Below are 67,572 nucleotides of genomic sequence, written 5' to 3'. Positions count from 1 at the left end.
ACGTCCTATATGACACTAAACAGTAACGCAAACGACCGTTTTCGTCCTCGTGTGGCCGGGGCATAAAAACATCTCTCGACACTCGTCACTAAGCACATAAGTTGTCACTCGACACTGAACACATATATCATCACTCGACACTAAGCACATACATCGTCACTCGACACTAAGCACATACATCGTCACTCGACACTAAGCACATATGTTGACACTCGTCACTAAGCACATATGTCACACCAAACACAGGTAAAAGGTATGAGGCGTCTGATCGCAGCAGAGCCTCCTGACTGATAATTGTTCCCAGGCTTTGTAGTCCTCTCCAGCAGGTGTGCGCTGGGCTTGCACAGGGATTGGAGAAAGTTCAGCTCAATTACATAATCACACACACAGCTGCAGACAATCCCAGACAGGTTACCAAGCAGGCAGAAACAGCAGCCGTAACATATCAATACCACTAGACCTTTGTTTACCACTAAGCATTTGTTCAGCATCTGTTATGGTTGTGAGGGTGCTTGTGTGCATGTTAGCACCCATGTTATTTCTTACTCCTGCATGTTTTGCACGCCCAGGTGTTCGGCATTATCTTCACCATCAGCCAGGGGAAGATCATCGACAGATTCGGCACTCTGGCAGGAAACATCTTCCTCTGTGTTTTTCTTCTAATCGGCACAGTAATGACGGGTAAGACCTTTCTGACTGTGAAACATATGCTGTGTGGAGTCAAAGCAAAGTACATATTTTACGTCACGCACAGCAATGCTAGGAATGTATTTGTTTGTTACTGTTTTTGTTGAATCCTAAGAATGTAAATTATGGTTACTGGGTTTTTTGGAAGATCTGTTTAAGGGTTAAAAGTTAATATCCACATACAGTAGAACAGAAAAGCAAATGTGTTTTTTATTATTGCTTACACTTACAACAAAATATTACTTGCAAGAATGTTAGTTGAAGCTCCTCCTGGTTTATAGTACCTTTTCCTTTACTTAAAACGAGTTACATAAAACAGAGGGTAAATACTACTTCGGCAGAGCGAGTGTGTTACCACTGGTATTTTGTTTTTCGCTCAGTCCTATACTCAAAGTATATGTTTTTAATTAAGTAAAGCCCAGAGCAGATACAAAAGTCAGAGGATGGAACCGTAAACATGTTGTTCATTGACTAAGTAATGGAAAACTCTTACTCTGAAGGTCATTAACATACTGTGTGAAACGCTGCACATGCACACTGAAATACATACAAACGGTTGCAGCTTATTTTCAGGTGTTAAATGTGAGACTTCATGCTTCAGTGAAAACAAAGCCATTTTTTTGAAGGGCTAATTGAGGACCAATGTATAACTTTTGCTCAATGCGAAGGCTACTGAAGCCCTTAAAATGTTGGACACTAGAAAAATACTGCAAGACTATTTAATGAGACCTTTCTGCTATCAAAGGTCATCCGAGTTACTCATTGTAATTTTCCCAGCATTTCAGACATGAGTAGACTTCATGTTGTGTCATCAGCTCATCACACAAGAAAAGGAACATATTTATGAACTGAAATCCCATTTTGTGATGTACTGTAGAGTAGACTCTTAAACGAAGCGACATTTAATGTTATTAAGAGCTTTATAGCTGACTAAGGTTCACAATTTGGGAAACATTCTCCTTAAGTAAAAATTGAGGATGATGATTATGTTGCAACCTTTGCCATCGTTTTGCAATGCAAAGTGTGAGGCTAAGTTAGGATGCATGATTAGAGTTAGTCATACTGCATTTTTATTCTTGCAAAATATAAACCTGAAAAGAGCCAGTAAAACATTTATGTGCACAAGAGCCCCCTACGGGATGCTTACTTGTATTACATCATGTCCTTCAACTACACTTGTTGTGCTATAATGACCTCATACAGGCTTGACTTGCTCTGTGTCTTTTTCTCTGCAGGCCTAATCAAGTCTGATCTGCGGAGACAAAAGGCAAACATGTTGGCCAAAGCAGCAGTAAGTGTTAAAGATATAAGAAAAGGTGTTGGGGATATAATGTAGTGGAGCAATGGTGGTTGTAATATTGTTTGGTATAATCCTTTTTTCATGGAAGATGTTTTGACAGTAGAAGCACAGACGTAGAGAACAAAATGAAGTCAACATATCTGCCGTGAAAAAAATACCTATGTGTTATTTGTTTGCTTGTCATAGGTTTGCATGGAAGGCATGCGGTCAAAAGTCACATGTGTGTCTTGTGTTGCTCCAGAAATAACTAACCTATTGTATCTGTCTACCTTTGTCTTGAACTGCATGTTTGTGTCTGTACAAATATTTGATACGTGATTATTGTCTCTCTACGGCACTATGTCTGTCATAAATCATGTCTTTCTTCTTTGTTAACCTTGATGTTACCTGCCAACCTCTGGTAGCATTGCTTTGAGTATGTTTTTTGGGAAATAACCTGATTTAAAAAAAGACAAACAAGGTTAAAAAAACGACAGATTACCTCCAATAAAACAAGAGCAACATTTTGAGAATGTTTGAATTCAACCAAAGCAATGCTACTCTAAGGAGGTGACAGGACTACAGAGAAAATCATTGTTGATGTCTGAGTGGTCGATAAGCTCCAAGGTGAAGTTACTGGTGACAGGAAATAAGTCAAATTCCTCACAAATGATGCAAACATGTAATGAACAGAAAAAGCTAAACATTTTATTGGAAATTCAATTGATGGTGGAGAGCCACATGAGACAATCGATACAACGCTCATAACTTTGAAATACAAGGCTGAAGCCAGGGGACGATTAGCTTAGCAAAGCACAAAGACAGGAAACAGTCTGATCTTGGAACAAAACCTACTAAACAACTACGTAACCAATTATAGCTAGTTTGTTAAATCAGTACAACAATTCAACATTTTATGTTGGTTTACATGCCAAAAATATGTTCTGTCTAGAAGCTGAACTAAGCTAAATTAGACTAAGCAAAGTTAAGCTAATCAAAGCTAAAGCTAAGTTAAGCTAAGTGTCTTACAGTTAATAGACAGATATGTGAACGTGATATCTCCTGACTTAAAAGTTAGTGAACAATTACTTTGTACTAATACTTTAGCATTTTCAATACTTCTCAGGCTTCAGCTATACAAAAATGGAAGCATTAAAACCTTAAAGAGTGTTACAAACTCAATCAGTAGTTGGGGACAAGCAAGAATTGACTGGGGTTAATGACAAAACTGCCTGATGGATCAGATCGTGTCGCAGAAACTTCATCCTGGACTGAAGACTCACTCCTCTATAAACTCTGAATAAGAAGTGATTAGTAGCTGTGTTTTAGGCGGCGAAGCAGATGTCAGGACAAGACTACGGAACCACAACGCTAATCTCCAATCCACAGACCCCCCCTTCACAAGCCTGATCAATGTACCTTTCTGCTTCCACAAAAATATCTTCTCAAATCTTAGCTCAACATGCAGATGCACTAAGGTAGGAGCTCAGCAATTAACACACACTGCTGGAAATCACAATCCTACTGCACACCCTTCACCTGTTCACTCTGCTCGTTCTGTCCTTTTGTTTCCAACTACTCTAAATCAAATTAACAATATCATGTAAATATGAAACCTTTTATTTTCTCACTAATCCTTTTCTAGATTATTATATTTGATGATACCAAGGAGTCATGCATGTCCATACAAAACAATTTGAGCTAATTTATGATAGCTTTGTTAATGAAACTATGGCCTTATTTATTTATGTGTGATTTTATTATGTATTCATATACAGTAGGGATGTGCATCTCCATCACTGAGGCCGATGCGATGCGCATCTCGATACGTTGCCACGATACGATACATTAACGATACATTTGAAACACCAGGCGATGCGATACGATACGATTCACCCCTGTTGCGATACAGTTCGATACGATTTGATTCAACATTATGCGATTCGGTGCGATACGATGCGATTCAACACGATGCAAAAATAATGATACTTCAATTTGGTACGACAGAGGATTTTTGTTTTATTCCTTATATGCAGCAAATCATACATTAACAAAAAAGTGCTTTACATATTTGGTACTGCACATCCCATCATGCCGTTTATTTTTTTACCTTTAAAAGCCTCCAGAGTACAATTGTATAACACCTCACAGTTAAACAATGTAAGGATGCATTGCTCATGATTAACAATGTGCAAATAACAGCTACCATAGAGCAATGCCCATACAGCTGCCAGCCTGATGTGCTTAACACTCATTCATAGGCTAACTCACCAGTGAGCAGAAAGCGGTGGGTTCTATATGAACAATAAATAATACAAATAACCTTTCACAAACAGGTATTTCATAACTGCTTACAGTGAGGAATACATTTAAATTATTATTGGCCGTCACAGGCTGCTGTAAACTAAACACCACTCTCTCTGACAGAACACCTCACTGAGTGATTTAACTCATATGTCTAACTTTGAGGTTTCTCTTTTCAGCCGCAGACCCCATGTCGACTCTTTATGTGTGTCGCTAAGTTCCTCGTACTACTTGTGTACTTTAAATCGGCTCGGCATCGTTAACAATTTGCGAGCGATTTTTCAAGTTGACCGTCTGTGCCGTGCACATATACCATCAGGACGTTACTGATGGGGTGCGGCTGCGGAGTGATACTGTGTGTATGCAAGCCCGCATCTAGGACGGATCTATGTATCATGGCTGTAGACCTGTTAAGTAATAAAGATACCTCATACAAAGGTCTACGGATACCTTATTACTCTCTCATGACCTGCGGTCAACTATATAGCCTAGCATAAAGGACTATTACACACTACATACGTCTTTCTTGAACAATCCGAAGTGTTGCCAAACGTTTGATTTGTAGGTATTTTTCGGTGCGCTGTGTTTCTCTTTCTCCTCGACTTCCGTGTGTGTTGATAACTGAGACTCTCGGCCTCCGTAGTGGCGAAGATATCAAAGATCGTATCTGCTGAGCGTTGACAAGATTAGGGGATTTTATATGAATGAATCGGTTTTTTACCGATGCAAAGACGCTACGCAATCGATGCATCGCGAGTTCAACCCGGTTCAACCCAAACTGTAGCCGATGTGCACTCTTTCAACCAGTGCACTCGCATCTTGAACGTTTATGCCGGTGCACCGATGCGAATCGGTGAATCTTAACATCTCTAATATACAGGCGTTCTTCTGAAAGACATGTTGGCATGTAAAGCACAGGTTTTAATTATTTAATTATTAGTGGCTGAATTCCACTTGGCTGCTTCAGCTGGGGTTTCTGGTACAGACAGAGTGAGATGTGTTCTCATGCAGGGGGTAGAAGACAAATGGTAGGGATTAAAAGCTTATGAGAAAATCAACAAGTGAAGTTGCTTTTGTGCCTTTAAAACTCTCTGAGAAGGAAATCTCTCGGCTAGCTCAGATTTGCAGGATTAACTCCAGTCAGAGTGATAGATTTTATAAAGTGTATGGACGGCTTTCACTGAAACTACAGGAAACAATGCACTTTTACTGTGTGTGTAAAGCCATTCCATGAAGACAATGCAATGTTATTACATTAATGTTAATATCCCGTGCTTGCTACGACATGCCAAAATGTCTAATGTGACAAGGGCCAATTTATGTGCTTTTGTTTGTCCATTTGTGTGTTTTTCATCTGGCATGTTTTCTGTAACTTGCGCTGTTTTCATCAAGATCTTTCAATTAAAACATAGTTCAAATAACTACACAGAAGCAATCCTATTTCTGAAGCTAACGAAGCAGTTTACATTGTTTTGTTCTTTGTTAAGAGTGTATCTTTAAAATGTAAGTCATTTTGCACCCATTCCGACCTAAAGGGATAGTTCACCCCTAAATAAAACAAAACAAGTTATTATTTTCTAACTTTAGTAATTGTTGTATCTCCTGACCCAGTTACTTAGGATAATGTGCAGAACTTGTTGTGAGTAGTTTATTCTACGATATCACCGTACAGAAGGAACTCGAATATATGAGATTCTTTCTGAGAGCTAAGATTACATTTCAGCAGAGAAGGACGCCATTAATGTTTACATTTCGCTCTGTCACATGGTTTTTCCCGTGAGCAGATTCACGCCTTCTTCACAGTGATTCATTTGGAGGTGTAGTTCAGCAGAAATATATTAAATGTATTTTGGTGCTTGGAGAACCAACGCTCAGTGCCATTACATTCTAGATAAAATGTCTCCAAAAATCAAACTCACATCAAGACAATCTAAATAAATAACAGTTTTCTTTGTTTAGGGGTGAACTTCCCTTACCTACCTAAAATCTACAGAGAAAAACAACAACTTCTGTGTTGAGTCCATAACTCTGTTGACTTGTTGTTTTGATTGATAGGGACCTTCCGACTATCCCAATGGGAGCGTGGCTGCATCGCCTATCATCGAAGAAGCCAAGCTTTAGAGGCCACGCACACACACACACACACCACACACACACACACACACACACACACACACACACCAACACGTTCTCACTCCCATCCCGTCACATATTGACGGACGGTCAGGGCCCCTTCCCGTCGCTATATTACGTACAGGGTACCCCTTGCCCGTCAGGCTTCTATGGGCAGGGCGTCCCATAGACCTTCATTGCGGACAGCGGACCCCTTGACCGTCAGGCTTCTACGGGCAGGGCGTCCCATAGACCTTCATAGACCACGTGATCAACAACAATGGCCGACCTTCGTGTTATTCTCGGTGGAAAATGCCTATTTTAAGGTTCATTTGGCCAATAAAATGCGTGTTGATGTCATTTTATGCGATTAATATGAGTTGTTATTTCTGATTATTTGTGCAGTACATGATGTTTAGTTTGCTAGTTATGACGAAGATTACTTCATGAATGTGTACACATTCATGGTTGCTAAGGTGGTTGCTATGGACGCTGCAACAGCTCCCAGACCACGTGATCAACAACAATGGCCGACCTTCGTGTTATTCTCGGTGGAAAATGCCTATTTTAAGGTTCATTTGACCATTAAAATGCGTTTTGATGTCATTTTATGCGAGTAATGAGTTTTTAGTTGTGCAGTACATGTACATGATGTTTAGTTTGCTAGTTATGACGAAGATTACTTCATGAATGAATTCATGCTTGCTAACGTTTTTTTGGTGGAAATGTGTTTTTCTAGGGCTGTCAAGTTAACACGTTAATAACGCGTTAACGGAAGAAAAAAATTAACGGCACTAATTATTTTAACGCGATTAACGCATGTGTATTTTTTGTCCTCGGCCGCCCCGTAGTTTCAGAGCGCATCGAGTTTAAAATACCATCTACAAGCTGATGCTGACAGCACCGCTCCTGCTGCCCGCTTGTGGCAGACCACACTTCCACGCTCACCGGCAGGCACCGGGAGGGTGTGTGTATGTGTGGCCCGAGCAAGCGAGAGAGAGACCTTACGTGCATTGTTGTTGTTAGCATCTGGTGCTAGCTAGCTGCGCTAACGGATATAAGGAGCTGTTTAAATGAAAATAGAGGAGCGACATTTCGCCACAACTGCGCGGAGCACTTGACTTTATGCAGGAAGCCAGACAGTGCGACATTGTACGAGAAGTCAGCACACTCAGCACGGATAGTGCGCAACATGATTGTAGCGTCCAGGCAGCTCCCGTTCGAGCATATGCCTTGAGTTGCACACTTTATATATATACAGTCTATGGTTGCACATAGCTCCAACGATCCATCAGACACACACACACACACACACACACCATTTGTATTATATGAGAGATGTTCCAGGTTGAATTGAGGCGAATATTTGTAATGTTCAGAGGTTGTTGTGTTTAATATTCATGAGAATATTTGTCATTGTTCAAATGATAATAAACATTTGCATAAAGCATATTTGTCCACTCATATGTTGATAAGAGTATTAAAAACTTGAAAAATATTCCTCTAAGGTACATTTAGAACAAATCAAAAATGTGCGATTAACTATGAACAATCATGCGATTAATATTTTAATCGACTGACAGCCCTTTTTTTCACAGCAAAGTCACCCTCTGTACTTGGACTTATTGGGAGAATCTAAAGGCAAGAACATCCCAATATTCATTTAGGTCTTTATTTTACCTTTAGTGTTGCCGTCTGTGAGGAAAATAAATGGGGCTCAGAGCCTCGTATTTTTTAAATATTTTTTTCCTTCTAATTTGTTATTCTTTTCAAAATAGCACACTGTTATTTACTCACAAATAACACACAATTATCCTTGCTTTTATTATTGATTTAATTCCATAATCTTGGTCTTTTTTGGCGTTCGTCAGGAACTGAATTTCAAAATAAAAATAACCGGAAACAGACGTAGGCATTTCGAGCGATTACCCAGGATCCTCAGCTACGCTGATTGGATGTTTTAGCCGCAATGCATGCTGGGATTTGGTGTTTATATTATGAAATCCGGAAAACATTTTAAAAGAATAAAAGAATACTTAATTCCGAGTGCTCTTGCTTTTCTCTTTGAAAGTCATCACATAACGGCATTGTAATACACGGTTCGGCTGCATTACATATTACAGATCTGCCGTAGTTCTTTATTTATAGAGCCCTGATGAGAAGACCTTTGGAAAAACTGAAGAAATGCCGCCGAAACTGAATACTTGACGTGGATCATAAATATTTCAACAATTAAACAACATCTTCAATTTCTCTTCACACAATACGTGTCCTTGCAGTATCAACACTAATTCGGCCGACTTTTACATTTGATATAATTCATAGATAGGTTATATTTACACCATAACGGTGCACAGCTGATATAAAAGGACTTGTAGTTTTTAAAGATATTACTAATTTGAATTGGATTGAATTTTGAATGTAAATACTGAGACTGAAATAGTATAGCAATATGCTGTAAAATTATGTGAAAGCATGAATAAAACTACACATCTTCAGATGTTGTACATACAAGTGTCCAACACTAATAATACAAAGTTATTATGGCTGTGTGTACCTTGTGTGCACCGCCTAGTGGTTAAAGCACGTTATTGAATTTTTGTTGTTATGTGTTATATTTGATTAATATAAATATTAAGAGTACATACTTTCATAGGGGGAAAGTAGAAGGTCTGTGATAGAAATATAGAATATAAAAAATCAAGAAGATACTATAAGTGATCTCTACAATAAAACAGTTTAGTGCGGGATGTACAAAGATATTAATAGGAGGAGGTGCAAAACAGAAAAACAAATTAACCTTTTTTTAATTAAACATTAAATAACAGATTAAGGTCTTCTTTTAAATAAGAAAAAACTTTGGGGTATCTATCTACAGATAAATATTAAGCCTGACAAAGTACTTAACGTCTAATATATTGCTTTCCTGCAATGTATGTTGAAGCACTTATTTTAACTGATATTATACATATGGATTATACTCTTATGTAGATAGATAGAATAAGAAATGTGCAGAATATGACAGTTTAATGGTGGAGGGACACACATATTGATAGATGTCTTGTAATGCACTGTTGAGGAACCTGTGACCCAAGTTTTTCATTCATTGCATAATTACACTACACGTAGTTGTGTATATATATGTCAATAAACCTTTGAAAATCTTGAAATCTTGAAAGGGATGTGCAAAATAGCCATAATATACAGTCTTTAATTAACTATTAGTAGAGAATAACGAGTAATTAATATACTTTATTACTCGTTTCCATTCATGTCAATTGCAGATACATGTTTAGTCTTCTCAAGCACCAACTATATCTCTCCTGATTGTTGGCACTTGACAATCACCTTACCTGCATTTTACTCAGGTGTAACTAAAGTCTGATTTAAGGGTTGTTTATATTTCACATCATTAATCAGAATCTGCAAAGTAACTCAAATAAGTGTAGTGGAGTAAAAATACCAGGTTAACCTCTGAATTGTAGTGGAGTAGAATTACAAAGTATCAATGAGCTGTCATGTGGGTATATATTAATGCTTATATTAATGCTGCGCATTATGGACAGCGATTTTCACCCATTTTTAATTATATGTTTTACATTTGATAACACCAATGTGTTTAATACTGGCAACTTCTAATTGTGGGAAAAACGAAAACGTTCAGTAGAGACGTCCCATAGAACATTTTGCGAAACACAATAGTGTAGCATGTAGTTCTGGGGGGGCGTTCGATTCCAGTTTTGGATAGTCTGGCGTGGTTTCGTTCCATTTCAAACAGCTGTTTGACGCTCGGCGTAACCTTGGCCCACTGCCACTCCAACATCCAATCCCAGACCTTGAAGATTAATCACGGGGACTGTAGTCCTAAACGATAGCTGGGGATTATGGGCAGTGTAGTGTCTTCGGCCATCCTAAACTCAAAAATGTTGACAATCGCAATGATGCTCGAAATGTCCCTTATAGGCCTACGTCTGTTTCCGGTTATTTTTATTTTGTTTCCGGTTATTTTTATTTTGAAATTGAGTTCCTGACGAACGCCAAAAAAGCCCGAGATTATGGAATTAAACCAATAAATAAAAGCAAGGATAATTGTGTGTATTGGTGAGTAAATAACAGTGTGCTATTTTGAAAAGAATAATAAATTAGAAGGAAAAAAATATTTAAAAAATACGAGGCTCTGAGCCCCATTTATTTTCCTCACAGACGGCAACACTAAAGGTCTAAAATAAAGACCGAAATGAATATTCGGGATGGTTCTTGCCTTTAGAATTCTCCCAATAAATCCAAGTACAGAGGGTGACTTTGCTGTGAAAAAACACATTTCCACCAAAAAAAAAAAACGTTAGCAACCATGAATGTGTACACATTCATGACGTAATCTTCGTCATAACTAGCAAAACTAAACATCATGTACATGTACTGCACAAATAATCAGAAATAAAAACTCATTACTCGCATAACATGACATCCAAAAACGCATTTTTAATGGCCAAATTAACCTTAAAATAGGCATTTTCCACCGAGAATAACACGAAGGTCGGCCATTGTCGTTTGATCACGTGGTCTGGGAGCTGTTGCAGCGTCCATAGCAACCCACCTTAGCCAACCATGAATGTGTACACATTCATGAAGTAATCTTCGTCCATAACTAGCAAACTAAACATCATGTACATGTACTGCACAAATAATCAGAAATAAAAACTCATTACTCGCATAAAATGGACATCAAAAATACGCATTTTAATGGCCAAATGAACCTTAAATAGGCATTCATTCCACCGAGAATAACACGAAAGGTCGGCCATTGTTGTTGATCACACGTGGTCTATGAAGGTCTATGGGATGCCCTGCCCGTAGAAGCCGGACGGTCAAGGGGTACCCTGTACGTAATTAGCGACGGGGAGGGGGCATGCACACACATGCACACACACACACACACACACACACGCACGCGCGCGCACACACCCACACAACAAGTAAAAGCCTTGAAAATGACCATGATCTCCTTTCCTGTTACAGTGTAACATACTGAGATATATCAACCCAATTAGGAAGTATTGAATCCCACTTCCCTTCTAAGAAGAGTTAGATGTACATTGTACAATGTTGTATTAACTATTTATAAATTAAAAAAATGCTGAATTATATTGGACATTTAATGCTCAATTTCAGCATATAAAATCCACTGTTATTGTTACTTGAATTCTCTCACTACATCTGCAAGACAAATCTGTGACTTGTTTGTTTGTGCCTTGACAATTTTACCTGTCAGTATTTTAAAAGGTATAACACTTGATTGTGTATAGGTTTGTATAGGTAAATGTTCTAATAAAGAAGTGACTAATTCATTATTGCATAAACAATTAATCATGTAAATACAGTGTCCAGGTATTCATTAGTGATTTTGATAGAATGTATTTGTGATTAAATAATTCACACAGTCCAAAGTAAGGGATACAATTCATGACAGTTGGGTGATATTATTTGTAAAACCATGCATGTTTACATATTTCATGTAAAATAAAAACTATTATATTATAAAAAAAACATTTTTTGTCATTTGGTGTCATGCTTTGTGTCACATTGTATACATGTCAAGGTGAGACAACCTGACTGAAAACACAGAAACACACACAGCAGCATTCTTCTCTAATATATTCGGTGTTACAAATGAGTTGTTTAGGAGGAACATTTTACTCTTTAACAGTGTTGATATTACAAAAATAAAAGGCTATTATGATAAAGGATATAGGTACTGTATCTGTAAATAACGGTGAATGCTGGTACCAAAGTACATTCACATAAATATTTATTTAAGTAATTGAGGTAATTGACTTGTAGTTATGTTTTAGCAAATACTTCTAATCAACTTCATCTCAAAGGAAAATAATGTTGTCATTAACTTTCTTGACAGCTGCATTTACCATTCACCCATTGAAATAGGATGTTAAAGTGTAAAAGAACACAGGATTCAATACAACATCCCTTACAATTTAGATGTGTATACGTTCTTGGGAGTTACAATTAAAGGCTGAAATGTCCCTCTAAGTGTTCTTCTTTCTTCCCCCACTTATTATGTTGTGACCCCTCTGAAATTATCTTTTCAACTTGGGAGGGAGGGTCCCAACCCTTATACAGTCTATGGCCTGACCCAGTTTTGCAACCTCTGACCTACATTTGATACAGTAAAGTATTTATGAGGGTTGAATAGCACATTTCCTTTACTTAAGTATACAAATATGTTTTTCTAGGAAGGTCGGCTTGTGTTTATTTATGTTTAAACTAGGCTATGGTAAGGCAAGCATTGTAGGAGACCTTGTAGAGACTATAGGCAATTGTTTAGCTCATGCAATATATAGCTATTAAAGTGGGACCTATTTATGCTATATCGGAACAAATATATTGTAGGGCCATACCTATGAAGTTTTTTGCTTAAAATACCAAACAGATCACCCAATGTAGCCATGCCTCACACTGCTCATACAGTACCCCTCTTTTGCAGCCCTGTTAGAGAAACACGGATTTTGGGTCCTATAGGCGGGTCCTCACCTCCTCTAGGGGGGGTCCGGGGGCATGCTCCCCCGAGAAGATTTTTTTTAATATTGAAGTTAAAATCAATCTGGTGCACTTTGAGAGCAAAATGAAGAGATATGGATACATCTTTCAACACCCATATGAAACAGAACTGTAAACAGATTTTCTTTTTCTTTATGGATATTTTACAAATTACACCATATTTTTAGAAATCATCACCATCATCATCAACGCTAAAAACACAATATTTATATTGTATGACAAAGTGTTAATTTAATATCTCCTGGCTAGCTATTTGCTAACGGGTTAGCTTACCCGCACGATTCAAAGTAACATCAACAACGTAGCTGTAATTTATGCTTTGCTTACATGTTCGCATAAACTTGGAAGTTTACTGACATTTACATACCTTGTTTTACCCTGGCTCAAGTGGTGGCTCTGGGGGTTGTTGTGTGAGCCACCACTTGAGAATTGACGTATTTTTTAAGAAAATGTTTTCTTATGACAGTTTTAAACATGTCACAGGATGGTTGTCTGGCTGGTGTCTTGCCTCTGTTGCATTCACTGACCACGGGAAATTACATTCCTCCCGTCCCTCTCTATAGTTAGAGTCAATGATGAGGTTCAGGTAAAGCACAGTTAATTGTATTATATTATTGAGGGAGAATTGTCCGGGGCTAAAGAAATAATTCCGGGGCTTGGCTCCACTAGCACCCTAGTCCCCGTTGACGCTCGCGAAACAGAGGGCCTCATCATATGACTTTGCTTGGGGCCTCATGTTGGCCAGGGACGGCCCTCACAGTACAGGTTAGTTCTTGAGTGTTAGCATGCAAGGCTTGCCAATGTAAACGAAGACGAGATTACGTTCAAAACACGTCAGGCATTGTTTCTGATAGCAACTTTCTGTGGGTCCGCCGCCGATGTTACGTCATATCTGCAGCAAATCTGTATCCGCTCGTTGTACCTCCGTTTTTAAAATATTTGGGTACGGAGGAAAAGAGAAAAGGTTTTATTTTCTGACGCTGCGTGAGTTCCCTGACACACCGGTGACACATATTATGTATAAAACATACACAAGTGCATTTTACATGACAGGTCCCCTTTAAAAGAAATAATTACGGATTAAGGTTAATCATTTTTGTTCCTCCATAGTTTAAAAAGTAAAACAAGTGGCATTTACCTATATTTATCACTTAATGCCCCGCCCGACGAGCACGCTAAGTGACGCAAATCAAACGCACTACGACGTTGTGACAAACAGCATTCTGGGTGTGGTTATATGCTAAAATGCTAATTATCAACGTGATGGGGTCCACAGTTAATCAGGAACTTTTACCTTCAGTGTGTGTCTGCTGTTGCTAAGCCTCATAAACTCAACATATTTTTAAAACTAAAGGTGGAACAGAGAGGCCATGTGGACGGATTACATTATTTAAAGATGAATCATCAGAGAAACTCAAATCTGGAGCGGATTGGGGGGGGAGGACGTATTGGTGCATGAAGATCAAGATGCTGTATTACGAGGTGAGGACAACACACGAGTTATCTGTGTGTTTGTTTATTTTTTCCTGCTTTAGCTATTGAGGCTATTGAGCTATTTTAGCTAGTGAGGAAAGCACTATCCAATAGAGCAGGGGTGGCCAACCTGGCTCTTTGCCTAGTTTCATGCGGCTCTTCAGTTCATATTGAATTTTATATGTGTGAGTTTGGGGGAGAGACACTGACTCCTGACTAGTGGTGCACGGTGTACCGATACTTGAAAGGTATACCGCGATACCCTGCCGTTAAAAACGTTACGATTCCTCCGTTTAAGAATGACGGCGGAAAGTACTCCGGTGAGAAAGCGCCGTTTAAATAAGAGCTGTGTGTGTTCAGCGCTCTGCTTCCACTCCCTGCTCTGCAGCCGTGCTTGCAGTCCCGCCCCTCTAAAGCACGCTCAAGTGCCTCCCCGCTCTCGTGCACGCGCTAGCTGCCAGAGCATACATACAGTCGGCGTCGCGTCACAGTTGGGGGCGGGGCATTTCGAGGGGGAAAACAATCATTTCCCCCTCGCCCGGAGCACTGTAAGCGCGCGGATTTTAAATGTTAAACAAACATGTCATACATTGATTCATTGCAGCCCATTTCCAGGGATAGATACCTTAACATGTTGTATTTAATAGGATCGGATTCTTGTCCATATCTTATTAAAGAGTGGACGAATGATCCGACTGAATGGCCTGAAGTTTCATTCCTTGATATCTTCTGCTACCTGGTTGAATCACCCGGTAAGAGGCCAAATCACGTTAACTGATGAATTAAACCTCACATAATGTATATGTCTAACAAGGAAATTAGCACGTTTTAGTGAATTTGTTCATCACACAATGGTTGTTATTGCACAATAGCCATCATGAGCTGCATATACATATTGGTTATTGACGACTCGGTACGTTATCACGTAGGGATTTACACACACACGCCTAAAGAACTATCGGTCCCTGGAGGCACACAACTGTTTTACAAGTGGCTTTGTTGGAGTTGTGCTCCATCATAAACTACCTTCATCGGATACCTACCTGTTTCGATGTGATGTAAAGCCATCCTGGAGGGTGACAGAGAAGCCGCAAAGGCTGGCTTCCGCATCTGCCAAACTATGCCATACCTGGGGGTTTCATGTGATGGCTATGTTTCCTGTGACTGCTGTGGTGAGGGTGTTATAGAGGCTAAGTGTCCTTACAGGTGGGGGCAAGACACCTCTACTGGGTATCAACAGTGGCTTGAGGACAAAAGAGGACATCTGGAAAGTCTGACAAGCTTAAAGAGAAGTCATGCATATTTCACTCAGGTATTTCAATATTTCACCTGCATATACCTGCACACCTCTAATAAGTCTGGAGCATTTTGTGCAATTATCCAAGATAATTATCCACAGATGGCATACTGTCTATAATGTACATATTAGTGTTATGATGATTGCATTGCATTTGATTGCATTTGACAGGTCCAAATGCAGATGTTTGTTACCAAACGGATGTATGCAGACTTCATCACTTGGGCTCCTCAGACCTGCCTGATATTCAGAGTACAAAGAGATGAGGACTTCATCAGTGGTGCCATTAATGTGATGCAAACATTTTGGTCACAACACATACTACACAAACTTCGGGAGCTGAAAGATGCACAGGTAGGTGGTTGAATTTCCTATCAGTGTAAAAATGGCAACAAATAAGTCACTGTGACAGTTACGTATTTATTTATACCAATTCATTTTGAAGCATATAGCTATTTCATTTAGTATCAACATAGACTACTAGACTATATGTACAAAATCAAATATCACAAAGCCTATACATTTATTTACAACATGAAAATACATAGGCTACAAATAGAATGAATAATGGGCTGGACAATATTGTCTATACTTGTGACTTTGATACTAATCAGATAATAATTGTTGATATTGTGATGTTGATCAAATTGTTCTTGTGTTATTTTCAAAGGGGGTGTACTCATTTATGATAAGCACTGTATATGTTTCTGCTAAGTACGAAGAACACAGTCCAGTCGAAAGCAGCACAGGGAATGACCCATCAGGCAACACAAGTGGCAGCAGAACATCAGGCAACAGAGGCAGAGCGTCAGGCATCAGAGGCAGAGCGTCAGGCATCAGAGGCAGAGCGTCAGGCATCAGAGGCAGAGCGTCAGGCATCAGAGGCAGGGCGTCAGGCATCAGAGGCAGGCGACAGGCATCAGAGGCAGAGTGACAGGGTGTGCAGCAGCAGAGCAGCACTGAGATCAGTTCAGGGACCTGTGGAAAGACAAACAACAGGTGGTTTTGATTAGAAAGATCCATTATGTCTCAACTGAAACCTGTTAAATGGCACAATTGGAACAATAATGACTTCTTTGTTGTATAAAAAAGTTGCATAAAATATTGTTCTCTGATGCTCATTATTAAATGACTGCACATTGATTTTGTTCTTACTCTCAGATTCTGTAACGGTTGTACATGACACTGCCAGACAGGTTCATTAGTGCTGCACAGACATGCACAATCCTATCCATCATGGCCTCTTCTCTCTTCTGTCTCTCACCCTGCAGTCTCTTCACCAGGCGCAGAGGAAGTGGGCCATCCAGAATGTGGTACCGGCTCTTCAGGGCCCCAATGACTCTCTCTGCAGACCACACATCGCAACATCTTCGGCTGACAGTTGTTTTCGGCCCCTCGTGAAAGACGGTGTGATGAGCTGTGCACCCAGAACAGCAAAGTCATCCTTCAAAGTGAAGCCCCTGTCGGCTAAAATCTGAAATAAACATCACAAATACTTAAAAACACTACTTTACTTCAACAGCAACTCAAAAATGGTAACTATGGGTAAATAATAAATTCACAAATAAGACTTAAATTAGAAACAAAAAAACAGTTCAATTGTTACCTGATCTCCTGCATGGTGGAACTTCTGAGATAAGAAGTCTGAGTTCCTTACAATATGCACATCTGAAGCCCTCCCTCCCCAGCCTTTGGAGAGATATGTGATTGAGCCAGATGGGTGACATGCAATGAAATACTTCACTGTTGTCCAGTTTTTGTATTTTGAGTAGGTGATAGCTCTGTGAGAAGAGACAGTCGTTAGTAATACTTATCTATAAATTGTGTACATATACACAGACAGCCAGGTAAGTATTACAAAAACCCGACACTTTATGCATGCTATCAAAAAGAAAAATATCTCACCTTGTTTTCAGCTTCTTTGAGTGTTCAATTCTGATCTCAAAGCAGTCGATAATTGCAGTCACTCTAGGGTACTGGAAGAGAACCTCTGCTGGTACTGTGCTTCTGATACACTCTATCAGGCCATTTAATCAAAAAAGAAATGTTGGCGTACATCAAATCCAACCATCGGGAGAATACATCCAGGAAAGTGCTATGTGCCAGGTCAAATATTCCACACATCATATCGGTTGAGGGGTTCTGCCGCAGTTTCACCAGAGTAATAAAGAGCTGGTCTTGTGTTGACATCTTGGATGTTTTCTGTGACTTAACAAACTGTACCAGGTACTGATGAAGAGTGTCAAATACTGTCCATGACAGGCCTGTCATGACTTTACATTTAGTGTCATTTTCTCTCTGTTTACCGACATTTTCAACGTCTCCAATTCTCTGATGGCTTCAGCTCGCTCCTTCATGGCCTCATCTCTTTCTCTTCTTAAATTATACAATTCTTCATAAAGTTGTTTTCTCTCTAACTCCTGAAGAGGTATGGGAGCTTCTGATGTTGGGGATTCTGGTGCTGGGCCCTCTGATGTTGGGGATTCTGGTTGGGCAGACTGAACACCCTCACGCTTCCTCCTTCTCTCCAGCCTCTGAAGTACTGACCTGGGAGACTTTGTCTTTTTATGTGGGAACAGCGAGGGTGTGTAGTCTGGGTGGGCTATGTCCTCGTTTTTTAAGCCTAGGGCAAGACAGTTCACAAACGAAATGAGAAGGGGATAGAAGGGGGTGAAATACATTTTAACTGCAGAAAGCTCGGAAGCTACCACCAGTGTTGTTAGCATAGCTGTGTTTTTGTATACTCAAGCAAGGTAGCCTGCATAACGTAGTAGTTAGTTAACTTCTCTTAAAACTAGTAATTGAACATTCATGTTAACTACGAAACAATTTAACACTGTTATTGTGTGAATAACGTTGTCATACCTGTAATGAAGTGCTGACTACAGACGTACACATGTTTGGATTTTGGATCCCACAGGTGGCCAAACTCATCCTCCCGACGGATCGCTTGAAGCCACCGGGTTCTTCTCCTGGGCTCTGTGCTCCCGTTGGGCAAAATATAACATTTTAGATTTGGATTTTTAAGCTTGTTAGTTGTACAAAAGGGCACACTGCAGCTCCTGGGCATTGTGGAAGCCGGTTTGTTTTCCCCCTCGGCGCGAACCGGATGTGACGTTTTGTGGGCGTTCCCTCGCTTGCCGACTGTATCTATGTGAGAAAACGAGAGGCATGTCTGCAAGTGGGAGTGCAACTGCCGCTGCGCCTCGGCTTGTTGACAAAAAAGACGCCAGAAGCGAAATGTGGAAGTATTTTAGCTATATCTCTGACAGTGAGGGCAAGCCTACGGACACCACGAGGCCTGTCTGTAAGAAATGTATTAATTTGATTTAATACGAATTCTTGTCATTTATTTTTATTTATTGTTCTCATTGTTTAAAAGTTTGTGTTATGGTTATGGTTCTGGTGTGAAATAAAGCACAATAATTACATTTAAGACTGTTTCCCTTTTTTTTAAGAAAAGTATCGAAAAATAATCGGAATCGCAATTCTTGACTTGGTATCGAAACCAAAATGTTGGTATCGTGATAACACTACTCCTGACAGTTAAACCTGATATTTAGTAGGTCTGTTAAGTATTGAATGCTGATCATTCTGACGTAATTTGGCCGGTCAAAGTTGTTTGGGCTCGGATAAAATTGCTCCGTTACTTTTCGGTGTTACTTTCGTCCCGTGTTACTTTCGTCCTGTGTTACTTTCGTCCCGGCTCTCCCTACGTGTGTATGTGTGGTGTCAGTGTCAGTATGAGAGGATGACAGCAAGTCTAATTTTGATGTGGCCAAGAGCCAATCACAATAATACCTGCGATGCAGTGAACCAATCACCTTTTGAGGGGGGGGAAACCTATCGTTGATTAAACACTACTATCACAGTGTTCCCCTACCATTGTTTTTGGAGGGGCGCTGCACCCCGCCAACGGAGCCCCGCGCCCCCCCCCCTGAAATTCAAGGTGTTTAAAAAATATATATAATTTTTTTTAAATATATATATCGCACCAAATTGCAAATAATCTATAACTACTGTCACTTTTCACATTGAACATGTGCTCTTTTATTAAATAAACTATAACGCTTTCATTGAGTATGTGAGTTTAGTGTTTTTGACCCTAAGAAACACTGATGCATTAATCAATAATAATAATCCACAGCTCCTCTCTCTGCTCCTAGATAATTTAAAAAAATATATATCCCAATGCCACAAAAATGCATCAGTGACGTGGTTGAAATCTTGTCTCCAGAAACAAAAAACTGAAACAAGCGGCATCAGTGACTGTGTGTTTGATGTGGCTCTTTGCAGTAACATAGAACAATGTGGCTCTTAACCTCTGACTGGTTGGCCACCCCTGCAATAGAGTCTATTGGATAAATAATTACAGGAATTTAAATACCTATTTTGGCCAAAGGTGGTAGCATTGTTCTACATAACATAATTTACTTCTATTATAATCAATAAGGCACAGCATGAATCAGGAGGAGGGGCAAAGGAGGCACAAATCATAATCAAATTCCATTGTTAATATCATTTGTGGTCTCAACCAACCTTAGAATCAGTACCTGCTAATAAGTGCCGGTTAGAATACATGACTACATTAAGCTTCCTATTGGCACAGAGATACAGTGGCCTCTGAGCAGCCCTGATATGAGATCATCCTGACTTTGGCCAGTATTCTGAGAGCAGCTCCCATTTGTCTGATTCTCTGATGATCTCATTGTCTCCACTGATGACCGATCCTTGGCATAGATTGGTTGTTGTAAAGTTCTGTCATGACTTTTTCTGGTACTACAGCTTCATTTGTACGTGGATCAGTGAAAATACCATCCATTAAAACAAAATCCAGCTGTGATGATGGCATAACTGTAGCACTCTCTGCAATCATATACTGTATAACTCACTTCATTCTAACAAATGAGTTCGCAGTTGTGAATTGAATGCTACTTTTATTATTTTACACTTAAGTTCTGACAAGAAGAAAGATGCAACAGAATAGTTTTTGATTGCATCAGGAAGGCATGAAGCTGACATCATACCCATGCACAGGCTTTTACTGTTTCAAACACTGTTTAAACAGCATGCCACACTGCAGAGGTTCTTTCTTTTATGACATTAATTAATGTGGATTATATGAACTGTAAACAGTAAGGTCACAGAAGGTCACATTCATGTAAATTGAAAAGGGCAATACAGTAGTTATTTACATACAAATACATACGGAAAGACATTGTTTTAAAAATGAAAAGCACTTTATTACCTTTTGAAACTGCGGTACAGTATGACAATATCCATGGAAATAGTTTTCTTAATCTTTTTACTGGGTTGTAACTCACATAAACAAAACCCACTCGTGATGCTCATTTGACTTTATGTGCTACTAGTATTTTGTTTGTCGAAATTGGTGGCAGCAGGAACATTTTAAAATCAACAGCCAAATAACCAAAGAGAAGTGAAAAGATCAGCATCGTGCCCCATTGTATAACAAAATGATTGGAGGAAAATAGTTTTCTTGGCCTTATGCTTAATAGTACAGGGATCCATAGGTAATCAATAACAACGACTACAAACCAAAATATATAAATCTTCTGAATTCTTCATCTGAGTAAAATAAAGGAAAGTAAAACCTGTACTCCTCCTTACAGAATCCAGGTTCTGCAGGAGGAGTGGTTTAAGAAGATTTGGGAGATTTCCTATACTAACATCACATGACCTAATGGTAATAAAAATGCAGGCATGTGGTATAGAGGCTCAATGCATTGAGTGGAAAATCAGGACACTAGTAAAGACAATAGTCCCTGTAGGGTCACTCTCTGGCAGTGTTGGGTGTAATGCGTTACAAAAGTAACGGAGTTACAGTAATGTATTACTTTTTGCTTTAACGAAGTAATGTAACGCATTACTAATTACATTTGAGTAATATACTACCCGTTACAATTCTCAGTAGCGCAGTTACAACTCATTTTAACCCGAAATGAAATGGTGTTTTGTTTTTTTAGAATTCACTAACATCGTTAACATAAAAAATTGTGCCGGTAGATTAGTAAACCTGGTGTTTAATTTATTACTTACAATATGTAATGTATTACATTTTGGAAGTAACTTGCCCAACACTGCTCTCTGGACTATTTGAGGACGCCATCTTTCTACTACAGCCAGTTTGCACACTGGACAGCAAGCTGTTAGCATAGAAGCTCCGAAGCCTGAATACCTCTCACGCTCCAGGGGCCCACTTTGAGACATTTAAAATGCCACAAAACATTACTTCGAAAGACAACCATGCAAATTCTGAACTCGGTCTTGAAGAATGGCCGTGTTCCAAGGCTGGAATAGACAGCGCTTTGGGCCTCGCTACTTCGCAGTGGAATCCAGGACCTTTGGGCAGAGCCATCTCCAGTGGGTCACGGTTAGACATCCAGGCTTCACAGATTGAACGCGCAGAGCTGGTCCCAAAGACTGAGATTAAACTGTATCACCGTCGCTGGATCATGCTTTTTCTCTTCAGTGGCGTCTCAGCCAGCAATGCCTTCATGTGGCTTCAGTACGGCATTATAAGCAACATTTTCATGCGTTTCTACAACATTGACTCTTTTGCCATTGACTGGTTGGGCATGATCTACCTGCTCACTTACATTCCTCTCATTCTGCCCGTCCTGTGGCTCCTGAAAAACAGGGGAATCCGGGATGTCATCCTGATTGGGTCAGCTTTTAACTGCATTGGTGCTTGGATAAAAATTGGTAGTGCCAGTCCCAATATGTTCCTACTCACATTTCTAGGCCAGTTTATGTGCTCGGTAGGCACTGTGTTCATCATTGGTATTCCCTCTTACCTCGCCTCAGTGTGGTTCGGAGAGAAAGAGGTTTCCATTGCTTGTTCCATAGGAGTCGTGGGATACCAGGTTTGTCTGAATATATGATCTAAAGTCAGAGACCACATAGTGAGGCAGCTGTCTATAGATAATGCAGCTGCACTGCATTCCAGTGACACATAGGTCTTCTAGTGTCTTGGTGCGAGAGTCCAGAGAAAATTGAGTTAACTGTTTGCTGAAACCTCCACATTGTACTCAGTCTTCTTAGCTTTTGTAACGTTTAAACAATATTCTTGGCGGAATTAGTTAGACGACATAAATGTTCCTTCCAGACTAGGTGGTACTAAAAAAAATATCATGGTTGTCTCATATTGTTTTCTGCTAGTTTGAAGGGGTATGTTTCAGTTGCCTTAAACATGAGCAGCATTGATAACTCAAAAGAAAGTGTTTAACCGTTGATAATACGGACCCTATCTACTCTTAAAGATCAATTGGCTTAAGGTTATGAATTTACATTTACCATTATATATATATATATATTTTTACCAATAATTCAAATAACAGAAATATACATTTTAAGTGGTGTCAAACAAGCAAAAGTAACCTCTAAATACACATGTTGTGGTACCATTAAGTATGTATGAGATAAAGAAATGAAGTAGCAACAATGGCAAAGAAAAGAAAGAAAAACTGTTGTTTGATATTACCAAACAAACAATAATGTGTGTTGACTTTTATGCACTGTCTTATAGCTGGGTATTGCCATCGGGTTCCTTGTGCCTCCCATCCTGGTGCCGAATGTGGACGACATGGACGAGCTGGCTCACCACATCAGCATTATGTTCTACATCACAGCAGCAGTGGCCACCTTACTCTTCATCCTCGTGGTCTGTGGTAAGAGTTGTCATGTACTGTAGCACATCAAGGGTCAGTCTGCATAACAAAAGTAGTGTTTTTAAAAAAACGTCCTATCTAGTGTTATCTCGCCATGCAGACAGTCAGTTATCTTTAAACATCTCCAGATATAACGGAAACTTTCTGCATGACTAGACATTCCGGAGGTTTATCCATTTCTGTTAGCAAATATACACAAAATGGAATGTAGACTAAAATGCTATTTTAAAACCATATGTCTTACCGTGTAAATAATGATTTTGTTGGTGAATAAATAGAAAGTCTAAATGGTCTAAGGTGACATCACCCCCGTCACTCATCTTGTCCTTTTCCCTCAGAAACACACGTTTCACACATATGTTTTGTTCGGGCCATTTCTCGCTCAGGCCGGTGGGATTTTCTCATTCAGTGGCTCCACGTGATGATGGTTTTAATTTACAGCGGACTTCTACTCTGAAAAGAAGCATCATTCAGTAGACAAGAAATGTGCTGACATGCATGTTCAAACCAGCACAAAACCATCCCTTAAGGCAGTGGTTCTCAAAGTGGGGGGCGCGCCCCCCCTGGGGGGCTCAGAAGCATGCCAGGGGGGGGCGCGAGAGACCAGGAGGAAAAATGGTTATACAAAAATTAATTTAAAAAAAAGATTAAAAAAATTAATAAAAATTGAACAAATTATTGATTCGAAAATAATATGATGCAGTACAGTACTATTACGTCTGGGTCTCTGTGTTTCATTAAAGCTCGGCTCTGTGTGTGTGTGTGTGTGTGTGTGTGTGTGTGTGTGTGTGTGTGTGTGTGTGTGTGTGTTGTGTGTGTGTGTGTGTGTGTGTGTGTGTGTGTGTGTGTGTGTGTGTGTGTGTGTGTGTGTGTGTGTGTGTGTGTGTGTGGAACGAGCCATTTTGTGTGCGCGAGAGAGAGAGAGAGAGATAGTGCACCGGTACCGGAGATCGTTGTTGTTAGCTTCTGGTGCTAGCCAGCTACGCTAACGGATATAAGGAGTTTTTTCAACAACAACGTGGAGGAGAGTTCTCTCCTGTCAGACTGAGAGACTCAGTGAGTTAAAGGACTCTCTCAGTGTTATCTCAGTGGGTCTCAAATGTTTTGGTCACCATTAATGTAAACAATTATTTCCGAGGCACACATTTATATGATCATTATAGTTATAAAAAAATAAGAGAATAAATGAAAAACAGGTATGAAATACTATATGACAGTAAAACAAGAATAACGTTTAAAAGGGTGATTTGTAAAATATCCATAAAGAAATAGTAAATCTGTTTACAGTTCTGTTTCAAATGGGTGTTGATTGATGTATCCATAGATCTCTTCATTTTGCTCTCAAAGTGCACCAGATTGATGCATTTAACTTCAATATTTAAAAATAAATCTTCCCGGACGAGCTTTCCCCCGGACCCCCCTATGTGAGGTCCACACACCACCTATAAAATAACACTTGACCCCTGCTTACACCTATATGCCGTGAGCTGATTATCGAGCCTTCATTGTAACAGTCACACTGTGTATTTGCGTGGGGAGTGTTGCAGTAGAACATTCCTCTGGAGCGCCCGGTACATTAATGGGAAACCCTAAATGTTTGAGCACCCTCTATGAAACGTCAAGCTACCCCACAGCACCCCCAAAATAAATCTCTGGCGCCGCCACTGAGCCTGACTATTTGTGTTGGGGGGGGCCTGACTTTTTTTTTTCTCCAAAGAAAAAGTTTGAGAACCACTGCCTTAAGGGGAGATTCATAAAAAAGAGCCTTTGTGTTACAAGTCAGGAAAGGTCAGGAGAAATGTTGAACAGGCAGAGAAGTACTTGAACAAACTGAACAGTATAGTTTGTTTAAAGCTATATTTGTCATAGAGAACTAGAGGATGTATCATCACAAAATGACACTTTCTCATAAAGGGAAGTGGCGTGACTTCATGTGACATACAGGATATGGACAGGATGTATTCTAATGACTAGAATCATAAGAAGTGTTTAGAGTATGAGAGAGGTCCTGATAATTTATTCCAGTAAATTACTCTGACCTCCTAATTGACCTTTCCGAAGTTATTGAGTCTATGTAAGTTTGCTGCTTGGCTCAGATCCACCAACGTCAGCAAGATCTCACCTCTTCCTAACCCCCCCGAAGAACCAGGTTCAATTAACTGCTGTTTCAATTCAGACAACTCTTTTTTAATCTGTTTAAGCGATCCCGAAGGATTTTGATATCAGTAAATGGAGTGTGCTCCTACCTAAGTGTGTGTGGCAGGGTGCAATCTTACCTTTGACGCAGGAGAGGAGAGCACAGGTGTCTTTTAAAGGATTCCAATCCAAAAGGTGGGATCAGTTTATTTGAAGAAAAATAGGTCCAAACTAATACAGGGTTTTTACCTTCTTTCTCACAACATTATAATCATACTAACAAAAAAACCGTGCTGTGATCATGTTCAAATGAAACTTTAATTCACAGTCTTACATTTATTACCAAAATGTTTTAATTTCAACTGCCCATTTCAGTTGTGACATTTTAAAATTCTCCCGATAGAATTTAGAGGTATTTCCTCGTAAAAAGACCGGTGACAATAAAAAGCGCATTCAACTTTCCATTCATCAATTAATTCACATCAGTTTCATACCGTTTTTTTTCCGACACAGACGGCGGATTAACACTCAAAAACCCATACCTGTCCGCAAAATTCGGGGGACAACATTTCCCCACAGGTCGCGGTATTTATAATGTGCATACACTTTTTCCGACACAGATGGCGGATTAACACTCAAAAACCCATACTTGTCCGCAAAATTCGGGGGACAAGATTTCCCCACAGGTCGCGGTATTTATAAAGGTTCATACACACATCTCTCAATCAAATCATTCCACTCAGCCAACAACCAATAAATTCGAGAGATATTTACCCCCGTCTGGAAGGACCTTACCGAGAGCTATTAACCCAGCTCTGAAGCACACAGCCTACCCGGAGAGAGTCTACCAGGGGTCTCCCCCCCCTCTCTCGCGCTCTCTCAAAAAACCAGTCTCATTATGCTAAAAAAACTGGATCCTAAACCCAAAAAAACAAACTCCTCCTCTTCACGTAATTTGTGAAGAACTGCGCATGTCCTATAATGTACAAGGCTGAACATGCCTCAACATGTTCCACAGCTGTTATGGGATAAGACACCCTTTCATATGAGGTAAAAAGGACATGAACTCTCTTTGGCCTCTAATGTTTCTCCCCTTAGTGTGAAGCCCCCCCCCCCTCTGTGGACTGCTGCCAGAGGAGAGGAAGAAAACTCAACCTAAACATACCACTTTGTTTTGTTTATACTGTAACTATAGAAAACCTAAAATATGAAGCATTTTCATTGTGGGTTATACAAGAATATAATTGATTATATTTGATTATAACTAACTTTTCGTTTTTAAGTATTAAACATACTATGAAAACTCACAACACCCTCTTTTCAAAACGCAAAGTTATCAAAATAGCAACAGAAAAAATTGTAAGCATAGATACATATTCAAAAACCGTCAAGAAGCATTCTCATTATGGGTTTATACAAGAATATGATTGATCATGTATGATTTATAATTAACTTTCGTTTTTAAGTATTCACTTCATACCATGATCTCAATTAACTTTCGTTTTAAGTATTCACTTCATATGAAGATCTCAACAGAAGGGAGTTTATAACCTGAAGGGATTAGTCAGAATAACACACGAGGGTGTAAATATGTATTACCCTTCTATAGAGAACATTAGGTTAAGTAAGAGAGGAGGCAAAAGTTGCATGAAAAAGCTGTTGTCCTGTGAGGATGGGGGAGGGCGGGGGTGCTCGTAAGCATTCTGCATTCAGAAACACAAAAGAATGCTTGTGAAGGCATTCCATAGTGGCACCATGTACAACATTCAGACTGACGGTCAGTGTTGTTGGTATAAATATGAAGAAAGATATAGAGGACCAGGAGAAATGCTGAGGACAACGTTTTACTGTCTTAAGAATAACCAGTGATTCTGTATAGGACGTACAGGCTTTCCTCCATGGGATTGATTCATTTGGGCAGTGGATGTGACTCTTGGTCATTCCAGCAAGATAAGTCACAGCTAGTTGGCTACAGTAGTTTCATAATATGACACATAAACTCACACACACATAGCACACCCTCACACATACATGCAAGATGCCATGTGTGAGGGCTGTCCTGCTGGCAGGGCCATCTGTAGCCCGGCAACAGGCCTGTGAGTCAGCAGGGCAGACAGCGGCCCAGGATTTAGAGATTTGCATAAACTGATAAAAAGAGAGGTGGATGAAGGAGTTTGGCTGCTGCCGTCCTCTGACCGAATCGACGGCCAAAGGTCACCACAGTGAAAGTGGAAATAGGCATGTGCAAATCATTTCATATGCCGTTTTTAAAGAAACTTTCAATTTCTATGAATTACAATGACACTGTTGTAGCGGCTGTTTCAAAGACAAGGTTGGTTTCACAGGATTAGTTAGAGCAGGTTACTGAACACTGAACCAGGTCTTATCACAGTTGTCGCCCTTAAAGCGTCGGCCCTCACGAGGTCAGAGACTTGCTGACTGTTTCTTTAGAATGCTCAGAGGAAGAAAGTGTGGGGGTGTGTTGAGCTTAGAGTGCGTGTGTGGACCTGTCCAGCTGTTTCTGAATGTGCATGCCCCCTCACATTTAGGAAGTGAGTAGCCCTCTTGCCTCATATAAAGAGCTTATAATACTGTCCAATAGTAACCTTTCGTTGGCTTAAAGCACGTAAACAATCACGTGAGAGAGTTCCCACTTTAGCAGCTTTAGAGTAGTACAAATATAGTGAGAGAGATTTTCCGAGGGAAATTTGAAACATTGTACATTTCCAATGGACAGAGTTGTTCGCACAGATTCAGATAAATTGGCTGTGTACTCCCAAACATTCCTAAACTATACAACATTCACAGCCATAGGAAAGGTTTTAATTGTTGCTGTATCATAATGTATCATAAACTAGGGCTGTGCGATTATGGCAAAAATCATAATCACGATTATTTGGGTCAATAATTGATATCACGATTATTTTGACGATTATTCATTGACCATTTATTGAACTTTAAAACAAATAATATTTTACCAATAAACAAGAACAAATATGTTGGACCGCACTTCCAAAACCATACTAAACATATATTATTAATATGATAAATAAAAATAAATTGGACCAAAATAAATTAAATCAAACATGATGCAGTGCACTGTCACAACCTACTGAAAACTCCTTAACATATAGCCAACATTTTGGTAAAACATATTCAACATATTCCACTCAGGCTGGCCAACCGTCATGGTCCAGAAGTAACAGGAAATAAATGTTGAACTCCTTAAGACCAAATAAAAAAAATGTAGGCCACCATGGCAAATGCTGGTAGGGCTGCTCATGTCATCTCTTAAAGATTTGTTGCAAGAAACAACAGCCTGTTTACATGGTCTGGTTTCAGAGATGAGCGCAGGCAGGTGACGATATTGCCACCTGTACTGAAGACCCTCAGCCACGCTCCGACACATGTGACGCCGGCCAATCACAAAGCTTTGATGCGTTCAAGTGCATTATTTTGGCACAGGAAGATTATGTTACAGGACATTAACGATAAAACAGAATATTGTTGTTCTATTTGTAGACACATCTCGCGATCGACTGGTTGGGCACCCCTGGGCTAGACCATAGGTCTGTTGTGGTAGCAAAGTAGTCAGCTGAAGCCACATCTCTCTCAACTTCCCCACGGCATTTGTCATATAGTGCAGGCAGCGCAGACCTGCTGAAATAATACCGAGACGGCATCGCGTAACGCTTGTCCAACGTGTTGACAAGTTGCTTAAAGCCCTGGTTGCTAACAGTGGACATATCTTTAGCGATGTGAAATGTAATGGCAAAGTACTTGCAAATAGTGGAAATAGTTTTACCCTTCTTTTTAACGAGTTGCTGCTCTTGTTCTGACATCTTCGCTCTCGCTGAACACTCACAACACATGTCACTCCCACGTGGCCGAGTGGGCTTTTAGGGAGAGGCGAAAGCGCACCCAGCAAAATAATCTTAATAATTTTGTCAATTATGCTGTTTTCATAATCGTCGCAAGCCATAATCGTAATCGCGATTAAAATACGATTAATTGCACAGCCCTATCATAAACATCATAATGTGTTTCTGTGGATACTCCTTGTTGTGGGTACCATATAATGATATGCTCTGTAGGTTTGAGAAATTAATTAGGTCAACATGGCAGTAAGAAATGGCCAACACACTGAAAAAACCTTACATTTTAATATATGAATCATGTTTGACATTAATACACCAGAACATAGAATATATGTTATATCACATCTATGAATTACAGTATGTGTTCTTGACTGACTCTCCCAGTTCACCTGTGACCTGCATTGTAATCTGTGTGTCTGAGAGTCAGCTGCTCTTCTCTGTGTTCACTGTGATTAATATTGATTGATATGTTGGTCTCTCCATGTGTCAGTCTTCCAGGAGGGACCTACACTTCCTCCGACTCAGGCCCAGGCCACAGCTCGCAGCATTCCCCCTGAGCAGTACTCGTACACAGCCTCGGTCCTCAGGCTGCTCCGCAACCGGCCCTTCATCCTCCTCATCATCACTTATGGTCAGTGTAAAACAAGAAAAACAACCACAGGCAGGGCTTTGGTTTTTCTTTGTATTTGTTTAACTGAAAAATGAGTCCTTGATTTTGTCAGTACAATCTCTCACTGTAATCATTTAACAACAGTACCTCGACATATAATAACCTTTTGAATCAATATAGCAAAGTTGTTAGCAAACACATTACATACCCAGCAATTAAAGATAAACATAATCATGTCATTGGAGTAAAGTTCATCTGATGACTGTCAGTCCAATTTCTACTCCCTTTTAGATCTGTTTTGGTCTCCACCATCTTCAATTGGAAATATCTGTATCTTCAGCTGCTAATAAGTTACTTTTATAAACATGTCCAGTTCAATTGACCAATCCAACTGAAATCTGCTACCAGATTCAGGTATTCCCCGGACACATCACCATACCTACCCTGCCCCACGTGGGTTCCTAAATCTGCTTATAATTGGTCGGAAACCACTCCCTGATTGTAAAACAAGCCCTGATATTATATACTTTTAAACCAGGTTTATCTTTTCGTGTGTCATAAAAATGAACACATCCTCCTCAGATAATCACAGACATGATATTTATTGTGCCCTATAGAAGTTCAAAGTTTGGTTTAAGTCTGACAATGTTTAACCTAAAATAAAACTAAAAATATTTCCTGTCCGTCAAATAAGTAAATCTCGTCTAGTCACAGCAAGAACGTCCAACAGCTGTGAGCAATCTATGGGAACCTTTGACCTCACCATGTTATTTCCACAGTTCATGCGACTATTATTAGTGTCTCTGTTGTCCTTTTTTTTTTTTTAACCGGGACAGTGCACACTGATGAACACTTTAAAACCAAATAATGCTTACAAGTGTAAATGAGCCGGATTTCAGCTATTCCACAATGAGCTGCCTTTGATGGAGAGGACATTTTGTCCAAAAGTTGTCCGTCTACGGTGGACTTCACAGTCTCCTCTGGTTTTTGACCGAGTGCAGCGTCCAGTGTGTTTTTTGTGGATGAATTCCCCTAAGGGTGGGGCCCCCCGCCAGTCCATGTAAACATTTATTAAAAAAATCACTTACTTTTAAAAGAGTTAAAATTGTCAAAACTCAAGAAATTGTGATTTTCAAGAATGATACAGTGGTGGTATGAATTTGGCTTTCTGTCAAACACCTTGATACTGTAGCTCTCTTGTATAGTTGTTCTATGGGTTTAAGGTTTATGGCACAAGCAAACGACCCGTTTGTAAAACAGTATTCAATGTGGGATAGAATCATATGGAGGTATGACTTTGCAGCATTGACAGTTAAGAAGGGTCTAATTTGTTTAAAATGTAGCAAGTTGAATTTAATGGTATTGGCTACTTTCTTGTTATGTTTCTTAAAAGTCAAGTTCGAGTCCAATATGACTCCAAGATACTTGAAGCGGGAGACTCGCATTTTATGGGAACCCTTGACCCTCACCGTGTTATTTCCACAGTTCATGCGACTATTATTAGTGTCTCTGTTGTCCTTTTGACTCTTTGCATATGAACTTTAGTCACATGGTCTCAGATTTACCTGAGATTGTCACACTCTGTTCTGCGGGCCACCTGTCCCTGTCTGTTACACTGAGCTGTGATCCTAAATACATAGTTATATTTACATGAAAGGCTTATTTACACAGATCTATTTGCAAATAGTATAGAAATAGATATAATCACTGTTTCCTTTTTTAAATGTTATTAGAGTTTATAATCATTCCCTCAACAATTTGCATCCAAAATTGTTAATTACTGAAGTGGTTTTGTTTGGGTTTATGTTCTTCCTGAGCATGTCAGAACCACTACTAAAACTTTTGTTCATGAAAAAACACTCGACACGCAGACTTGTCCATTTATAGAAATCCTTTTTTCTGCTCTCTGTTTTGGAAACCAGCCTGATCAGGTTCATTGGACACAACTGCCAACCCTTCGACTGGTCACATTCAATTCCTTTATAGTTGCTTAAGGAAGTTAGCTCAATGTTCACCTTTTTAGGTTTCATAAAAAAAAATGTTGTTTCATTTTTTGACATTATTTCTCTAAAACAGGTTTGAATGTGGGATGTTTCTATGCTGTCGGCACCCTGCTGAACCGCATTATCATCGAGCATTACCCTGTAAGTCCCGCCTGCTGTGTCTGGTCTTCCCCCAAACTATTTTTACACTTCCCATAGTGTGATATGTCAGGATATGAAAAGCTGAATCATTTTGTATTGAAAGTACTCTTCACACATTGGCATCAACTATAACATTTAATTCCCAGAAATAAAGCAGCACAGCATGATTGCAAAAGTGTTACTCTTAAGTTTGAATATATAATTTCCTGTAGAGGTTGTTGTAATGTCCTTAATTACATTTCACTTTCATAAAGAGGAAGTAGGCTTTTCTCTATTTAAAGTATATCAACAGGCTGCTGTTATAAGATATTCATAGACTGGAAGGATGTTGCCTGCTGACCTGTTTTATTCAGTCAGTAAGAGATGTAGATGAAGGATTGAAGCGACACCAGATGAATGTAGAAAGAAACTCCAAGTCCCCTTAACTCCCTTGTAATGATGTCTGCCTCACTTTTCCTTTGGGATGTAAGGTCACTAATCTATGTCCTATCTTGCTTGACCTTGTAGGGAGAAGAGGTGAATGCTGGGAGAATTGGCCTCACCATTATCATTGCAGGGATGGTTGGCTCCCTGATTTGTGGCATTTGGTTGGACAAAACCAAAACCTACAAGTAAGGCGAAAAAAAAGAAAGTTAAATGACAGTTTGTTCCAAGTGCTAGGAATGAAATAGAACATTAGCCAGCCTTTTTTCTGTTCTGTTTATTGTCATTCCGCTTCTCATCTCGCTGTAGTTCTTGTTTAGTGTTTATGTGTTGCTCTGTGTCTATTTATCCAGGTGCTGCATGCTGCTCTCACAGTCATATTAATGACCCCATGGGCTTTTTGGCTGTGTAATGACAGCAGTGTCCTCCCTGTGGGGGGTTACAGTCGGCCCCCCGCTGTTTGAGAGATTTGTTTTGCATATGGGGGAAATGTTAGTGTGTTTGCGTCACACACACAGGCTCTCTTTCAGTCACAACTGTCTTCCCATGCCTTATCTCTCATACATATTTTGATTATAATTTAGTTGCCCATTCTTTGTTGCAGTTCATCTGTTAATTTGCACATTTTACTAATATAATATATATTTTGGGATCCTAAAACGCACCTCTTATTGAGTTGTTAAATATTTGATATTAATAAGATAGTCTTTTCTATCAAAGGCAGTTTTTTTTTATAAATGTATGTTGTTGTTTCTTTAATTAACCATTATATTTGTATATATTTGATTACATTTGACTGCAGTTTTGTTAATCTTTTCCTCACTGTGACCAATACGTCTTTGAAGGTTTATCTACTTATATTTTGGTGACAGTTGCACATTTATTCGTATTTCTTTCTATGCATGTGTCATAGTTCAACATTAAGTAGTAATAATCGCATGCATTTTTAAGATTCCCTATGGATCCTGGGGCACATGCACCAAAAACAAACAAAACAACCCATTCAAAACTGCTCCAAAGCTCTACTAGCGGTCAAAAACTCTTAACTTTGATGTTACATTACACTGCTTTTTAAAATCTGAATAATTGTTTTCATCCCTTGAGAAGCTACAATGGTCTACTACTACACCCACTTTAACGAGTTCACACAAACACATAAATAATGCAGCAGCACTACTAAAATGTATAATTATAATGATGATTATAGTGTTCAAGGTTGTTTATTTGTTTCTGTGTTTTTCCAGACAGACAACCCTTGCTGTGTACTTCATGTCTCTGGTGGGGATGATCGTCTTTGCTGCCACACTCAGTCTGGGACACCTCTGGGTGGTCTTCATCACTGCTGGAGCGCTCGGGTATTCTTTTGTTTTTGAGTACAGTTATGTTTTTGCTAAACACTTAATTGGTTAAGTCAAAGGTTAAAACAACTTGAAATTACATCAGTGGTTCTCAAAGTGGGGCATGCCAGGGGGGCGCGAGAGACCAGGAGGAAAAATGGTTATATAAAAAAAAAAAAAAAGATTAAAAAAAATAATAATAGTAATTTGATAAATTATTGATTCGAAAATAATATGATACAGTACAGTACTATTACGTCTGGGTCTCTGTGTTTCATTAAAGCTTGGCTCTGTGTGTGTGTGGAACGAGCCATTTTGTGTGCGTGAGAGAGAGCGCACCGGTACCGGAGATCGTTGTTGTTAGCTTCTGGTGCTAGCGAGCTACGCTAACGGATATAAGGAGTTTTTTCAACAACAACGTGGAGGAGAGTTCTCTCCTGTCAGACTGAGAGACTCAGTGAGTTAAAGGACTCTTTCAGTGTTATCTCAGTGGGTCTAAAACGTTTTGGTCACCATTAATGAAAACAATTATTTCCGAGGCACACATTTATATGATCATTATAGTTATAAAAAAATAAGAGAATAAATTAAAAACAGCTATGAAATACTATATGACAGTAAAACAAGAATAAAGTTTAAAAGGGTGATTTGTAAAATATCCATAAAGAAAAGGTAAATCTGTTTACAGTTCTGTTTAATATGGGTGTTGAGAGATGTATCCATAGATCTCTTCATTTTGCTCTCAAAGTGCACCAGATTGATGCTTTTAACTTCAATATTTAAGAATAAATCTTCCCGGACGAGCTTGCCCCCGGACCCCCCTATGTGAGGTCCACACACCACCTATAAAAATATCACTTGACCCCTGCTTACACCTATATGCCGTGAGCTGATTATCGAGCCTTCATTGTAACAGTCACACTGTGTATTTGCATGGGGAGTGTTGCAGTAAAACATTCCTCTGTTGCGACCGGTACATTAATGGGAAACCCTAAATGTTTGAGCACCCTCTATGAAACGTCAAGCTACCCCACAGCACCCCCAAAAGAAATCTCTGGCGCCGCCACTGAGCCTGACTATTTGTGTTGGGGGGGCCCGACTTTTTTTTGTCTGACAGAAAAAGTTTGAGAACCACTGCATTACATGTCACTTGTTAGACGCTTTTATCCAAAGCGACTTACATACTCAATACTGTGGGCAATCCCCACAGGAGCAATTTGGGGTGAAGTGTCTTGCCCAGGGACACAACGATATGCTGACTGCAGTGGGGTTTGAACCTGTGACCCCCTGACCCGAACACAAACGCACAACCCACTGCACCACACGCCTCCCATATATGAAAAAATAATTATATAAATCAAAATATCTGAACTTGTTCAACCCTCTTGCACAATTTGTGGCAACTACTATTTTCTGTTGACATTTGCAACAATAATTTACAGCCGTGTTTATTCAGAAGTCAACTTTGGATTGATAATGATTTGCAAATCCACCCACAGTAGGATCTAGGTTCAAATGTTCCTCTAACAGACACTGTACTCTAAATCAGGACATACTGTAGAGCAGAGGTGATCCTGTTTCTAGGAAAATGCAAACGTATTGATACAGGCTACAGTTGAGCTGAATGATCCTGAACAGTTAGATTATATTACTTTACTGCATCATGATAATTCCATTTGTGTTAAAACTGCATTATAGGGAGTCCTAGAACATGGTTAATATCCAAAACTAACAAAAATGGGACCAAAACATTTCAAACAATAGGCTACTAATAGAATCAGAATCAAGTTTATTGCAACACATACAAGGAATTTGCTTTGGTATCTGGTGGTGCGAACATAAACAATCTAAAAAAAGAAGTTGCAAAGTAGGTACAAATACTCAGGTGGTATTCAAGATGGTCTCATATTTTAAATATCACAGTAACAGTGTTTTAAAATAAAGCTTTTAGAGCCACCATGAATTATATCTTCACAATATATGTCTTGTTTTTGTAAATAATACCAGATATCGTAGCCAGCAGTACTTTTACATCCAGTTTTGACCTTTCTGTGTATGGTGTGAAAACATCACACCTCTTCAGCAGCACAGATTGACCCTCCAGCTTGGGCTCGCCCTCTCTGTGGAGGCACACGTACATCATATACATACCATACGTGCGCACATAGTGTACATGCCAGCCAGTGGACATGATTAATGTGACTCAGGCTGACTGGTCAAATAACTCAGAGAGCTTAATTCGTCAATGGAGATTACATTAGCTCAAGCTAGCTTTAAATTCCTGCTTGAATTCCTGGTATTCTATTGATTAAATTAACTTTTCTTTTACCTAGTGTGTACAACCATTGTCCCTAATATTTTAACCCATCTAAGAATTGAAAATGTACTACAGACTTGTATGTACTTTAAGCCTTTCCCTAAACATACTAGTTTCAATAGTTTCAATCTCATACTAGTTTCAATCTCAGGGGAAGAACAACATGGTTCTAGTACCTGTCACAACCTGTAAAACATCACCACGTCTAAGTAAAAAACAAGGGTGTTTGCATTTCTTAATAAAGAAGTAGAGGAAAAAACACCATGTGGAAGGTGTGTTTCTGCATTACCCATAAATACATTATCCAAGCTGTATAATTGGAATTAAGGTCAAATAAATGGCAGAATTATTCATATTTAAGCTACAATCAAATCAACTTGTGATTCTCTTTGTTAACTGTATGTATCTATGCTTCTCTCTGTGTGTGTGTGTGTGTGTATGTGTGTGTGTGTGTATGTGTGTGTGTGTGTGTGTGTGTGTGTGTGTGTGTGTGTGTGTGTGTGTGTGTGTGTGTGTGTGTGTGTGTGTGTGTGTGTGTGTGTGTGTGTGTGTGTGTGTGTGTGTGTGTGTGTGTGTGTGTGTGTGTGTGTGTGTGTGTGTGTGTGTGTCCAGGTTCTTCATGACAGGCTACCTGCCGCTGGGCTTTGAGTTTGCGGTCGAGCTGACGTACCCAGAGTCTGAAGGAACCTCATCCGGACTGCTCAACTGTTCAGCACAGGTACGATAAAACTTTATTGTCAGATCAAGTGTAACATTTTCTCGCATCACAGCAGCTCCTTTCACAACATCAGCAAGGTCAAATATTAAGGACAAGAAACAAGGAAACAGACATTTCATATAACATCACGATCACTGAAGATCACATTTGATCAGGGATTTAACTCTGTATTTAATTGAAGGAATGACTGGTGCACAAAAGAATGCTTCAGTCCAGGTGTGGTTTAGAATAGAATAAATAATAGATCAGCAAAGCCCAAAGAGATAGCGTGAGAACATCTGCTTATGTTGTTCCTAGTTGTACAAAAAGAAAGTGAGTAAGTTGCTTCTTTTCCATAAGTGAAAAATCAGATCCGCTCCTAAATGATATGATTTCTTCCTTGGCCCATGCTACACATGTCCCCCAGGTTTCATGAAAACTAGCCAGTATTTTTTCAGTATTCTGCTGACAAACAGAAAAACAAACCAAACTGAAAACAACATACCCTCTTGGAATTTTCTACTATCCTGATTTGACCTTGCATTCGAAAGTATGCAGAGGAGTTAGGTCTTTGCAGACCTTGGAACTGTTCTATCATATGTGCAGGGGCGGACTGGCCATTGGGAATACCGGGAGTTTTCCCGGTGGGCCGGTGCTGTGCGTGGGCCGGAGGGCCAAAAAGAAAATGTACCTAAAATGGTTTTTTTGCTTACCTAAATCCTACCGGCCCACATTTGTAAGTGTTCCGACCACACCCTGGAGGGGTGTTTGAGAGGCGTTTTGATAGGCTACCTATGTTCTATCTATCAGATAGTTTCACTTTCACAGATCAGGCCCGTAGCAGCTGTCACTGCGCAGTGAACGATCAGGAGTGAGTGACTGAGAGACCTAGCTGGCAGTTGCTTACAGTAGGATAAACAAGCTCCAAAACGTAAAGGCGTTTTTGTATAGTTTGTGTTTACAGTATACAGTATTGTAGCAAGCCCTGGGTTCAGAGGGAGGGGCTTGCATAGGGGAGGGGGCGGGGGGGTTGGCAGGGAAACGGGGTTCAGGGGGAGTGGCTGTACCCGTAGGATAGAAAAGGGGGAAGTGACGTCTGACTCAGAGGTTGCGCGGCTGTGGAGAAGAACGCGTTGCCCACATTCTGTTACTGAATTTAGGCTAGTTAGCTAGCAGGTTTATTGTTTTGGGTGCAGTCACTTTTGCCTCCACTTGCTGTTCAAATAAATGTTGAAAGAAAAAGTAAATCTGTTTATAGTTCTGTTTCATATGGGTGTTGAGAGATGTATCCATAGATTTAGTCCCTAATTTTGCTCTCAAAGTGCACCAGATTGATGCATTTAACTTCAACATTTAAAAAAAAAATCGTCCCGGGGGAGCATGCCCTAAAGGAGGTGAGGTCCACCACCTGCCCACACCCCCTGTTAAATTATCTCACCCACATTGTCTCATCCATGCGTCAAGTCAGGCAAATTGGGTCCAAATATTATAGCATCAATGATCTGTTAACATTAAAATGAATGAATGTAACTATTTTGCTCTAGGCAACTCAAGGGCTCAGGTAATGTGATTACTATATGAATAATGGTCCAAAATAACATAAAAGTTTTTTATTAAGTAACATACTTTCGTCGCCGGCCGGCCGATACATGCCCCGCATTAAGTGGGGCTGTCTGTCAATTCATCCCCGGGCCACTTTTTCCTCCCAGTCCGCCCCTGCATATGTGCAACAAACAACATGCTTGCAAATGTACTGTGAAAAACTTACAAAAATGTTGCTGTGTGCTAGTTTTGTTCTGGCTTCCTTGATTGTTTTTTTTTTGCCATTTGATATTGTTACAAACTCACTAGGGATGAGGAAAGCAACACACACCAGTATGTAATTGGCAGAGGTGTGGACTCGAGTCACATGACTTGGACTCGAGTCAGACTCGAGTCACACATTTTATGACTTGAGACTCGACTTGACAACATCACAAAATACTTGCGACTCGACTTGGACTTGAACACCAATGACTCGGGACTTGACTTGGACTTGAGCCTTCTGACTTGAGGTGACTTGCTACTTTAATTCAGAGGTCTCCAACACGCCGATCGCGAGCTACCGCTAGAAGAGCAGACTCCCGTCGGGGAAAGCAGAATCTTCAGCCGCTCCTACTCTTGCTGAGAATCCTTGCAGGCAGGGGCGGGTCTTTATTTAGCTGGGCCACCATGCGGCCAATCATATGCGAGGACACACTAGGATCATACCATTATGTGAAAGAAGGGTGGGGGCACAGCATGTGCAGAGCGACGGGGAGACGGGGAGCCGGATTTAAACGCAAGCGCGTCGGAAAAAGTCAAGAAATGAGCGAAAACCGAAAAAAGAAGCAGCATCTGGCTGCTTTTCAATGATATTGGAGAAAGCAAAGCTGAGTGCAGGATTTCTAAAATGAGAATAACCTTCAGAGCAGGGTAAACACTCAGGATTTATTGTCAGAGGTGGGAGAAGTTCAGACAATTAAAAAAAGTTACAATCAGGGTTCCCGCGGGGTCTTAACAAGTCTTAAAAAGTCTTACATTTGATAATCAGAATTGAAGGCCTTAAAAAGGTCTTAAATATGATTCAGAAGGTCTTCAAAATTATCGGATTTGAAAGGTACTTCTATGTTGCGATAGCGTCTAAATGTGTTTTGGGGGAAATGTCCGGGCTGCAAAGTAACCAGTACGGTAATAGCCTTTCAGTTCCCCCCAACAATTTGTATTGAATTAAATCAACATGGAACCAGTAATCACTAACTTTGTTTCCCCCGGCCCCTTGTTGGAGAACACCCAACTAGTAACCTAGCAACCAAGCTTCAGCTCATGTAGCCTATCTTCGAATCTACTTACAAATAAATATGGGGAAGTGTAAGTTCAACCGTATTTGGTTGGAAAACATCTAATTTAGTGCTTGGTTGAAACCAGTGGGGGAACGTGTTTGAAGCCCGCTGCATCTTTTGCAAAAGAAATTAGTGTTTGTTTTGCTAGTGGAGCGTTAGCTAGTGCAGCGTTAGCTAGTGCAGCGTTAGCTAGTGCAGCAGCAGCTAATGCAGCGTTAGCTAGTGCAGCAGCAGCTAATGCAGCAGCTCCCGCAACAACACCGGGGGACCTCCGGGCTAAGTTTGGGTCTACGTCAACCCTAAAAGCGGAGGTGCTGTAGACGCTAAATACCGTAGCTAAACACCAATCATACAACAGCAACGATGAAATAGTGTAGCCAAGGCAGCAGAGCTCTGAATATAGCTCTTGTCACTCTCTCTCAGAGACACACACACACACACACACACACACACACACACACACACACACACACACACACACACACACACACACACACACACACACACACACACACACTAGGGCTGCTCGATTATGGCAATAATCAAGATTATGTTGGTCAATAATTAATATCACGATTATTAAATATGATTATTCATTGACTTTGAAAACATCCATTTATTGAACTTTAAAACAGATAATAATTTGAACAGTATATTTTTAACTGTTGATTACCCTGAACGTATAATTCAACTGAAAAACCAATACAAAAATTTATTAAATAAATGATACATTACTAAAAAATTAATTTGATCAAATATGTTGTAGTGCTCTGTCACAACCTAGCAAAGCAAAATAATCGTTTTTTACGATTATGTTGTTTTCGTAATTGTGGCAGGCCAAAATCGTAATTGCGATTAAAATATGATTAATTGCACAGCCCTAACACACACTCAAGCACACACAGACGCACACACATACACACACTTTTTGTCTAACACGCTAACACAGTTCTGTACTGTTACGCTGTTGTGTTCAGTCACTGTTCTTATGTTGAACATGAATACATTTACTTTGTAAGTGATTATGGGACGTATTTCTTCTTTATATACATTTTCCTTCATACTTTATTGCCGTGAAATAGGTCTTAAATTCTATTCAAAGTGGTCTTAAAAAGGTGTTAAAAAGTCTTACATTTGAGTTGGCGAAACCTGCAGGAACCCTGTACAATAAAAAGTCCTGCATTCAAAATGTTACAAGTAAAAGTACAAAAGTATTAGCATCAAAATATACTTAAAGTACCACCTGCAGAGGGATCTAGATTCAGGTGTTCTTTTCCCCATAGAGACCGCCTCGCTGCACATTATCCCTTGCATAAAGATAGATTGTGGGTCCCTTATAACATGTTGTACACAGTAGAAATAAACATTCTGGTTACCTCAACATCAGGGATCTTATCCATTAAACTCCTTCTGAATCAAACCGTCACGGTAGCCTTACCTTACTGATCCCTCTTAAATTAGAAAAACACACGTTACTTTACCAGCAGAGAGAAAATGGATTATTAAATTATTAATGTGACTAATAAAGAGCAATTTGATTATTAAGTATTATTCTGTTGATCGATGTCATTACATTTGGTGAAAAACACATAATGACTTGTTTATGACTCGTTTTGTCAAAGTTTAGGACTTGACTTGACTTGAACTGGCCCATCCTGACTTGAGACTTGACTTGGACTTGCAAAACAATGACTTGAGACTTGACTCGGACTTGAGCGCAAAGACTTGAGACTTGACTCGGACTTGCAAAACAATGACTTGGTCCCACCTCTGGTAATTGGTAATAATTATAAGTAGTTTTATTACAGAACAGGGTATAACAAAATGGAAGGCGTGCAGCCTGAACAAACAAAAAGGCCAAAAGGGCACAGGTTGACAAATAACCTAACAAAAGGAGGACTCTAAAAAAGGAGTCTAATGGCATACAGAAGAAATAAATACTAATATAGGGAACGAAACAAAACCTCACTTTAAAAGTGGTACAACTAAATAAAGGAAGCTGTAAAAAACACAGCTGAAGGAGAGAAACTAAGCACCCTACGCTAAACACATATATCCACACTCAACACTGCCCGGCCACACGAGGACGAAAACGGCTAAACGCATAGGATTAACGCAATCGGAAAAAAGCTTCCGTCCACACGCAATAGTCATCCGGATAGTGTCTGTCCACACGAGACAGCTCCGTTTAGCTCCAACCGCTGGAGAAGCTGCAGTACATATGCAGGAGCCTGTACGTGGTGCTGTAACTTCCTCCACAAAAGCAGCGAAGAAGCATGGTTGTCATGGTTGCCCTTCTGTTTATTCTCCGCGGTGGGGGCCGAGGGAACCGGGCAGAGTTTTTCGCCAGTCAACGTGTATTACAGTTTAAATCTTCCGACAAAATTATAAAAGTGCCGGTCAAAGGACTTCTTTGTTATTTATTGAGCTTTAAAACAAATGAATAACGAATCTATATAATATAATAATATAAATACACGGAGCCTCTCTTTTTCCTCCCTCTCTTTGGACAGCGCCAGTGTATGTTTCATGCAGCTGCTGGTCCAGTAATGAGTGACCCGGCCGACAGTAAAAATAAACATATTTATAACTAGTTTAGGTAGTTTGAGAGGTGTCTCTTTCCTGTCAGATTAGACTTCACTCGAGTTTATGTCCATATCGAGAGAAATAAATAATCTGAATTCAGTGAGCAGCAGAGGTGGGGAGAGGCAGGGCTATTGCCTCATCATGATCAGAAAATGATCGTATAGGGCGTACACAAAGAGCCGTTGGACCCCCCAGAGCGTTGCGTATGCCGTTCTATCCACCTTGGGACCCGTTATCGTTTCCGCAGTCGTTTAGTGCCGTATTCGGTCGTCCTCGTGTGGCCGAACGGTCTATATGACACTAAACAGTAACGCAAACGACCGTTTTCGTCCTCGTGTGTCCGGGGCATAAGCACATCTCTCGACACTCGTCACTAAGCACATAAGTTGTCACTCGACACTGAACACATATATCGTCACTCGACACTAAGCACTGTTTAGAGTTTTGGTGGTCCTGATAATTTATTCCGGTAAATTATTCTGACCTACTAATTGACCTTTCCGAAGTTATTGAGTCTATGTAAGTTTGCTGCTTGGCTCAGATCCACCAACGTCAGCAAGATCTCACCTCTTCCTAACCCCTCCGAAGAACCAGGTTCAATTAACTGCTGTTTCAATTCAGACAACTCTTTTTTAATCTGTTTAAGCGATCCCGAAGGATTTTGATATCAGTAAATGGAGTGTGCTCCTACCTAAGTGTGTGTGGCAGGGTGCAATCTTACCTTTGACGCAGGAGAGGAGGGCACAGGTGTCTTTTAAATTATCCCAGTCCAAAAGGTGGGATCAGTTTATTTGAAGAAAAATAGGTCCAAACTAATACAGGGTTTTTACCTTCTCTCTTTACAACATTATAATCATACTAAAAACCTGGTGTTGTGATCATGTTCAAATGAAACTTTAATTCACAGTCTTACATTTATTACCAAAATGTTTTAATTTCAACTGCCCATTTCAGTTGTGACATTTTAAAATTCTCCCGATAGAATTTAGAGGTATTTCCTCGTAAAAACACCGGTGACAATAAAAAGCGCATTCAACTTTTTCATTTCACCAACTCAATTCACATCAGTTTCATACCGTTTTTTCCGACACAGACGGCGGATTAACCTGTCAAAAACACATTCCCATCCGCCAAGAGTTCGAAGGAAGGTCCTTACAGGTCGCGGTTATAATATTCACAAACACATCTTCCGACACAGACGGCGGATTAACCTGTCAAAAACACATTCCCATCCGCCAAGAGTTCGAAGGAAGGTCCTTACAGGTTGCGGGTTATAATATTCAAACACTTTTTTCATCAAATCATTCTACTCAGCCAACAACCAAGAAATTCGAGAGATATTTACCAAGTGTGAGAGAACCAATACCGAGAGCTAGTTACCCAGCTCTGAAGCACACAGCCTACCCGGAGAGAGTCTACCAGGGGTCTCCCCCCCTCTCTCGCGCTCTCTCAAAAAACCAGTCTCTTTATGCTAAAAAAAAACTGGATCCTAACCCAAAAAACAAACTCCTCCTCTATACCTAATTTGTGAAGAACTGCACATGTCCTATAATGTACAAGGCTGAACATGCCTCAACATGTTCCACAGCTGTTATGGGATAAGACACCCTTTCATATGAGGTAAAAAGGACATGAACTCTCTTTGGCCTCTAATGTTTCTCCCCTTAGTGTGAAGCCCCCCCCTCTCTCTGTGGACTGCTGCCAGAGGAGAGGAAGAAAACTCCACCTAAACAAACCACTTTGTTTTGTTTATACTGTAACTATAGAAAACCTAAAATATGAAGCATTTTCATTGTGGGTTATACAAGAATATAATTGATTATATTTGATTATAACTAACTTTCGTTTTTAAGTATTAAACATATTATGAAAAACTCTCAACACCCTCTTTTCAAAACGCAAAGTTCTCAAATAGCAACAGAAAAAATTGTAAGCATAGATACATATTCAAAAACCGTCAAGAAGCATTCTCATTATGGGTTTATACAAGAATATGATTGATCATGTATGATTTATAATTAACTTTCGTTTTTTAAGTATTCACTTCATACCATGATCTCAATTAACTTTCGTTTTAAGTATTCACCTCATATGAAGATCTCAACAGCACATAAGTTGTCACTCGACACTGAACACATATATCGTCACTCGACACTAAGCACATAAATTGTCACTCGACACTGAACACATATATCGTCACTCGACACTAAGCACATATGTTGACACCCGTCACTAAACACATATGTCACACCAAACACAGTCTGTAGTTTCCATGACACAAGAGCAAAAGGTATGAGGCGTCTGATCGCAGCAGAGCCTCCTGAGTCATAATTGTTCCGAGGCTTTGTAGTCCTCTCCAGCAGGTGTGCGCTGGGCTTGCACAGGGATTGGAGAACGTTCAGCTCAATTACATAATCACACACACAGCTGCAGACAATCCCAGACAGGTTACCAAGCAGGCAGAAACAGCAGCCGTAACAGATATCAATACCACTAGACCTTTGTTTACCACTAAGCATTTGTTCAGCATCTGTTATGGTTGTGAGGGTGCTTGTGTGCATGTTAGCACCCATGTTATTTCTTACTCCTGCATGTTTTGCACGCCCAGGTGTTCGGCATTATCTTCACCATCAGCCAGGGGAAGATCATCGACAGATTCGGCACTCTGGCAGGAAACATCTTCCTCTGTGTTTTTCTTCTAATCGGCACAGTAATGACGGGTAAGACCTTTCTGACTGTGAAACATATGCTGTGTGGAGTCAAAGCAAAGTACATATTTTACGTCACGCACAGCAATGCTAGGAATGTATTTGTTTGTTACTGTTTTTGTTGAATCCTAAGAATGTAAATTATGGTTACTGGGTTTTTTGGAAGATCTGTTTAAGGGTTAAAAGTTAATATCCACATACAGTAGAACAGAAAAGCAAATGTGTTTTTATTATTGCTTATACTTACAACAAAATATTACTTGCAAGAATGTTAGTTGAAGCTCCTCCTGGTGTATAGTACCTTTTCCTTTACTTAAAACGAGTTACATAAAACAGAGGGTAAATACTTCGGCAGAGCGAGTGTGTTACCACTGGTATTTTGTTTTTCGCTCAGTCCTATACTCAAAGTATATGTTTTTAATTAAGTAAAGCCCAGAGCAGATACTAAAGTCAGAGGATGGAACCGTAAACATGTTGTTCATTGACTAAGTAATGGAAAACTCTTACTCTGAAGGTCATTAACATACTGTGTGAAACGCTGCACATGCACACTGAAATACATACAAACGGTTGCAGCTTATTTTCAGGTGTTAAATGTGAGACTTCATGCTTCAGTGAAAACAAAGCCATTTTTTTGAAGGGCTAATTGAGGACCAATGTATAACTTTTGCTCAATGCGAAGGCTACTGAAGCCCTTAAAATGTTGGACACTAGAAAAATACTGCAAGACTATTTAATGAGACCTTTCTGCTATCAAAGGTCATCCGAGTTACTCATTGTAATTTTCCCAGCATTTCAGACATGAGTAGACTTCATGTTGTGTCATCAGCTCATCACACAAGAAAAGGAACATATTTATGAACTGAAATCCCATTTTGTGATGTACTGTAGAGTAGACTCTTAAACGAAGCGACATTTAATGTTATTAAGAGCTTTATAGCTGACTATGGTTCACAATTTGGGAAACATTCTCCTTAAGTAAAAATTCAGGATGATGATTATGTTGCAACCTTTGCCATCGTTTTGCAATGCAAAGTGTGAGGCTAAGTTAGGATGCATGACTTAGAGTTAGTCATACTGCATTTTTATTCTTGCAAAATATAAACCTGAAAAGAGCCAGTAAAACATTTATGTGCACAAGAGCCCCCTACGGGATGCTTACTTGTATTACATCATGTCCTTCAACTACACTTGTTGTGCTATAATCAGGGGTGCACATAACTTTTTTGCCCTGGTTCTCAAAGGAGCACCTGGAGATGTTGCTTGGTGCTCATCCTTAAAATGAAATAAACCGTAACTTTTTAGGGGGGCTGGACTTTATTTGCCAGACACACGGCACTAAACACACATGCAGAGGTGAACACAACACAACATTAGCACGACCAGTAATCCTACAAGCTGTCATCACTACCCTCCTGACTGTCAGACATGGTAGCTGATGATGTAGGCCTACTTCTTTCTCTCTGGTTGAGTCTGCGATTAGCTGCTTGCATCCACAAGTCAACAGCTGGTTTTGGGTCGAAAGTCTCTGTTGTCATCTTAGACAAGTGGATGTAATCAAATACGTATGTGAACATAACCAATAACCTACCATAGCCAATAACAAATGAATGTAACTTGTTTTATTTGTGTTGTTCATTCATATCTTATTTTACCTTAACATTTATTTATTTATGCATTTTTTTTTATCTCCAGTTTTAAATGATATTTTTGGTTACTGGCCATAGTATACATTGGAATGATTTCAAACCTGTTTATCCCAATAATTATAAAGGAGTGCCTTGGAAATATGTGTTTACATAAATTGTGACCAAACCGTTTGAATTTAGACTAAAGTGAACTATCTAAACACTCAGAGTACTTTACCTCACTGAGCTGTAGTTAACGCATAGCCGCGGGAAGTAGGGGTACTGCAGCACCCCCTGTTGGCGAGTGGTGTACATTTAAAAATCTGAGTGACCACCTAAATAAAAATGATTAAACTACATAAAATAGTTATGATTTTACTTTAAATAAAATTAGCTGTATACAGTAGCATATAATAGTCATAGTATATATTTGTATGCATCAGGTGGCTTGAATTTATTTTCCAAATAAATAAAATCCGAGTCATCTAGGTCATAGGTCGTGGGAGAGTGACGTAATTGACGCGACACACACACTGCAGAGTGACAACTTTATAGAATGGCGCAAAAAAGGATTTTGGATTTTTTTTCTCCAACAAACAACCCAATAAAAAGAGTGGACCACCAGCTACTCCTCAGCCCACCACCTCTACAACTAGAGTAATATGACACAGAAAAGACTGACACTGACTTTAATGCATGTCCATAGTAACATTTTGGACAATGTGGATGTATCTGCTCTAATGAGGGTCTTCATTAGTGCCACCCCAGGCTACATTTGGAGTTTTGTGAAGCCCCAACACAAGGTAAGACGATGTTCCCTTTAATGCTGCTGCCGCTGTGCAGTGTTTTGCCTTGTCAATCAGTTAAAATTGAATTTATAGTTTTATTAATATTGTAAATAATATTTTCTGACTATTTGTAATGTTATGTAGGTTTGTAAGACCCATAGTTAGCATGTGGGCATGTGCAGCTGTTGCTAAGGTCTATAATGGTTTATTAAAGTTAAGGCGAGACACCCCAGGTGAATAGGGTAATTTCTCCAGTTAATTACCTACAATAAGGCAATTATTTCTTATATTACAAGTTTTCTGAATATGCAAATGATCCATTATCTCATTACATTTGCGCATATTTTAACACATTTCAGGAACCGAAATCTGAACTTTGGATAAAGCCAGGTTCAAAATGCTCGTTTCATTTTGTAGTCATATTAGCATCTAAGGCTTTTACAGAAGGGATTTTGGATATCTCTTTTTATCACTCCATAAATCAGAAAATACTGTCAACAGCCCTAAAATATCAATTTTCGCCATGTTTCTAGGTATAACAAATTATATAATTCAGGCTATGAATGATCTATGAACAAACCCTTCTGTAAAAGCCTTCATAATATTGATAGGAATATAACTGGAAGGTTTGGTGTATGTACGTGCAACTGAAGTGGACATTTCGAACTCAGAGTAGGAGAAAAAACTCATTTTGAGAAAAGGACCTTTAAAGATTGCAGTGAGGCGCTAGCTAAACCCTCCTGTTCTTTGGATGACAGCTTGCGCATCGACGCACTCCGTGAAGGTATTTCATGTTCGGGGTCATTTGTGTTTTGTATAACCTTGCTTCGTGCAAGTGACAATTGTTGTTGTCTTCTCTGTGAACGTTTTTTTCGCCGTTCCTTTGCCATTTTGAGATTTAAATTTCTAGCGGAAAGCTAACCAGGAAGTGTTTTAGCACATCACGTGACGCATCTGAACGAATCACGTTGTCAGAAGTTGACACGAGCCAATGAGATTTCGTTTCTTGGTTTAAGACCCCTTTGTACTTTCACGATTGGTTGCTGATAAATGACCATATTTGGATCCGATGAGATTGTGCAGGAGAGACGGAGCTTTCCAGCGATGACATGGTGCAAACAGCGGTCGCGGTACTTTATGTTACGTTAGAATGCTAACTTTTGGTGAATTTAGGAGAAATATACAGACGCAAATAGACCAACTATAGTAAAATGAACACTTAAATGTGTATTTTGTACGTTTTACTTCCAAAAGCCTTAAAGAAAACATGTTATGGAATCAAAATAGTACAACATCTCAAAATTGACCAGTGCATGAAAAACGATGTTTTTTGCCTGCCGTGTCTCGGCTTTAACAAACAATGTATGCGGCTCGTATCGCTGACAGCTGGGCCCGGCAGCGTCTATCGTTATTCCAACCCAGTTTAGATTTTGCTTCCGCATTACGCAAGAACGTAGCTCTACGCGATAGCGTCATAGCCTTCTTCTTCGGCTGTTATAGCAATCTGGCGTTACATCTCTATGGGCGGCAAATATGATCTGACAAATATGATCTGACAAGCGAAATACCGTCCTTTTAAACGCCCATAATTATAATTATAATTATAATAATAAAATAGTGCTTCTTTGTCAATATGACTGACGACCACACTTATGCAGTGCTGAGGTAATGTTAATTCATCATTTAATATTAATTCCTGATGGATATAAGAGGGATACATTAGCAAACATCTGTATATATAGCCTATATAATGTTTCGTTGTTTTGTTTGTCATGTAACATATTAACGTTTTGACCTTCTGTTTAGGATGTAAAGGTATCTATTTAATATTTTATTTAATGTCTATTTTGTTATAATACAACATTTGACATTAATAACATATAAACGTTTGTAAAATATAAAAATGAAATGTTGGGACATTTATAAAAATGTATTCCTTTACATAAAAGTGCTTTCCAGAGGTGTAAGAAGTGATAAGATCTTGTACTGTACTTGAGTAAAGGTACAAGTACCAGAGTGTAGAAATACTCAATACTTTTATTATATTGTGTTGTTTATATATATGTATGTGTGTGTGTGTACAAATGAATTAATATAAAGTGTATGTGAGTGTGTGTATAAATGAATGAATACATCTGTGTGTATACATGTGTGAGTACATATAAGTGTGTGTTTATATGTTTATAAATGAATAAATGTGTGTATATATATATATATAAAACAGTATCATTAAATAATGCTGTGTGTGTATAAATAAATGAATGAATACATCTGTGTATATTTATGAATAAATACATGTGTGAGTACATATAAGTGTGTGTGTATATGAATAAATGTATATATAAAATAGTATCATTAAATATATATATATATATATATATATAAAATAATGCTGTCAAATAAATGAAGTGCACAGTAATAGTCAAGGTTATATTCAATATTCTGCTGATAAGATAAGATATTTAAAACGTCTTTTGTTTGTCCTGAAAACGACATTTGAGAATACACACAGGCTATTTATAGATGATAAAACACCAGTAATACAATCTCAGGAATCTTCGATATGGCTTTGATTACAGGATCGTTTACTTTCAGTCAACAAACAAACAGGATCGTTTACTTTCAGTCAACAAATCCTTTGGAAAGACAAAAAACAACTATTCATCCTGCTTTACCGCGACCGCTATAACAGCCGAAGAATAACAGCCGAAGAAGAAGGCTATCGCGTAGAGCTACGTTCTTGCGTAATGCGGAAGCAAAATCTAAACTGGGTTGGAATAACGATAGACGCGGCCCGGCACCGCCTTTTTTTTTTTTTTTAAAGCGGCTCCCTCCTCACTTTTGGCAGCATCCCCTGAGCAAAATGACTTCCCGCGGCTATGAGTTAACGTATCAGCCTCTCAGTCTGACTGGATAGGACTCTCCCTCCACATTATTGTAGAAACATCTTCTTCTTATATCCGTTAGAGCAGCTAGCACCAGATTCTAATAACAACAGCGCTGGTACCGGTGCACCCTCCCTCTCTCCCTCGCATTTTGGCTGTGAGCTGCGGGCGCCAGATAAGCCAACATCCCCCATTTTCATCACTTACAGCGCCCATCGTACATGCAGGGGCGGATCTACCGGGGTGGCATGGGGTGGCAACTGCCACCCTAAACAATAGCCTTGCCACCCCAGCTGCCACCCCAGTTGGCATCTTTGTTTTGAAAGAAAAGTTGTGGCTCATCGGACATTTATGAGAGAAAATTTCTAATGTCCGAGTGCAAGTGAATGCAGCACAAGACGCGAGTCTTGTAACCCCTCCCCCGGCCCTGGCGCTAGACTGGAAATATGATTGATGGCGAATTCAGTTGAACGGTGGACGGCGCAAAACGAGAAGCATTTCGGACCCAAGTAGACGGAAGGAATGAGGTAGTTGCGATCTACAATTACAGAGAAGAGAATGTCAAGTTTGGCTGTACTCAGCATTGAATCAAAACGCACTAAAGCTTTGGATCTTAATACGTTTGTGAGGCGTTTTGCTGAACAAAATGGTAATCGCCGCATTCAGCTGTAATAGGCATGTCAACTTGATGCTCTGCTCACGGATGACTCGATGAGCATAACAAACTGTTAAGATGATGACCTTGTATGCGTGTATATATTGTTTTTCTTTGTGGGGATCTGCCCCCAAAAAACAGTTTTAAGTCCTGAGGAAGTAAAATCAGACGGTGTGTAAAACTACACTGCCCAGCCAACAGAAAGTAACCACTTTGATTTAACTAGGCCAGTAGGTAAGGACCTTCCACTGGATCATAACTGCAGCGATGTTTTAGCTGAATACACGTTTTCTAACCCTAACTGAGGCAGTTAGTCACTTCTTTAATGTTTGTTCTTTCTGATGTAAAGTCAAGGTTGTAACTGTATATCAATAATGATATAATTACTTGTTTTTCAAATTTGAAGGAGGGTGAGCAAGCATCTTGATGAACATTCATCATTAACTCCTCCAAAAAATATAGTTTATTCAATAATAAATGAATATGTGAATCATAACAGTGATTGACAGCTGATAGGAATAATATGATTGTTAATAGTATCATATTCATTCAGACAAACATCGATGAGACAGTTAATTAATGTACTTATTGCAGCAGTGCATAGATTTGGTTCCCCTGCTGGTCTAAGATTGAAACAAACTCGTTCAGTTAAAATTCATTAAATTACGTCTGCCACCTTACATATGTAAGGCTTTACTGATGTGCTACAATAATATCACCTAATGTCATTGAGTTAAAATATTAATATTGTGGCTTTCCAAGTTAACATTGATTGTAGGGGTGTAACGGTTCACAAACATTTCGGTTTGGTTCGTACCTCGGTTTTTAGGTCACGTTTTCGGTACAGCAGAACAAATTCTCACAACATTAAACATTTTTTTTTTTTTTTTAAATTATTATTAAACTGAATATTCACTCAAATAAATACAAAATATAATAAAATAAACATTAAGGTGCAGCATGTCGATGAACTGAAATGATCTGTATTTGAACTGTACTGTACCTAAGCAGCCAGGTTGACATTAGGACTTGCTTTTCATTGTATTTTCATGTTGTTTAAAGAAAGATGAACTTGTCCACATTGCTGCTGAAAGGGCAGATCTGCTGGCACCAACAATGTCTCCTGCTGTGGAGAACACCCTCTCTAGGGACAGAGGTAGCAGACACAGCCAGGTAGCGCTTTGCTAACATGGCAACATAAGGATATTTGGCGTTTGTAATAGCGTTGGCTCGGTCTGAACTCTCTGCGAGTGGTGGAGGCTTACATGCTAGCGGGAGTTGGGTTTGCACTTCAGTCTTTTTTCTTTTGGTACCGGTGATATTCACGTTCGGGTGATGCCTTTTCAAATGAGTGTGCAAGTTTGATGTATTGCCAGCCGCGTAACCAATGTTAATTGAACAATGCCGACAAACAGCTTTGGTTCGGTCCAGCTGTCTTTGTCCGTCACCCTTGTTCGTAACTGCGAAACCAAAATGTTCCCAAACCGGAGACTTCAATGATGCTGGAGGATTTTTGAGCTCAACTTTATCTGCGTTCACCATTTCGATAGTTCCTCAAATTACTGACTACATTTGAACGCATCCCTGTGACCAGCTCTCATAGTATGCCTCTCGTCCAATGAAATGACTTGGTCGCTCTATGATATATACCTAAGATTACTTCCAGAAAGTTGTTCATGTTCTCAATTTTTTACATTTAATGTTATATTCGTTCGGTACCCTTCGGTTCACACGTGTACCGAACCGAAGGGCCCGTACCGAATAATGTCAGTACGTGTACCGTTACACTGCGATTTAAATCGGCATATACTTCTGCCAGGGGATGCCACCCCTCAAAATCTCCTGCCACCCTCTTGCCACCCCATGAATATTTGTCTAGATCCGCCCCTGCGTACAGGGCAAATGAAACGTGTAACCGGGGTGAAAAGGGTGTTACATTTACTTAATTATGAATATTGTTACATCAAGGCCGAAAATTAGGATGAGCCCCAACGGTCAAAATGTTTTTTTCCCTCCCAGATCTGCCAGCGCAGCACCTCCCCAGGTATGGCGCCTTAGGCGAACATCTAGCCAGCGCTACGGGCCGGCCCTGAGTTCATATCATGGTTCATATGCAACTCGCAAATATCTTTCTCTCTCTCTCTCTTCTCTCTCTCTCATCTATCCTCTATTTTCTCTTTTCCCTTCTTAGGCCGCAAGGTGAACCTCGAAAAGTCCTTTAGAAAAGAAATCCCGCTCCACAGAAGTGGAACTACATAATCTTTAGTTCATAAAAAAGAACGAGTCATGCTTATCCACCAAAAAAAAGTTCGTCGCTAAAATACCTGTCAATTCTTCTATGCACGTAATTATTGGCTGAACTAGTCCCTTCAAAGCGTAATAATATCTTGGTCAAAAGTAGTGCCACGGTTCGTCACGTGATCATGCTACACCAATTGGGTAGCTGCATATTGTCAACAGAAGTGAAAGATGACCGCCTACATGGTTACGCTAAACCAGACCAAATGGATTCTAAACAGTGCTGTATGCTTGTTTTATGTCATGTTTTGTCATATGTCTTAATACATCACTAAGTCCGAGGTATTTGCGTTATATACGCGGTATTTGTGAGAGGTTTTACTATCTGGGAACAGTTGACCATCGAATCAACATTGGCTAGCAGCGTTTATCAGCCAACTCCAGCTACAACAACATTCCTGGACTACCATGTTCGCATCGCTAGGTTCATTGGCTGAGCTTGTGGATTATTCCATTAGACTGAGGACTTGTTGTCTGTCTGTCTGTTGTTATTGTTACCCTGTACACGTTAAATGCACTCTTAAAATAAACATGACTTCATTTCATACATAGCTGCGTCCAAGAAGAAGGTTAACTTGTTACGTTAAGTAATTTAGATCAATAAAATGCAGTACTTATACCAATGACCATTGATTCATTTATTTACTCATTCATCATATAATAATTTGATGAATTACATTATTATTATTATTATTATAGATATATATAGATTATTATTATAGATATATATAATATATTATATTTAGGGCCGGGACTTTAACGCGTTAATTAAGATTAATTAATTACACAAAAATGAACGCGTTAAAAAAATTAACGCATTTTAATCGCATTTATTTTTGCACCGCGGAACGTTTCTCACTGGATGAGTTTCAGGCGTACCGATTATACTGGAGCACCAACTAACGTTCATGACTTCAGACAACAACAAACCACAGTGAACAACAGTGGGAAATGTTGTTTTAAAAAACGGACGGATGGAAGCGTCGATAAGAGCACGGTTGTGTGCAAATTATGCAAAAAGAAATTCGCATATCACCGCAGCACATCAAGCCTCAAGTATCACCTCAATGCAAAACATATAGCAGCTAGCGTGGACGTTAGCCTCTTTTATCGCGTTCACACCAAAAAGAGCCGGTACTAAAATGTGTTCATGAGAACCTTTTTACCCCCACGAAAGTCCCTGCTAGAGAGCAGGGACTTTCGTACGGCTCTTGTGAGAAAAGAGCTATATTTCTGATTGGCTGGGCGGATTGCAAACCACGCCCCGTAAAACTCCCAAAAAGTTTTGTGAAGCTGCCATTTTATTATCCTCGTATTAGCATTAGCATTAGCCCAGCGCAGAAACGCAGAGAGACTAACTTATGGCAACACAAAATAAAACATGGGAGCGGTGGAGATGAGGAGGTGTCGGCGTTCTGGCAATTTACTCGGAAGGCTTCAGTAGAAGCTGCTGGGAGTCCCAGCAGCTTCTACTGAAGCCAGTCCCCAACTCCGGGGACTTCCGGCCGGGGACTTTGGGTGGTTTGCGGCCTGCCAGTAAACTAGGGTGGCCATACGTCCGGTTTTAGGTCGGACAGTCCGGTTTTCAATGTCTGTGTCCGTCTGCCGGCGCAGCCTTGAGCCGGACGCTCATTTGTCCTCCTTTTGAGGTCATCCCTATTTTATACTTTTAAGGTATTAAAAAAAATAGACAATTATACAAAGAAATACAAATAATAAGTTATGTGTAAGTATATACCCCCGTAAGACTTGTGGTCTTACAAATTATTGGCTGAATGCGATGTCAAATACATATCTTGTATTTCATTGGTTCATAAACGTAAACAATTAGCATGTGCTTCTTGACGTCACGTTCACGGCAGGGCACTGTGGCACAGAGTGACGTTAGCGCTAGCCGACTAGCTCATGAGCCAACTCCACCTAGTTAGCGGTAGGGTTACACCGCAGAAATGCCGAAACGAAAGACTTCATTTAATCCTGAATGGTCGAAAGAACATGGATTCCTCACAAAAAGCCGAAAGGACGACTTCCATGCACGTTGTGTCGTTGCGATGTGGACGTAAGCAGCAAAGGAAAAGGTGCTGTCGACAGACATGCTAACACAGATAAGCACAAAAGCAACGATCAAAGCGCTGTGCCTCTTCACTTTGATCGTTTTTCCGTGAAGCTTCATCGCCTCAAGATGACAACATCTCTGCTGCAGAACTTTGTAAAGTGTATCATGCCGTCAAGCATCACCAGTCAGTCATACAGGAGTGTAGACTGTGGAATAAAAGTTGATCGCACAATCTACAACGACTCATCAATAGCAAAAGGGATGACCTGTGGAAAAACAAAGGCCAAAGCTTTGTGCGAAAATGTCCTAGCACCCTACTCTGTCCAGACGCATGTGGATTATATAAAAGAAAATGAACTGCATTATTCAGTGGCAAGTGATGCATCAAACAAAGGTACGATCAAGTGTTTCCCCATTGTACTGAGATATTTTCACTTTGAGGAGGGCGTGAAACATGCACTGTTGGATTTTTACAGTGATAGCAACGAAAAGTCAGAAGCTATAACAAATCAGCTGCTATCTAAACTGGAGATGTCTGGACTAGATGTGAAAAAAATGTCAGCATATGCAGCAGGCAACGCCAGCGTTAACTATGGAAAACACAACAGTGTTTATCAGAAACTGAAACTGGCTCAAAAAGACGTGCTCGCTGCAAACTGTTTAGCCCATATTCTGCACAATGCAACAAGATATGCAGCAAGCAACTTGGATATTGACATTGAAAATGTTGTGCTTAAGGTGTATAGCCATTTTAGCATCTCAGCTAGCAGAACGGCGCAGTTGAAGGAATTCTGCGAGTTTGTGGAAGTGGAGGAATGCAATCTGCTGCGGCACGTTGTCACGAGATGGTTGTCTCTGCTGCCATCTATTGACATAATTCTGAAGTGTTGGAGACCCCTGACCAGCTACTTTCAGAGTCTAGGTGAGGAGGAATGCTCCAAGATGTTGTGGAAATGCTTTGGAGAGGATGGTAACGAAGTATCTGAGATGTATTTTCTCTTCCTCAGTCACATTCTGAAAGTGTTTTCAGACTGCATTGAAGCACTTGAGGCCTAATCATTCAGCATAACCTCTGTGTTTAAGGTAATGACTGAACTGAAAGGGAAACTTGAGAGAAGGTTAAAGGACACATTTTTTGGCTTTGCTGTGAACAACAAACTCAAGCAGCTAACCCCTGATCTCGCAAAGAAATGTGAGGCTGATTTTCTTGTTTTCTATGAAAGAGCCAAGAAATACGTGAGTGAAAGGTATGACTTCTCTGAGAACAGCTTTCATAGTAAAGTGTCAAAGATTGGCCTCACAACCGCTGTGTCCTATGGAGAATACAGTGATGCAGTCCAAGCCTGCAGCCTGAAAGACATTGACATGGATGGACTCTATGAGGAATATGGCATGGTGGAAGCTATTCTCAGCTCTTCAGCAATGGAAGGATGCCACAGTGAGGAGCGGTATCTCAAACTGTTTTCCAAAGCAGAAGTCCCACTTGTGAATCTGAGGAAGGTCAGCGCATATATCTTCTCCATCCCATGTAGCAATGCCCATACAGAACGTGTGTTCTCAATGATGACCTCAGCATGGAGAAATGAGAGAAATCGTCTGGATGTGGACAGCGTCAAGGCAGAGCTGCAAATGTGTGTCAACTAAACATTTGAGTGCACAGACATGTACCAGAGACTCCTTACAAACAAAAAACTCTTGGAAGCAGCCAGGAAAGGGCAAAAGTATCGAAAATAGACATTCAACTTGTGGTTAGTACACTAGTCTCATTGTGTTTTGAGTGTGAAGGATTCTGTGAAGCCAGGATAAAAACTAAAAGATAATCCCAAAGTGTCCTCCTTTTTGGTGTTATGGAAATGGCCACCCTACAGTAAACCCAAAGCAGAAGAAGAAGAAGTGACGTCAGCGGCTTCATTTGCCTAATCCAGAGCCATATAATAGAAGAGTTACGACAACGGAAGTCCAAAAACGGTTATCGTCACGTGGTTCATGTAGAAGAGGATCGTTCCCCGGAAGTTCATGGCGGGCAATGTGAATGCACTGATAACAGGAGATAGAACTACGATTGTTGGTAATTATTAGTGAATAAAGGTTTTGATTTGCAAAATGTATACAACGAATCGATATGTGTATGTATTTACATCAATATGTTTTAAAAAATAAAATAGAATTTGCTAATATTAAGTGATAATATTAGGATTAGTGTGAACAACTAGTTTACATGGTAGGCTAACAGTGCCTTGGTTAAAGAGCCTGTTGCTGTTTATTTATAGCTTTGAATTCTTTAAAACCAATATTATCTTCTTAAACTTGTATGGTAGTCAGGAGCATCACTTTCTAATGTTTATTGATATATTTAGAGGGAGGGGATCTAAAGTCATGCTTTAAAATTCAGATTAGATTAATGTCTACCATTTTCTTAAATTCATGGTAGTTTCAGTAATCCCATGGTAATTGAGGACACAAGTTATCTAAATGACTAATGTCATCTTTATGGCTTTCAGAAAGGACAGGAGACCGACAGGTGACTATCAAAGGACTAGCAGCAGCAGCATGATGATGATGATGTTAAATGTGTTGTTTTAGGAACATCCATTGCAAATACATGGAATTCAATAAACATTGAATAGCATATCATGCAGTTTGTCTGTGCCTTTTCCTCCGTGTTGTCCTGGTTTGCTGTGCTGCCTCCTAGTCGCCACCATGGTTTGCTGTGCTGCCTGGGGATGCTCCAATCGCTCAGAGAAAGGAGTACGAATGTACGGCTTCCCCACTGACACAGAGCGGAGGAAGCAGGAGCAATTTCACAACCAACAGCAAAAAAATATGTGATTTATATACAAACACTGCATTTGCACTTTTTCACAAAACGAAAACCACACCATTGGGAAAGCTTAATGTTTTGTTTAATACAAAAAACAGGGAAAGGCTTGAAAAACACAGAGTTGAGACTCAGGGTGAGGGTCTCAGTGCAGGTATTCAGGCTCCATTGAATCCCCCTCTGGTTCTTGTGCTGAAAGAGGGAGTAACAGACAGGAGAAAGGGTTATACACACCTATATAGCACACCTATTGGATGGGAAATTGCCTTGGGGAGATAAGGTGTGGTCTTTGTTCCCAACTGAAGTTATGGAACTTTATTATTTGTGAGTTTAACAAAGTATGACAAATGGCATCAGTAACATATGTGATATGAATTTCTATAAAGTTGTCTCACATTCTTGGTCATATTGTATATACAGTATGTAATGAGTATAACATGTCCAGTAAGTTTAAAGTGTTTCCTAATACTGTGTATTCAACCACTATGGAATATGTATGTGGGCAGACAAAACTGAGTTGTTCTGTGTGTGTGAAGTAACCTCAAGTCACTCCACAGGCACATTTTGATGCAGACCAGTTTGTCAAGACAAAAAAGGGCAAGACTAGGCTGAGAGAGAGCAGAGGCTATACCCACCATCTTCGTGCATCGCCCTGTGGTCAAAAAGAGAAGGGCCCCTGCACCACGATTCACCCCGGGACCTGTATCTACAAAGCCCATAGCTCATGATCACAGCGATAGTGTGAAAGGTGACACAGGTATAATAAGTATGAACTCTTAGTAACAAAAGTAATATTTCTTATTTTTAAGTGGTATAATATTTTAAATGTTTGAACATTTACAGTGCCATGTCTTCTACTTACATTAGTCTCAAAGATTGAGGGAAGAAGGGAAGGGATCACTGCCCTCCACCTGCCAGAGGAGCGCAAACAACAAAAACAAGCAAGGTGTCCCGTCATGTACCTGGAAGTTTGGGTTGGCAAAATGGAGTAAGAGAGGGACTTGAAAAACCTTGGTGGCTGTCTACTCATGTTGTTACAGTTGTCTTGGTTACAGCTCTCAAGTTTTTTTTTGTGCCATTTCCACATCTTTAGAAAATATGAAAAAATGTAAGTGAAATCAACCTCATCTCTGGAGAACAAACTTTGATTTCTCTGTCTTGTGAGTTTGCAGTTTTGCTCCTCCACCTGTAACATCACTGCCCCTCCACCTGCCATACAGTAGGTTACTAACAAGATTACTTATATAATACAGTGATAGAATACATGTTTAGTATGCTTACTTATATAAAACAGTAGTATTAAACTTACCTTATGTGTTCACTCTCACTTAAGTTCCTCTCCCTTTGCCATCAATCCAAAATCAGCTGAGCTGCAACATTATACAGGCAGGTAATAATCAACATAATCACAAGGACACAATATGGCTCTGCTAAAAACACTCGCTCTTACACGCACCAAAGTTATATTTATCTAATATTTAACAACCTCCACCCCCGCATACAATCCCGTTTAGAAGCCCCTCTTCTCTAATTCAACAACGTTGGACCAAATGACATTAAGAGAATGGAATTTACAATTAAAAGGTTGTTCAACGTGTGTTGCTAACTTGCTTCGGTATCCTAGCTTGATCTGTTATCTGTAAACGTTCCCTAAATCTACTAATTTAGGGATAATCCACTGACATCCTTTAATACACATGTTAATTTGAATCAGATGTACTGATAATATCCGCAATATAAATCTTTAAACTTCTTCTTACCTTTAAAAGTCCGTCACGAACGGTTATTATGCTACAACTCTACCGCTCTGCTAGCCTTGGCGCTAACTTCCGGGGAACGAATGAGAGGCTCCACGATCCGCCATTGCTGTAAAAAAGTGGTCCATTGGAGTGAACGGAGATGTCATAACTCTTCTATTATACGGCTCTGGCCTAATCCACCCCCAGGTTCAAAGAGTTCTCATGAACCAAGTTCTCATGAACCTTTGTGGGAAAAGTATTGCGGTGTGAATGCGCCTAATGGTATACTAAAATCCATGTGAAAAAAATTGCTTCTCACTGTTCTCAGGTCAAATATTTATATGTGATTAAAAATGCGATTAATTTCGATTAATTAATTACAAAGCCTCTAATTAATTAGATTAATTTTTTTAATCGAGTCCCGGCCCTAATTATATTATTATAATTATTATTATTATTGTAATATGATAATATTGTATTTGTAACTTAAAAATCAATGTATTCCATCTTGTATTGGTAAAATAATCAACCTTTTCGTGCTTCACAGACGTAATATGCATGTCACAATGTTTGTGTGTTGATAATTTTGACTTTTTGAGACTTTCTGGTGCGTTTTCCTCGTCCCCGCTACTCGATGAAACCATGGCGGTCGCCATTTTTTCCAAATCTGTTTGTTGATACCATAGATAGACATGTCTATGGTTGATACCGGTATATGCAGCTACCCAATTGGTGTAGCACGATCACGTGACGGACCGTGGCACTACTTTTGACCAAGATATTATTACGCTTTGAAGGGACTAGTTCAGCCAATAATTACGTGCCTAGAAGAATTGACAGGAATTTTAGCGACAAACTTTTTTTTGGTGGATAGGCATGACTCGTTCTTTTTTATGAACTAAGGATTGTGTAGTTCCACTTCTGTGGAGCGGGATGAAACGATAACAGGGTTCACCTTATGGCCTATCTCTCTCTCCCTCTCTCCCTCTCTCAATGTTGGTACGCAAATGCGCTTTGTTTCAAATGACCCGGTGCTCTTTTTTTGGCGGAGGTGCGCATGCGCACCTGCGCACCAGTTATGTGCAGCCCTGGCAATAATGACCTCATACAGGCTTGACTTGCTCTGTGTCTTTTTCTCTGCAGGCCTAATCAAGTCTGATCTGCGGAGACAAAAGGCAAACATGTTGGCCAAAGCAGCAGTAAGTGTTAAAGATATAAGAAAAGGTGTTGGGGATATAATGTAGTGGAGCAATGGTGGTTGTAATATTGTTTGGTATAATCCTTTTTTTCATGGAAGATGTTTTGACAGTAGAAGCACAGACGTAGAGAACAAAATGAAGTCAAACATATCTGCCGTGAAAAAAAGACCTATGTGTTATTTGTTTGCTTGTCATAGGTTTGCATGGAAGGCATGCGGTCAAAAGTCACATGTGTGTCTTGTGTTGCTCCAGAAATAACTAACCTATTGTATCTGTCTACCTTTGTCTTGGCCTGCATGTTTGTGTCTGTACAATATTTTGATACGTGATTATTGTCTCTCTACGGCACTATGTCTGTCATAAATCATGTCTTTCTTCTGTTTAACCTTGATGTTACCTGCCAACCTCTGGTAGCATTGCTTTGAGTATGTTGTTTGGGAAATAACCTGATTTAAAAAAAGACAAACAAGGTTAAAAAAACGACAGATTACCTCCAATAAAACAAGAGCAACATTTTGAGAATGTTTGAATTCAACCAAAGCAATGCTACTCTAAGGAGGTGACAGGACTACAGAGAAAATCATTGTTGATGTGAGTGAGTCGATAAGCTCCAAGGTGAAGTTACTGGTGACAGGAAATAAGTCAAATTCCTCACAAATGATGCAAACATGTAATGAACAGAAAAAGCTAAACATTTTATTGGAAATTCAATTGATGGTGGAGAGCCACATGAGACAATCGATACAACGCTCATAACTTTTAAATACAAGGCTGAAGCCAGGGGACGATTAGCTTAGCAATGCACAAAGACAGGAAACAGTCTGATCTTGGAACAAAACCTACTAAACAACTACGTAACCAATTATAGCTAGTTTGTTAAATCAGTACAACAATTCAACATTTTATGTTGGTTTACATGCCAAAAATATGTTCTGTCTAGAAGCTGAACTAAGCTAAATTAGACTAAGCAAATTTAAGCTAATCAAAGCTAAAGCTAAGTTAAGCTAAGTGTCTTACAGTTAATAGACAGATATGTGAACGTGATATCTCCTGACTTAAAAGTTAGTGAACAATTACTTTGTACTAATACTTTAGCATTTTCAATACTTCTCAGGCTTCAGCTATACAAAAATGGAAGCATTAAAACCTTAAAGAGTGTTACAAACTCAATCAGTAGTTGGGGACAAGCAAGAATTGACTGGGGTTAATGACAAAACTGCCTGATGGATCAGATCGTGTCGCAGAAACTTCATCCTGGACTGAAGACTCACTCCTCTATAAACTCTGAATAAGAAGTGATTAGTAGCTGTTGTTTTAGGCGGCGAAGCAGATGTCAGGACAAGACTACGGAACCACAACGCTAATCTCCAATCCACAGACCCCCCCTTCACAAGCCTGATCAATGTACCTTTCTGCTTCCACAAAAATATCTTCTCAAATCTTAGCTCAACATGCAGATGCACTAAGGTAGGAGCTCAGCAATTAACACAAACTGCTGGAAATCACAATCCTACTGCACACCCTTCACCTGTTCACTCTGCTCGTTCTGTCCTTTTGTTTCCAACTACTCTAAATCAAATTAACAATATCATGTAAATATGAAACCTTTTATTTTCTCACTAATCCTTTTCTAGATTATTATATTTGATGATACCAAGGAGTCATGCATGTCCATACAAAACAATTTGAGCTAATTTATGATAGCTTTGTTAATGAAACTATGGCCTTATTTATTTATGTGTGAGTTTATTATGTATTCATATACAGGCGTTCTTCTGAAAGACATGTTGGCATGTAAAGCACAGGTTTTAATTATTTAATTATTAGTGGCTGAATTCCACTTGGCTGCTTCAGCTGGGGTTTCTGGTACAGACAGAGTGAGATGTGTTCTCATGCAGGGGGTAGAAGACAAATGGTAGGGATTAAAAGCTTATGAGAAAATCAACAAGTGAAGTTGCTTTTGTGCCTTTAAAACTCTCTGAGAAGGAAATCTCTCGGCTAGCTCAGATTTGCAGGATTAACTCCAGTCAGAGTGATAGATTTTATAAAGTGTATGGACGGCTTTCACTGAAACTACAGGAAACAATGCACTTTTACTGTGTGTGTAAAGCCATTCCATGAAGACAATGCAATGTTATTACATTAATGTTAATATCCCGTGCTTGCTACGACATGCCAAATTGTCTAATGTGACAAGGGCCAATTTATGTGCTTTTGTTTGTCCATTTGTGTGTTTTTCATCTGGCATGTTTTCTGTAACTTGCGCTGTTTTTCATCAAGATCTTTCAATTAAAACATAGTTCAAATAACTACACAGAAGCAATCCTATTTCTGAAGCTAACGAAGCAGTTTACATTGTTTTGTTCTTTGTTAAGAGTGTATCTTTAAAATGTAAGTCATTTTGCACCCATTCCGACCTAAAGGGATAGTCCCCCCTAAATAAAACAAAACAAGTTATTATTTTCTAACTTTAGTAATTGTTGTATCTCCTGACCTAGTTACTTAGGATAATGTGCAGAACTTGTTGTGAGTAGTTTATTCTACGATATCACCGTACAGAAGGAACTCGAATATATGAGATTCTTTCTGAGAGCTAAGATTACATTTCAGCAGAGAAGGACGCCATTAATGTTTACATTTCGCTCTGTCACATGGTTTTTCCCGTGAGCAGATTCACGCCTTCTTCACAGTGATTCATTTGGAGGTGTAGTTCAGCAGAAATATATTAAATGTATTTTGGTGCTTGGAGAACCAACGCTCAGTGCCATTACATTCTAGATAAAATGTCTCCAAAAATCAAACTCACATCAAGACAATCTAAATAAATAACAGTTTTCTTTGTTTAGGGGTGAACTTCCCTTACCTACCTAAAATCTACAGAGAAAAACAACAACTTCTGTGTTGAGTCCATAACTCTGTTGACTTGTTGTTTTGATTGATAGGGACCTTCCGACTATCCCAATGGGAGCGTGGCTGCATCGCCTATCATCGAAGAAGCCAAGCTTTAGAGGCCACGCACACACACACACACACACCAACACGTTCTCACTCCCATCCCGTCACATATTGACGGACGGTCAGGGCCCCTTCCCGTCGCTATATTACGTATAGGGTACCCCTTGCCCGTCAGGCTTCTATGGGCAGGACGTCCCATAGACCTTCATTGCGGACAGCGGACCCCTTGACTGTCAGGCTTCTACGGGCAGGGCGTCCCATAGACCTTCATAGACCACGTGATCAACAACAATGGCCGACCTTCGTGTTATTCTCGGTGGAAAATGCCTATTTTAAGGTTCATTTGGCCAATAAAATGCGTTTTGATGTCATTTTATGCGATTAATATGAGTTGTTATTTCTGATTATTTGTGCAGTACATGTACATGATGTTTAGTTTGCTAGTTATGACGAAGATTACTTCATGAATGTGTACACATTCATGGTTGCTAAGGTGGTTGCTATGGACGCTGCAACAGCTCCCAGACCACGTGATCAACAACAATGGCCGACCTTCGTGTTATTCTCGGTGGAAAATGCCTATTTTAAGGTTCATTTGGCCATTAAAATGCGTTTTGATGTCATTTTATGCGAGTAATGAGTTTTTATTTGTGCAGTACATGTACATGATGTTTAGTTTGCTAGTTATGACGAAGATTACTTCATGAATGAATTCATGCTTGCTAACGTTTTTTTGGTGGAAATGTGTTTTTCTAGGGCTGTCAAGTTAACACGTTAATAACGCGTTAACGGAAAAAAAAAATTAACGGCACTAATTATTTTAACGCGATTAACGCATGTGTATTTTTTGTCCTCGGCCGCCCCGTAGTTTCAGAGCGCATCGAGTTTAAAATACCATCTACAAGCTGATGCTGACAACACTGCTCCTGCTGCCCGCTTGTGGCAGACCACACTTCCACGCTCACCGGCAGGCACCGGGAGGGTGTGTGTATGTGTGGCCCGAGCAAGCGAGAGAGAGACCTTACGTGCATTGTTGTTGTTAGCATCTGGTGCTAGCTAGCTGCGCTAACGGATATAAGGAGCTGTTTAAATGAAAACAGAGGAGCGACATTTCGCCACAACTGCGCGGAGCACTTGACTTTATGGAGGAAGCCAGACAGTGCGACATTGTACGAGAAGTCAGCACACTCAGCACGGATAGTGCGCAACATGATTGTAGCGTCCAGGCAGCTCCCGTTCGAGCATATGCCTTGAGTTGCACACTTTATATATACAGTCTATGGTTGCACATAGCTCCAACGATCCATCAGACACACACACACACACACACACACACACACACACACACACCATTTGTATTGTATGAGAGAGGTTCCAGGTTGAATTGAGGCGAATATTTGTAATGTTCAGAGGTTGTTGTGTTTAATATTCATGAGAATATTTGTCATTGTTCAAATGATAATAAACATTTGCATAAAGCATATTTGTCCACTCATATGTTGATAAGAGTATTAAAAACTTGAAAAATATTCCTCTAAGGTACATTTAGAACAAATCAAAAATGTGCGATTAACTATGAACAATCATGCGATTAAATATTTTAATCGACTGACAGCCCTTTTTTTCACAGCAAAGTCACCCTCTGTACTTGGACTTATTGGGAGAATCTAAAGGCAAGAACATCCCAAATATTCATTTAGGTCTTTATTTTAGACCTTTAGTGTTGCCGTCTGTGAGGAAAATAAATGGGGCTCAGAGCCTCGTATTTTTAAAATCTTTTCTTCCTTCTAATTTGTTATTATTTTCAAAATAGCACACTGTTATTTACTCACAAATAACACACAATTATCCTTGCTTTTATTTATTGGTTTAATTCCATAATCTTGGGCTTTTTGGGCGTTCGTCAGGAACTGAATTTCAAAATAAAAATAACCGGAAACAGACGTAGGCATTTCGAGCGATTACCCAGGATCCTCAGCTACGCTGATTGGATGTTTTAGCCGCAATGCATGCTGGGATTTGGTGTTTATATTATATGAAATCCGGAAAACATTTTAAAAGAATACTTAATTCCGAGTGCTCTTGCTTTTCTCTTTGAAAGTCATCACATAACGGCATTGTAATACACGGTTCGGCTGCATTACATATTACAGATCTGCCGTAGTTCTTTATTTATAGAGCCCTGATGAGAAGACCTTTGGAAAAACTGAAGAAATGCCGCCGAAACTGAATACTTGACGTGGATCATAAATATTTCAACAATTAAACAACATCTTCAATTTCTCTTCACACAATACGTGTCCTTGCAGTATCAACACTAATTCGGCCGACTTTTACATTTGATATAATTCATAGATAGGTTATATTTACACCATAACGGTGCACAGCTGATATAAAAGGACTTGTAGTTTTTAAAGATATTACTGATTTGAATTGGATTGAATTTTGAATGTAAATACTGAGACTGAAATAGTATAGCAATATGCTGTAAAATTATGTGAAAGCATGAATAAAACTACACATCTTCAGATGTTGTACATACAAGTGTCCAACACTAATAATACAAAGTTATTATGGCTGTGTGTACCTTGTGTGCACCGCCTAGTGGTTAAAGCACGTTATTGAATTTTTGTTGTTATGTGTTATATTTGATTAATATAAATATTAAGAGTACATACTTTCATAGGGGGAAAGTAGAAGGTCTGTGATAGAAATATAGAATATAAAAAATCAAGAAGATACTATAAGTGATCTCTACAATAAAACAGTTTAGTGCTGGATGTACAAAGATATTAATAGGAGGAGGTGCAAAACAGAAAAACGAATTAACCTTTATTTAAACATTAAATAACAGATTAAGGTCTTCTTTTAAATAAGAAAAAAACTTTGGGGGTATCTATCTACAGATAAATATTAAGCCTGACAAAGTACTTAACGTCTAATATATTGCTTTCCTGCAATGTATGTTGAAGCACTTATTTTAACTGATATTATACATATGGATTATACTCTTATGTAGATAGATTGAATAAGAAATGTGCAGAATATGACAGTTTAATGGTGGAGGGACACACATATTGATAGATGTCTTGTAATGCACTGTTGAGGAACCTGTGACCCAAGTTTTTCATTCATTGCATAACTACACCGTAGTTGTGTATATGATATGTCAATAAACCTTTGAAAATCTTGAAATCTTGAAAGGGATGTGCAAAATAGCCATAATATACAGTCTTTAATTAACTATTAGTAGAGAATAACGAGTAATTAATATACTTTATTACTCGTTTCCATTCATGTCAATTGCAGATACATGTTTAGTCTTCTCAAGCACCAACTATCAAATATCTCTCCTGATTGTTGGCACTTGACAATCACCTTACCTGAATTTTACTCAGGTGTAACTAAAGTCTGATTTAAGGGTTGTTTATATTT

At 39.5% G+C, this 67,572-nt stretch overlaps 2 protein-coding genes across 7 annotated transcripts in view; both read left to right on the top strand.

Annotated features, from left to right (window-relative positions):
* LOC117533779 (feline leukemia virus subgroup C receptor-related protein 2-like) overlaps positions 1 to 6,523 on the top strand; it is a 26,948-nt gene extending 20,425 nt beyond the window's left edge. For 2 of the 4 annotated variants that reach the window (XM_034197712.1, XM_034197709.1), the window contains exons 8-11: positions 570 to 681; positions 1,923 to 1,978; positions 3,296 to 3,444; positions 6,326 to 6,523. In XM_034197712.1, the coding sequence (XP_034053603.1) occupies positions 570 to 681; positions 1,923 to 1,978; positions 3,296 to 3,376 (249 nt within the window). In that variant the 3' untranslated portion in view covers positions 3,377 to 3,444; positions 6,326 to 6,523. Of the gene's footprint in view, positions 1 to 569; positions 682 to 1,922; positions 1,979 to 3,295; positions 3,953 to 6,325 lie in introns of those variants that run through there. The other 2 variants (XM_034197711.1, XM_034197710.1) reach the window with 2 other exon arrangements.
* Positions 6,524 to 21,385: 14,862 nt separating this feature from the next.
* On the top strand, positions 21,386 to 65,481 carry LOC117533775 (feline leukemia virus subgroup C receptor-related protein 2-like). 3 transcript variants are annotated; one of them, XM_034197705.1, is made up of 11 exons: positions 21,386 to 22,615; positions 23,278 to 23,419; positions 29,924 to 30,064; positions 32,120 to 32,187; positions 32,695 to 32,798; positions 33,855 to 33,965; positions 36,877 to 36,982; positions 45,017 to 45,128; positions 61,127 to 61,182; positions 64,125 to 64,203; positions 65,448 to 65,481. In XM_034197705.1, the coding sequence occupies exons 1-10, from the start codon at positions 21,965 to 21,967 to the stop codon at positions 64,188 to 64,190; spliced, it is 1,557 nt and encodes a 518-aa protein (XP_034053596.1). In that variant the 5' UTR covers positions 21,386 to 21,964; the 3' UTR covers positions 64,191 to 64,203; positions 65,448 to 65,481. The 3 variants fall into 3 exon arrangements, 2 of the variants coding, with proteins under 2 accessions (XP_034053596.1, XP_034053595.1); XR_004567113.1 differs by lacking the exon at positions 65,448 to 65,481 and adding an exon at positions 62,501 to 62,649 and having other exon boundaries at positions 21,395 to 22,615; positions 64,125 to 64,560; XM_034197704.1 differs by lacking the exon at positions 65,448 to 65,481 and having other exon boundaries at positions 64,125 to 64,566.
* The last annotated feature ends 2,091 nt before the right edge of the window (positions 65,482 to 67,572 follow it).

The sequence above is a fragment of the Gymnodraco acuticeps genome, unplaced genomic scaffold, assembly GCF_902827175.1.
Source record: "Gymnodraco acuticeps unplaced genomic scaffold, fGymAcu1.1, whole genome shotgun sequence".
NCBI classification, from domain to species: Eukaryota; Metazoa; Chordata; class Actinopteri; order Perciformes; family Bathydraconidae; genus Gymnodraco; species Gymnodraco acuticeps.
This window is presented reverse-complemented; position numbering and strand designations above follow the sequence as displayed.

Bases quoted from the DNA above. Each gene is read 5' to 3' on its own strand.
- LOC117533775 (XM_034197705.1), top strand. From the start codon at position 21,965: ATGCCACAAAACATTACTTCGAAAGACAACCATGCAAATTCTGAACTC. The intron at 30,065-32,119 runs GTCAGTGTAAAA...TCTCTAAAACAG, and splicing joins CCTCCTCATCATCACTTATG to GTTTGAATGTGGGATGTTTC. The intron at 32,188-32,694 runs GTAAGTCCCGCC...TTGACCTTGTAG, and splicing joins TTATCATCGAGCATTACCCT to GGAGAAGAGGTGAATGCTGG.